This window comes from Anomaloglossus baeobatrachus, chromosome 4 (assembly GCF_048569485.1).
Source record: "Anomaloglossus baeobatrachus isolate aAnoBae1 chromosome 4, aAnoBae1.hap1, whole genome shotgun sequence".
Taxonomy (NCBI): Eukaryota; Metazoa; Chordata; class Amphibia; order Anura; family Aromobatidae; genus Anomaloglossus; species Anomaloglossus baeobatrachus.
This window is the reverse complement of record NC_134356.1, coordinates 659,845,549-659,917,637: the sequence shown is the minus strand read 5'-3', so window position 1 is coordinate 659,917,637 and position 72,089 is coordinate 659,845,549. Positions and strand designations below refer to the sequence as shown.

The 72,089-nt window shown below is 48.4% G+C and overlaps 1 protein-coding gene across 1 annotated transcript; it reads right to left on the bottom strand.

Moving 5' to 3' along the window:
• Positions 1–30,203: 30,203 nt before the first annotated feature.
• On the bottom strand, positions 30,204–67,040 carry LDLR (low density lipoprotein receptor). The gene is made up of 18 exons (XM_075346533.1): positions 66,786–67,040; positions 43,704–43,826; positions 43,499–43,621; positions 43,022–43,405; positions 41,695–41,817; positions 41,482–41,604; positions 41,256–41,375; positions 41,050–41,175; positions 40,634–40,805; positions 39,998–40,225; positions 39,042–39,160; positions 38,814–38,953; positions 38,563–38,704; positions 37,244–37,393; positions 34,765–35,007; positions 34,221–34,301; positions 33,887–34,047; positions 30,204–31,779 (listed from the first exon to the last, which is right to left on the bottom strand). Exons 1-18 carry the CDS (start codon positions 66,874–66,876, stop codon positions 31,744–31,746), a joined length of 2,685 nt encoding a protein of 894 aa, XP_075202648.1. The 5' UTR covers positions 66,877–67,040; the 3' UTR covers positions 30,204–31,743.
• Positions 67,041–72,089: the final 5,049 nt, after the last annotated feature.

The window sequence follows — 72,089 nt, the reverse complement described above, 5'->3', positions numbered from 1 at the left end:
CCTGAAACCCCTGACTAGATGTGGCCAGAATCGACGAGACTGTCACATCTTCGGTCAGTACCCCGGGACCTGTGTCCTGGCCTCCACCTGACTCGGCTGCCACTTGGTCAGAAGGGGAAGAGCTATCGGACCTCCGGGAGGCCCCTTGGCTTCCAGCACTCCCACTGCGGGTGACAGCGGCCACAGCCGCTGCGACCGTGGGTCGTGCCTGCTCCTCCTCCGTTCCTGACCAAGTCGCCGGTTCAGGCAGACCTACCTGGCTTCCTGACACCCCGGTTGTGGGGGAACCATGCACCGAGATCTTACCTGGGAGCACTTCCGCTCCTGGACCGGCCCCAATCTCACCTGCCTGTTCCCCTCCTGCAGCAACAGAACCCCGCTGTGAAATCTCTGGGGACCCCACATTTGCTGTGGTAGCCCCCACCCCACACACTGGTCCTCCCCCTGCAGCATCCTGCTCTCTGCTTATCCCGGCAGAGGGCAACAGATCCCAGCTCACAGGCTGGTTACTTGTAGAGGCATTGTCACACCTTTCTCTGACCCCCTCCCCTGTCACAGCTGCAGCTGCGTGTGTGTCTATGGTGTCTATGCAAGCAGAAATATCAGAGTTCACTCCCTCCTCCCTTACATCATTCATAGATAACACATTAACATTGTCAGGAGTCATGTCAGTACTGGCTGAAGGTTCAGCCCTTGGTTGGGGCCCGAACTGGGAGGTTATCTGCCCCAAATCTGTCCCAAGTAGCACGTTTGCAGGGATCCGATCAGTTACCCCCACCTCCCTCACCCCTCGCCCTGCGCCCCAGTCCACATAAATGTCAGCAACAGGCAGCGCCGGGTCAGTGCCTCCAATCCCGGAGACAGCGAGGGTTTTTCCAGGGATCAAGTCTTGGGGGGACACCATCTCAGGCCGCACCAGAGTCACCTCCGAGGCGCTGTCTCGCAGTCCTATGGTCACAGACCGGCCGACGGTGACAGGTTGGAAGCTGTCCAGGGACCTACCACCACCCCCACCCACACAATACACCTTGGGCGGCCCTTGGGACGGGGACGGAGCCGGGGCCTTGGGACGCTGAGGGCACATGGCCTTGAAGTGTCCAGGTAGGTTGCACTGGTGGCACCGTCTTGGCTCTGCCACGGGCCTGGAGAGGGGAGTTGAGGGGGACACCCCCTGCAGTCTAGGGGCAGGTGGGGCAGTCGCAGAATTCATCTTACCCCCTCTCCAGGTGCTGCTGGTGGCCGCTCTCCTGGCCTCAGGGGCCCGGTTGTTGGTGTAGTCATCGGCAAGGGCAGCTGTAGCCGTGGACCCCTTTGGCTTCTGGTCTCGGATGAACTGGCGGAGATCCTCAGGGCAGTTCCACAAGAGTTGCTCCGTGATGAACAAGTCCAGGATCTCCGGTCCGGTGGAAAGCTGCAGGCCTTGGGTCCAGTGGTCGGCAGCTCGGGCAAGTGCCCGCCGGTGGTCAGCCCAGGAGTCCTTTGGTCCCTTCTGTAGGCTCCGGAACTTCTTGCGGTAGGACTCTGGAGTGAGGTTGTACTGTTGGATCAGGGCCCGCTTGATGGTGTCGTAGCCCTGATCTGCCTCAGCAGGCAAGTCCCCAAGGACATCCAGGGCCTTGCCCCTTAAACGGGGGGTCAGGTATTTGGCCCACTGGTCCTTGTCCAGATGGTGCTGCAAGCAAGTCCGTTCAAAAGCAGTCAAGAAAGAGTCCAAGTCTCCATCCTTCTCCAGCACTGGGAAGTCCTCAACACGGACCTTTGGAAGTTTGGTGTCTCGAAGGTCACGTGTGGCTGATGAGGGCCGGAGCTGAGCTAGCTGCAGCTGGTAGTCACGGTCTGCCTGTCGCTCTCGCTCTCGCTCTTCACGCGCTGCCTGCCGCTCTCGCTCCGCAGCCTCACGCTCTGCGTGCCGCTCTGCCCTGCGCTCTGCCAGGAGTTCCTTGTAGCCCTTCTGGTCTCCAGCCTGGAGAAGGGCCATAGCCATTTGAAGAAGGCTATCCGAGCCTCCCAGGCTCGGTGGAATGGCACGTGGTGATCTGCGGCACGCTGCAGAGCTAGGCGATTCACTGTCCCTTTCAGAGCGGAGGGCTGGCATCTGGCTCGTTGAGGAACCTTGGGTGATCTCCTCCTCATCTTGTCCAGCAGTGCCAGGTTGCGCAATGTCCTCGGCAGAACGGTTTTCTGGCGTCGAGCTCCTGGAGGACTCGTGGGCAACCTCCTCATTGCTGTCCACAGCACCGTCCTCCCTCTCTTCGGCTCCTGCCTTAGCATTGGCCAGTTGCATAGCTCTGCTCCTGGTGCCATCAGCCATTCTTGCAGACTTTTGGTCACTGACACAGAACTGACACCTGATGCCTCCACACACCTTACAGTATCTGCACTCTGACACTCTAGTGTTGAGCTAGTCTGAAGACCCCAGCAGCCACAGCTGCTGCAGGCAGTCTTTAGTGTCTGGGAGTATGGGTCTCACACTCACACACACTATTATCTCGATCCCACCGCTATGCCACCAATATGTCACAAACCACCGGGGGGGCCACTCAGAAATCCCCCGCGCTGGCTACCAGTACGTCACAATCGGGGGGTAACAAGTGGGGGTCACCCCTCCTTTATACCTCCCGACCGACAGACAGAGCACGTGATGCGCTCTCTAGCGCCCCTCTTATAGTCAGGCCAATTATGGAATTGCCCGACGATAAGCAAGGAGGCCGCTATACTACTTATGCCGATTATTGAAGGGTCCCCGGTGAGAGTAGGGTATATATTCCCCCGACCTCCGCGGGCGGAATATATAAAATCTCCCCGAATCTCACTGGCCTCCCCACAATAATCCTTGGCACAATTCGCTGCCACCAACCGATTTACGGTAACTATTAGCCGAACACACAGACGTGGGATTCAAGATCGAGATAACAGAACAGCCCAAGATTAATTATATAATTTAATCAGCCTAAAGCACACTAGAACTACAATATATACAATAGGGAATCTACAGAATATACATATGTCAGAGTACAGTTACAGTCAAAGCATGGGTTACAAACAGGCATACACAGTTCCAGCAGTTACCTTGTTGCGTCTGGCCACAGGGGGGCGCTGTACCCAGGTTTCTAGGATCCTTCCCACAGATGTTTCCTACACGTGCCCCCAGCGAAAGAACCACTGGAAAATGGCCGAAGTAGGGTTATCAACCTGGGCAATCCAGGTCCCCTCCTACCTTAGTGACCTCACAGGGAAGCACTGCCACTCCCCCTGCATGGATCAGAATTATCCAGCAAAGGGGATATTGGCCATAACTTTGCCTGGGAGCGTCGTAGGCAGACGCCAATGCTCTCATTGTGACAGTTATGAATTTAGCTACAGAACGAGGGGACTCATGACCTGTCTGCCAGTTCCCCATTGGCTGATATCACGCCTGGGGCATTTCCCAATGTCCTGCTCCCATAAAAAGGGTGTGCCGGCATCGTCCGCATGCAGAGACACCATTTTTATGGTTGCCATATTTATCGGAAATATGGCTTGCGAGATATGAACCATTTTTTACTGGAGTCGTTCTGTCTGGCTATTTCCATAGCCTTGTAATGAGATACAACTCTTGTTACAGGGTGACGGCAGGGAGTCATCCTGTGTCCTTTGTTCCCACACCACCTCATCTCCATATCACAGGACATGGCCATGGAGGTGTAAGTGGAACACTGAGAACAAGAAGGGAGGGGGCACTGCCAGGGAGTGATGAGGGATTATGACTGGAGTCATAATTCACCTTCATATCCCGGGATTTGCCTCACAGTTACCCTTCTTGTAACAGAGATACACTCTATATCCGATAGCAATGGCAAACAGGGCTATTCCCACTAACACTAGGGCAGTGAATATCACATCCATTGGACAGAGCAGGTACACTATTCCCTTTCAACACTCACTGATGTATGGGATCTATGACAACCAACAAGGACAACAGCACAGAAGCAAAGCGCAGGAGAGCAGACACGCGACTCACGGAGAGGCAGAGAAACACAAAGAAACAAACAAACAACCAAACAAGGCACAGAAAACATCAGCTGGCAAGGCTCTCTCAGAGTTCAGTAGAAACCCGCCAATAACCCAATATCTACTCACAGTGTACTATTTTGCGCGTTGAGGAGAGGGGAGATCAGATTTGGGGAGCATAAAGAGAAGAATAAGGTTCAACTCTTACCTGGCCAGGTGTTTCTGGTCCCCACGTCTGGTCACCTCCCCCTCGGCTTGGCAAGACAGTTCACTGCGTCCTGGGATTACAACACGGGTCCCTGTTCGGGCGCCAGATAATGTTAGGTTGACCTAACGGTCACAGCTATTGCCAGCGATGTCCGAATGCAGAGAGGGTACCGGTGACCCCCCTCTGCCCTCCCTTTAGCCTTCAATGAAAACAGGCAGACACCGTTATACACGTAAAGGCTAGGAGACGTGCGGCTCCGAATAGAAAGACTGTATTATTTTGTTTACATTTCAAAGTTATACAAAGTTGATTAGGGCGTAACTATGCAACATACATATTCATTAATCTACATTCATTAAGGCGTGGATTGCATATTCCCAGCAAGAGAAATTAATATAATGACTTATACTCCAATAACAAGATGTTTTTCAGTCGTCTCTAAGTCAAAACATTCTGCGTCCTTGAGGTTGGTCTCACAGTTTATTACGCAAATAAGTCTGGTTTGGTCTTGCCAGGGAGAATGAATTTCTATTATTTTCTAAGTCAGTGAAAAAGGTTAACTCTTTCCTCACAATGGTATTTCTTGCACCATGTTTTAGGAACAAAGCAGCAAAAGCAACGGCTGAATGATGGAAGATACATTAGTATCTTGATTCTTCCCATTTCTCACAGACAGAATAGGATTGGGTAATTAGACACAAAGATAAGTGTAAATACAACACATGTATGATCATCACCAAAGATCTCTGCCTATTTTGGCATTTAACTGGATTTTGCATTCGGCATGTGACATGCATGCAACTGCACAGAGCACAGCTGCCTCCTCTCCTGGGCCTTGGAATTGAGGTTGTGGCTTTCCAGCGCCCTTGCTCCCAGTCTGCATTACTATACATATACAGTGTATATATATATATATATATATATATATATATATATATATATATATAATATATATATACAGTACAGACCAAACGTTTGGACACACATTCTGTAAGGTACAGTAAATAAACACACACACACCTGAAAAAATCATTTATTAGAAATAAAAAGCACTAACAACTTCCCTGGTTCACCAATTTAATAAGCCCCAAAAAGCCATCCATGTCCGGCGTAATCCAGGATGGTCCAGCGTTGCTTCCAGCTCTGCTGCATGGAGGTGACCGGAGCTGCAGAAGACACCGCCGCTCCTGACAGCTCCATGCAGCAACTGAAGACAGCCGCGCGATCAGCTGAGCTGTCACTGAGGTTACCCGCGGCCACCGCTGTATCCAGTGACACCGGGTAACCTCAGTGACAGCTCAGCTGATCGCGCTATTCCCTTCATTAGCTGCGTGGAGCTGACAGGAGCGGCTGTGTCTTCTGCAGCTCCGGTCACCTCCATGCAGCAGAGCTGGAAGCGACGCTGGAGCATCCTGGATTACGCCGGACATGGAGGGCTTTTTCGGGCTTATTAAAGTGGTGAACCAGGGTATATGTTTGTGTTTTTTATTTCTAATAAAGGATTTTTTCGGGTGTGTGTGTTTATTTACTGTCACTTACAGATTAATCATGGAAGGTATCTCGGGGAGACGTCTGACATGATTAATCTAGGATTTAGTGGCAGCTATGGGCTACCATTAACTCCTTATTACCCCGATTTGCCAACGCACCAGGGCAAATCGGGAAGAGCCGGGTACAGTCCCAAAACTGTCGCATCTAATGTATGCGGCAATTCTGGGCGGCCGCTGACTGATATTGTTAGGCTGGGGGGCTCCCCATAATGTGGAGCTCCCCATCCTGAGAATACCAGCCTTCAGCCGTATGGCTTTATCTTGCAGGTATTAAAATTGGGGGGGACCGCACGCCGTTTTTTTAAATTAATTATTTAATTATTTATTTCACTGCACAGTATAGACACGCCCACCGGCTGCTGTGATTGGGTGCAGTGAGACACCTGTCACTCAGCGTGGGGCGTGTCTCACTGCAACCAATCATAGGCACCGGTGGGCGGGGAAAGCAGGGAATACAAGATTGTTTAATGAGCGGCCTGCTTTTTCAAAATAGTAAAAGCCGCCGGAGCAGTGTGAATGCCGTACAGCGCCGCGCCGGGGATCGGGGATCGGTGAGTATGAGAGAGGGCTGCTAACTTCAGTCACTCAGGGGATTAGCGGTCACCGGTGAGTCCTTCACAGGTGACCGCTAATCAGGACGCGGCACAGACAGAGCCGCAGCATGACAATGAAGTCGGGTGAAGTTAACCCGAGTTCATTCTGACAGTGCGGCTCTTTCTGTGTCTGCTGTCATCTGCCATTCACCGCTGCTACATGGCTGTCTGTGTCTGCTGTCAGCGGCCATGTAGCAGAGCTGAATGGCAGATGACATAGTAAAAAATACGCATTACACACGCATTACACACGCTAGTAAAATCATTAATTTATTCAGAAAAAGCATCGCACTTGCGAATTTTACAATTAAGATAATGACAGGGGCTGAACTAGTCTTACATGTGACAAGAGGGAAATTATTCCTATTTCCCTATAGCATATATATATCCTATCATATTTTTCTCACCGCTCTTTCCTATCCCTTTTGGCATTGGAGTGGATTTTGCTCTCGGCATGTGACACGCATGCTGCTGCAGAGCACATCTGCAACTTCTCCTGTGCCTAAGCTCAAAGCTGTTGATCTCTTGTACCCTGCTCCATGTTTTCATTGTATGAGCTGCCTGTAAAGGCTGCTTTACACCAGACAATCTATAGTGCGATAGCTCGTCGGGGTCACGGTTTTTGTGACGCACATCCGGCATCGCTGGCGATGCCGGCCTGTGTGACACCTCCTAGCGACGCAGTATCGCTCACAAATCGTGAGTCGTGTACTGCTCGCTAGGTTCCATAATATCGTTTAATTTAGTTGTTCATAGTTTCCGGGGTAGCACACGTCGCTCCGTGTGACACCCCGGGAACGATGAACAGCAGCTCACCTGCGTCACGCGGCCGCCGCCGGCTATGTGAAGGAAGGAGGTGGGCGGGATGTTTACGTCCCGCTCATCTCCGCCCCTCCGCTTCCATTGGCCGGTGGCCGTGTGACGTCGCTGTGACGCCGAACGTCCCTCCCACTCCAGGAAGTGGACGTTTGCCGCCCACAGCGTGGTCGCACGAGAGGTAAGTATGTGTGACGGGGGTTACTGATTTTGTGCGACACGGGCAGCGATTTGCCCGTGATGCAAAAAGGACGGGGGCGGGTACGATCGATTGTGAAATTGCACAATCGGTCGTACCGTGTAAAGCAGCCTTAACTCTTACATTGATGGCCTATCCTTGGAATAAGTCATCAAAATCTGATTGTGGGGGTCCGATAACCAGCACTCCCGCTGTTTCCAGTGCAGGATGGAATTGCTTGTTGCATCTGCTCCTGTGCAGCAATGGCCACTGTACAGTTGGCGGGACCGTGCTGTGCAGCTCCACAGCTGAGCACTTCCAGACGCTGATACCGTGAAAAGTGGATCCATAGGGGTGCAAGAGTCACAGGTACTGATCGCCTATGATTAATATGACTACAATATACTTTTCTTAAAAAAGTTAGATGTGGCATGGAGTAAACAGAAGAATGTCGTTATAATATAGGTGGAGTAACGGGAAGGAGGATTTTTTTGGTATCTGCCGGAGTTTCTCCATAAATAGTGAAATTCTTCCATCTCTCTCAAGGGATCCTGGTTCAATGTGGAACATCTGGTGGACATACGATCTAGGGATGAGGGGCTAAATCTTAATATAGGAAATTCCTATTATATTTTTAGCAAGCTTTTGTGATAGTCCAAAAAAAGAGAATTTTGTTACTTACCGTAAATTCTTTTTCTTATAGTTCCGTATTGGGAGACCCAGACCATGGGTGTTTAGCTTCTGCCTCCGGAGGACACACAAAGTACTACACTTAAAAGTGTAGCTCCTCCCTCTGAGCTTATACACCCCCTGGTAGCCAGTCCTAGCCAGTTTAGTGCAAAAGCTGAAGGAGAATAGCCACCCACAAGTAGAACCGAGTAAGAACCGCAACAACCGGAGACTCTGTCCACGACAACAGCCGGTGATAACACACGGAACAAGAAAATTGCCAACAGGCAACAGGGAGGGTGCTGGGTCTCCCAATACGGAACTATAAGAAAAAGAATTTACGGTAAGTAACAAAATTCTCTTTTTCTTTATCGTTCCTTTGGGAGACCCAGACCATGGGACGTTCCAAAGCTGTCCCTGGGTGGGAATAAACAGAAAAAACTAAGAAGTAGGCGGAGCCTAACTTCACAATTGGGCGACAGCCGCCTGAAGGATGCGTCTGCCCAAGCTCGCATCTGCCGAAGCATGAGCATGCACTTGGTAGTGCTTCGAAAAGGTATGCAGGCTAGTCCAAGTGGCAGCCTGACAGACTTGTTGAGCCGTAGCCTGGTGCCTAAAAGCCCAAGAGGCACCGACAGCTCTGGTCGAGTGTGCTTTGATCCGCGGCGGGGGAGGCACCTGAGTACTCTGGTAGGCGTCCGAAATGGTCGATCTAATCCAACGGGCCAAGGTCGGCTTAGAAGCAGAGAGACCCTTGCGCCGCCCTGTGGTTAGCACAAAAAGAGAGGTGCACCGCCTAAGCGCAGCAGTGCGAGACACATAAATCCGGAGAGCACGCACCAGATCCAGAGTATGCAGCGCTTTCTCAAAGCGATGAACAGGGGCCGGACAGAAGGAAGGCAAGGAAATATCCTGGTTAAGGTGGAAGGGAGAGACCACCTTAGGAAGAAAGTCCGGGGTCAGACGGAGAACTACCTTGTCTTGGTGAAAAACCAAAAAAGGTGACTCCGAGGAGAGCGCAGCCAAATCAGAGACTCTCCTGAGAGAAGTTATGGCAACTAGAAAGGCCACCTTTTGAGAAAGACGATACAAAGAAACCTCCCTAAGGGGCTCGAAAGGGGGTTTCTGCAATACCGTGAGGACCAAGTTAAGGTCCCAGGGATCCAAGGGCCGCCGATAAGGCGGAATGATGTGAGACGCACCTTGCATGAAGGTGCGGACCTGAGCCAGACGGGCGAGACACCACTGGAACAGCACTGATAGAGCTGAGACTTGTCCCTTGAGAGAGTTGAGGGACAGTCCTAGCTGCAGACCGGACTGTAAAAAAGACAGAAGGGTCGGCAACGAGAATGGCCAAGGGGAATGGCCGGAAGAGCGACACCAGGACAGGAAAATTTTCCAAGTCCTGTGATAGATCTTGACGGAGGAAGACTTACGGGCCCGAGTCATAGTGGAGATGACTTCAGGAAGAATACCAGAAGCCGTCAAAATCCAGGACTCAAGAGCCACGCCGTCAATTTGAGTGCCGCAGAATTCGGGTGGAAAAACGGACCTCGCGAGATCAGGTCTGGACGGTCTGGAAGATGCCACGGCATCTCCACGGACAGTTGGAGCAGGTCCGGATACCAAGCTCGCCTGGGCCTGTCCGGTGCAATGAGGATGACTCGACGGCCCTCCATTCTGATCTTGCGCAGGACTCTGGGCAAGAGAGCTAGAGGGGGAAACACGTAGGACAGACGAAACTGGGACCAGTCTTGAACCAGAGCGTCCGCGGCGAAGGCCTGAGGATCGTGGGAGCGAGCCACGTAAACCGGAACCTTGTTGTTGTGACGGGATGCCATTAGGTCCACGTCCGGAGTGCCCCACTTGCGGCAGATTGACTGAAACACTGCCGGGTGCAGGGACCGCTCGCCACCGTCCACGGATTGACGGCTGAGATAATCTGCCTCCCAGTTTTCTACGCCAGGGATGTGGACTGCGGATATGGTTGACTTGGAGTCCTCCACCCATTGAAGAATGAGTTGGACCTCCAACATTGCCAGACGGCTGCCTGTCCCGCCTTGGTGATTGATGTAGGTAACCGCTGTCGCGTTGTCTGACTGGACTCGAATGTGCCTGCCCGCCAACAGGTGGTGAAAGGCTAGGAGAGCTAGAAGCACAGCTCTGGTTTCCAGCACATTGATTGAAAGGGCTGACTCGGACGGAGTCCAAGTGCCCTGTGCTCTGTGGTGGAGATGTACCGCTCCCCAGCCGGATAGGCTGGCATCCGTGGTGAGAATCACCCAGGACGGAGTCAGGAAGGAGCGCCCTTGGGACAGGGAGAGGGGTCGAAGCCACCACTGAAGAGAGCTCCTGGTCCGTGGCGACAGAGCCACTAACCTCTGTAAGGAGGAAGGCCGCTTGTCCCAACAGCGGAGAATGTCCAGCTGCAGAGGACGCAGATGGAACTGGGCAAAGGGAACCGCCTCCATTGACGCCACCATTTGACCCAGCACCTGCATCAGGCGCCTGAGGGAATAACGGCGGGGCCTCAGGAGAGAGCGCACCGCTAGCCGGAGAGACTGCTGTTTGATTAAGGGCAACTTCACAAGTGCCGGCAAAGTCTCGAACTGCATCCCTAGGTACGTGAGACTCTGGGTCGGAGTCAGAGTGGATTTGGGAAGATTGACAATCCACCCGAATTGGGCTAGGGTGGCGAGAGTGAGCGAAACACTCCGCTGACAGTCTGCGCTGGATGGACCCTTGACCAGAAGGTCGTCCAGATAAGGAAGCACTGCTAACCCCTGGAGGTGCAGGACTGCAATCACTGCCGCCATGACCTTGGTGAATACCCGAGGGGCCGTGGCTAACCCGAAGGGGAGAGCCACGAATTGGAAATGATCCTCTCCTATCGCAAAACGTAACCAACGCTGATGTGACACTGCGATTGGCACATGTAGATAGGCATCTCTGATGTCGATGGACGCCAGGAAATCCCCTTGGGTCATAGAGGCAATGACTGATCGCAGAGACTCCATGCGAAAATGCCGCACCCGGACATGCTTGTTGAGAAGCTTGAGATCCAGGATGGGCTGGAAGGTACCGTCCTTTTTTGGAACTAGGAAGAGATTTGAGTAAAAACCTCTGAACCGTTCCTGAGCGGGAACTGGGACAATCACTCCGTTTGCCTGCAAGGACGCCACGGCCTGTGAGAAGGCGGCGGCCTTGGAGCAGGGGGGAGTTGAGAGAAAAAATCTGTTTGGCAGGCTGGAAAAGAATTCTATCCTGTAGCCGTGAGATATGATGTCTCTTACCCACTGATCGGAGACTTGCTTTAACCAAGCGCCGCCAAAGTGGGAGAGCCTGCCACTGACTAAGGATGTGGCTGGAGCGGGCCGAGAGTCATGAGGAAGCTGCCTTAGTGGCAGAACCTCCTGCGGTCTTCTGCAGACGCGCTTTTGGGCGCCAGTTGGATTTCTGATCCTTGGCTGAGTTAGCGGACGAGGCGGAAGGCTTAGAGGATGACCAGTTGGAGGAACGAAAGGAAGGAAACCTCGATTGATTCCTACCCTGGGCGGGTTTCCTGGTCTTGGTTTGTGGCATGGAAGTACTCTTCCCGCCAGTAGCTTCTTTAATGATTTCATCCAGCTGTTCACCAAACAGCCGTGAACCAGCAAAAGGGAGCCCAGCAAGAAACTTCTTGGAAGAAGCATCTGCCTTCCACTCTCGAAGCCACAAAATCCTGCGGATAACAAGAGAATTAGCTGAAGCCACCGCAGTGCGGTGAGCAGCCTCTAGCATGGCAGACATGGCATAAGATGAAAAGGCTGAAGCCTGAGCAGTTAAGGTAACCATCTCAGGCATAGATTCCTTGGTGAGGGAATGCATCTCCTCTAGAGAAGCAGAGATGGCTTTGAGAGCCCACACTGCTGCAAAAGTCGGGGAAAACGCGGACCCCGCAGCTTCATACAAAGATTTGGCCAGAAGGTCAATCTGACGGTCAGTGGAATCCTTAAGTGAGGTGCCGTCAGCCACCGACACAGCGGTCCTCGCTGAGAGCCTAGACACCGGAGGGTCTACCTTTGGGGAGTGAGACCACTCCTTGACCACCTCAGGTGGAAATGAAAACCAGTCATCAGAACCACGCTTTGGAAAGCGTTTGTCAGGGCAGGCCCTGGGTTTGGTCACAGTGGTCTGAAAACTGGAGTGGTTAAAGAACACACTCTTTACTCTCTTAGGCGAGGTAAACTGATGTTTTTCTGCCAAAGAGAGTTGCTCCTCTGACACTGGCGGATTGAGATCCAGCACAGAATTAATAGAAGCAATCAAATCACTAAGATCTGAGTCACCCTCAGAGAAATCGAAGGGATACATAGCCTCCGAGCCCCCAGTGCGGGCATCCTCCTCATCTTGAGAGTCAGCTCTTGAGACAGAGCCGTGGGACGGGGAGGGGGAGGAAACCCTGCGCCTTCTCTTAGAAGGACGGGGTCTGGGATCAGATGATGAATCCTCCGTGAGCTCCGATGGACGGAGGTCAGAGGATAGGAATCCTCTGTCAAGAGTATTAGAGGCACCCTGTGAGGGGGGCTGATGCATATTCATCAAAGTCCTGAACAAAAGTCCCATGGACTCAGCAAATGACTGGGATATGGACCTAGAAAAGGACTCTACCCAGGCCGGGGGTTCAGATACAGGTGCAGCAGCAGCCTGAGAGACCACTGGGGGTGAGACTCCAGGCTGTGGCACCGCCAAGTTAGAGCAACCATCACAGTGTGGATAAATGCTCGGCTCAGGCAGCAGGAGCTTACATGCAGTACATGCAGAATAAAGCTTTGGAGCCTTGCTCCTTGTGTGAGACATGCTGCTGGAGTGGGGGCTTTGCAGAGAATGAATCCCAGGGAGAATATACAGAGGTCCACAACCGGAGACCGGCTGTGGCTTACCAGACCGCTGAGCGCGGTGTTGTGTGCCCTCCAGATCCCGAAGCCCGGTCCCCCAGTCGCAGCACCTCAGCAGAGATGCAGAATGCAGGATGTCCCAGAGCAGAGTGAACTCTGCCTGAGAAACCGGAACGAAGAGAGGGGGCGGGACTAGGGGGCGTTCCTATAAAAGAGCGGGAACTGGAGGGCTATAGAGACCTGCAGGGAAGGAGGGACGCCCCAGAAGTGGGGAGTGTCCCTCCCCTGTGTAGAACGGCCGCCGGGAGGAGCCGAACCTGTCCCTCTGCATGAGTGACATGTGAGGGCAGGAAAATGAAACTAGGCCTCCGGCGAAGCCGGGGCCTAAATTTAGGCGTCGAGGCCGACAAGCAGGCACCATCGGCGCGGTTCTCAGGCAAAACCTAGAGAACCCGCCGGAAAAGTTAAAACAATCACATACAGCATACTCTCCCCTTACAATAAAGAACCGGGACCCCCAACATAAACGTCTCAGGTACTTAGCTGCTGAGACGCAGGGCCATGTCCCTGGGGATGAGTGCTCCGGTCCAACAGAATCCTCAAGGGGCTGTGGATGGAGACCGGACTCCTGCCAGGCATGGAGACCGTGCTGGCTCCCACTTCAAGCCAGAGCCCAGGAGGGATGGTGAAGGAGCACGGCATGTAAGGCTCCAGCGTTGTAAATCAACCTTAACAACACCGCCGACACAGTGGGGTGAGAAGGGACATGCCGGGGGTCCAGACATGGACCCGCTTTTCTTCAAACTCTTTCCAAAAGTCAAACAAATCAGATGAGAATGCATGTGTGGATGTATGCCTCCTGACACAAAGCGATAAACTGGCTAGGACTGGCTACCAGGGGGTGTATAAGCTCAGAGGGAGGAGCTACACTTTTAAGTGTAGTACTTTGTGTGTCCTCCGGAGGCAGAAGCTAAACACCCATGGTCTAGGTCTCCCAAAGGAACGATAAAGAAATGAGCAAAATACAATGTATATTATTTGCAGCAAGCATCTACGGTATATTGCTTTTAAATAAAGACACCTTAGGGTATGTGCGCACATTGCAGATTTGGTGCAGAAATGTTCTGCACCTTCTGGCAGAAAAAAACACCAAAAAAATGCACAACTTTTTGGTGCATTTTTTTGCCATGAGTTTTTTTGATTAAGTCAATGGCTGAAACGACTAAAAAACACAGGAAAAAAATGCCCCAACTATTGACATGCTGCAGATTTTCTGCATCAAATCTGCAAGGAAAAAAAAAGCACTTCAGAAATCCCATAGGCTTTGCTGGCTTGAGGATAAGCATGCAGATTTTGGTGCAGATTTCTCAAAAAAACACATCAAAATCTGCATAAAAAAAATGCACCGTGTGCACATAGCCTAATAGTTATAGAAACAAAGAAGGGAATTTTGTTTACTTACCGTAAATTCCTTTTCTTCTAGCTCCAATTGGGAGACCCAGACAATTGGGTGTATAGCTTCTGCCTCCGGAGGCCACACAAAGTATTACACTTAAAAGTGTAAAGCCCCTCCCCTTCTGCCTATACACCCCCCGTGCATCACGGGCTCCTCAGTTTTGGTGCAAAAGCAAGAAGGAGGAAAAGTTATAAATTGGTTTAAAGTAAATTCAATCCGAAGGAATTTCGGAGAACTGAAACCATGCAACATGAACAACATGTGTACACAAAGAACAACAGCCCGAAGGGAACAGGGGCGGGTGCTGGGTCTCCCAATTGGAGCTAGAAGAAAAGGAATTTACGGTAAGTAAACAAAATTCCCTTCTTCTTTGTCGCTCCATTGGGAGACCCAGACAATTGGGACGTCCAAAAGAAGTCCCTGGGTGGGTAAAGTAAAACCTCGTAATAGAGCCGTAAAACGGCCCCTTCCTACAGGTGGGCAACCGCCGCCTGAAGGACTCGCCTACCTAGGCTGGCATCTGCCGAAGCATAGGTATGCACCTGATAGTGTTTCGTGAAAGTGTGCAGGCTCGACCAGGTAGCTGCCTGACACACCTGCTGAGCCGTAGCCTGGTGCCGCAAAGCCCAGGACGCACCCACGGCCCTGGTAGAATGGGCCTTCAGCCCTGAGGGAACCGGAAGCCCAGAAGATCGGTAAGCTTCGAGAATTGGTTCCTTGATCCACCGAGCCAGGGTTGATTTGGAAGCCTGTGACCCTTTACGCTGGCCAGCGACAAGGACAAAGAGTGCATCCGAGCGGCGCAGGGGCGCCGTACGAGAAATGTAGAGTCTGAGTGCTCTCACCAGATCTAACAAGTACAAATCCCTTTCACATTGGTGAACTGGATGAGGACAAAAAGAGGGTAAGGAGATATCCTGATTGAGATGAAAGGGGGATACCACCTTAGGAAGAAATTCCGGAACCGGACGCAGAACCACCTTGTCCTGGTGAAACACCAGGAAAGGGGCTTTGCATGACAGCGCTGCTAGCTCAGACACTCTCCGAAGTGATGTGACTGCTACTAGGAAGACCACTTTCTGCGAAAGGCGTGAGAGAGAAATATCCTTCATTGGCTCGAAAGGTGGTTTCTGAAGAGCCATCAGCACCCTGTTCAGATCCCAGGGTTCTAACGGCCGCTTGTAAGGAGGGACTATGTGACAAACCCCCTGCAGGAACGTGCGTACCTGTGGAAGTCTGGCTAGGCGCTTCTGAAAAAACACAGAGAGCGCTGAGACTTGTCCCTTAAGGGAGCCGAGCGACAAACCTTTTTCCAATCCGGATTGAAGGAAGGAAAGAAAAGTGGGCAAGGCAAATGGCCAGGGAGAAAAACCCTGATCAGAGCACCAAGATAAGAATATCCTCCACGTCCTGTGGTAGATCTTGGCGGACGTTGGTTTCCTAGCCTGTCTCATAGTGGCAATGACCTCTTGAGCTAACCCTGAAGACGCTAGGATCCAGGACTCAATGGCCACACAGTCAGGTTGAGGGCCGCAGAATTCAGATGGAAAAACGGCCCTTGAGACAGCAAGTCTGGTCGGTCTGGTAGTGCCCACGGTTGGCCCACCGTGAGATGCCACAGATCCGGGTACCACGACCTCCTCGGCCAGTCTGGAGCGACGAGGATGGCGCGGCGGCAGTCGGACCTGATCTTGCGTAACACTCTGGGCAACAGTGCCAGAGGAGGAAACACATAAGGGAGTTGAAACTGCGACCAATCCTGAACTAAGGCGTCTGCCGCCAGAGCTCTGTGATCTTGAGACCGTGCCATGAATGTCGGGACCTTGTTGTTGTGCCGGGACGCCATTAGGTCGACGTCCGGCATCCCCCAGCGGCAACAGATCTCCTGAAACACGTCCGGGTGAAGGGACCATTCCCCTGCGTCCATGCCCTGGCGACTGAGAAAGTCTGCTTCCCAGTTTTCTACGCCCGGGATGTGAACTGCGGATATGGTGGAGGCTGTGGCTTCCACCCATAGCAGAATCCGCCGGACTTCCTGGAAGGCTTGCCGACTGCGTGTTCCGCCTTGGTGGTTGATGTATGCCACCGCTGTGGAGTTGTCCGACTGAATTCGGATCTGCTTGCCTTCCAGCCACGGCTGGAACGCCTTTAGGGCAAGATACACTGCCCTTATCTCCAGAACATTGATCTGAAGGGAGGACTCTGGCTGAGTCCAAGTACCCTGAACCCTGTGGTGGAGAAAGACCGCTCCCCACCCTGACAGGCTCGCGTCCGTCGTGACCACAGCCCAGGATGGGGGCAGGAAGGATTTCCCCTTCGACAGAGAAGTGGGAAGAAGCCACCACTGAAGGGAAGCCTTGGCTGCCCGAGAAAGGTAGACGTTCCTGTCGAGGGACGTCGACTTCCTGTCCCATTTGCGGAGAATGTCCCATTGAAGTGTACGCAGATGAAACTGCGCAAAAGGAACTGCCTCCATTGCTGCTACCATCTTCCCTAGGAAGTGCATGAGGCGCCTCAGGGGGTGTGACTGGCCTTGAAGGAGAGATTGCACCCCTGTCTGTAGTGAACGCTGTTTGTCCGGCGGAAGCTTCACTATCGCTGAGAGAGTATGAAACTCCATGCCAAGATATGTCAGTGATTTCGGCTCGCTCGGGGGGCGGAGATGTTCTGAAGAATCGAGTCGGAGGACGAGAGCTGAACTCTATCCTGTAACCGTGAGACAGAATGTCTCTCACCCAACGGTCTTTTACCTGTGGCAGCCAGGCGTCGCAAAAGCGGGAAAGCCTGCCACCGACCGAGGATGCGGTGTGAGGAGGCCGAAAGTCATGAGGAGGCCGCTTTGGGAGCGGTTCCTCCGGCGGTCTTTTTAGGACGTGACTTAGACCGCCATGAATCGGAGTTCCTCTGATCCTTCTGAGGCCTTTTGGACGAGGAGAATTGAGACCTGCCCGCGGACCGAAAGGACCGAAACCTCGATTGTACCTTCCGTGGTTGATGTCTGTTTGGTTTGGACTGGGGTAAGGATGAGTCCTTTCCCTTGGATTGTTTAATGATTTCATCCAATCGCTCACCAAACAGGCGGTCGCCAGAAAATGGCAAACCGGTTAAGAACTTTTTGGAAGCAGAGTCTGCCTTCCATTCACGTAGCCACATGGCCCTGCGGACTGCCACCGAATTGGCGGATGCTACCGCCGTACGGCTCGCAGAGTCCAGGACAGCATTAATGGCGTAGGACGCAAACGCCGACGCCTGAGAGGTTAAGGACACCACTTGCGGAGCAGACGTACGTGTGACTGCATTAATCTGCGCATGACAAGCTGAGATAGCTTGGAGTGCCCATACGGCTGCGAATGCTGGAGCAAAAGACGCGCCGATAGCTTCATAGATGGATTTCAACCAGAGCTCCATCTGTCTGTCAGTGGCATCTTTGAGTGAAGCCCCATCTTCCACTGCAACTATGGATCTAGCCGCCAGTCTGGAGACTGGAGGATCCACCTTGGGACACTGAGCCCAGCCCTTGACAACGTCAGGGGGGAAGGGATAACGTGTATCCTTAAGGCGCTTGGAAAAACGCTTATCTGGACAAGCTCGGTGTTTCTGGACTGCCTCTCTGAAGTCAGAGTGATCCAGAAACGTACTCATTGTACGCTTGGGAAACCTGAAACGGAATTTCTCCTGCTGAGAAGCTGACTCCTCAATTGGAGGAGCTGGGGGAGAAATATCCAACACCTGATTGATGGTCGCTATAAGGTCATTCACTATGGCGTCACCTTCAGGTGTATCTAGGTTGAGAGCGGCCTCAGGATCAGAATCCTGATCTGCTACCTCCGCTTCATCATCCAGAGAGTCCTCCTGCTGAGACCCTGAACAGTGTGATGAAGTCGAGGGAATTTCCCAGCGAGCCCGCTTAGGCGGCCTGGGACTGCGGTCCGTGTCAGAGACCTCACCCTGGGACCTATGGGTCACCCCAGGAGCACTTTGCTGCTCCAACTGAGGGGGGCCTGGGGTCAATGATTCAACAGTGCCCGGGGCCTGAGTCACCGGTCTGGACTGTAAGGCTTCTAGTATCTTAGCAGACCATTTATCCATACTCTCAGACAGTTTGTCAGCAAATACTGCAAACTCCGTCCCTGTCACCTGGACAGTGGTAGCAGGTGGTTCCACCTGGGCCACCAGTAGCAGAGGCTCCGGCTGAGTAAGTGCCACAGGGGCCGAGCATTGCACACAATGAGGGTCGGTGGAACCTGCCGGTAGTATAGCCGCACATGAGGTACAGGTTGCAAAGTAAGCCTGTGCTTTGGCACCCTTGCTTTTTGCGGACGACATGCTGTTGTCTCCTCTGAGTACAATCCAGGAGGGTATATAGCCAAAAATCAACAGTGCGACCGTACAGTGTAAATGTATAGCATATAAGCATATATATATATATATGTACACTTCGGCACTCAGTGGGGCCAGCACCTCAGGTGCTGCTTAACGACCGCTCAAAGCGGTTGTGTGATCACCAGATTCCCTGCCTGGGCCTCCCAGAGCCGTGTTGTCTCTCCTCTCCAGCGTCAGAAGTGCTGACAGGAATGGCTGCTGGCGTTCTGTGGGGAGGAGGGGGCCGTGGGCGTGCCCTAGAAAGTGCGGGAATCTGGTGCCCCACTGTGCTGACTGAGGGGGGAGGAGGATACAAAGTATGCTCCAGCCCTCAGCGCTGACGTCCTGTGCAGCGTCCCGCCCTTCCCCTGACTGGCAGGCCTGGGGGCGGGAATATGCGATACTAGGCCGCAAAAGCCGGGGACTAAAGTTATAAGCGCGGCCGGCAAATAAGCGCGGTCGGCGCGGTAGTCCCCGGCGCCCTAACACACCCAGCAGTGCTGCAGTGTGTATGGCACCAGCGCTCCATGCGCGGTCCCCCAAGGGGACACAGAGTACCTCACAGTAGCAGGGCCTTGTCCCTGACGATACCCGGCTCCTGTCCAGCAGATTCCCCAGGGGCTGCGGAGGGAGCACGGTCCCCGTGCCTGGAGACCGATTAGGATCCCACTTCACCCAGAGCCCTTAAGGGATGGGGAAGGAAAACACCATGTGGCTCCTGCCTATGTACCCACAATGGGTACCTCAACCTTAACAACACCGCCGACCAGAGTGGGGTGAGAAGGGAGCATGCTGGGGGCCCTGTTATGGGCCCTCTTTTCTTCCATTCGACATAGTCAGCAGCTGCTGCTGACTAAGATGTGGAGCTATGCGTGGATGTCAGCCTCCTTCGCACAAAGCATAAAAACTGGGGAGCCCGTGATGCACGGGGGGTGTACAGGCAGAAGGGGAGGGGCTTTACACTTTTAAGTGTAATACTTTGTGTGGCCTCCGGAGGCAGAAGCTATACACCCAATTGTCTGGGTCTCCCAATGGAGCGACAAAGAAATAAAGTTTTTGGAGTTTTTTAATGGGGTTGTCTGTACTTTGGACACCGCTAGAGCCATCAAATGCTCTTCTGTCTGGAACTGTAAAGTGGAGGACAGGTTGTGGATCGCGATGTACATATATTATGCTTTATTATTTTACAACGCTGTGGGATCCTCCTCAATCCAGGCGACGCTGACAATTTTTTTATTTATTTTTTTACTTTGTGTCATGCCTACTATTAACAAAGCATATAACCATATTCCTGTGTCCTCCACTACTACCGTGTTTTTCCAAAAATAAGACACTGTCTTATATTTTCTTTGCCCCCCACAAAAAGCACTAGGGTTTATTTTTGGAGGAGGTCTTATTCTTGGAGAAACATGGTTGGGGGTAAGTTTACCTCCCAAAAAAGCAGACCTCCCCCATTTCCCAGGAGACATACTCACCAGGCCAGGACGTCTGCGTGGTTCCAAGGTCATCCTGTGATCTCCGGTTGGTGCTGCACGCCGTCCTACCCTGCTACTAGCTGACACACACAGCAGATCACACAGCAGATCACACACACACACAGCAGATCGCAGATATACACAGCAGATCACACACACACACACAGCAGATCGCAGATATACACAGCAGATCACACACAGCAGATCACAGGCACACACAGCCGATCACAGATACACACATCCAATCACAGGCACACACAGCCGATCGCAGACACACACACAGCCGATTGCAGACACACAGCAGATCACACACACACACACACACACACACATCAGATCACATCCAGCGCTTATGGCAGCAGGGAATCAGAGCAAGTCACATGTCCGGCCGCAGGTCCTGTTCGGTGTGCTCCACTGCACTGTCTCTCAGGATTCTCCCGGTGAGAAGAGATCGGTGTCGCTGGATGAGGTGAGTGTGTATGCGATCCGATGTGTGTGTGTGATCCGATGTTTGTGTGTGCGATCCGATGTTTGTGTGTGCGATCTGATTATGTGTGCGATCTGACTGTGTGTGCGATCCGATGTTTGTGTGTGAGATCTGGTGTGTGTGTGTGTGTGAGAGAGCTGATGTGTGCGGGTGTGTGATCACTGAAGGTCCTGCCACTCAGTGTCGGGTGAGTGTAATTGCTGGGTGCCGCTGTGTATAATGAAGTGTCCTTCAGTATCTGTATCTTTTTTAGCTGCACGAACACTTCATTATTAAACCGCGACTAGGGCTTATTTTCGGGGGAGGGCTTATATTTAAGCCTTTCTCCGAAAATGCTGAAAATCCCTGCTAGGGCTTATTTTTGAGGGGAGGTCTTATTTTTGGAAAAACACGGTATTAACGAGGAATATTGTGATTGTTGTACAAGATGGAATTTGCACTTACACAAGAAAGAAGGGAATTTTGTTTACTTACCGTAAATTCCTTTTCTTCTAGCTCCAATTGGGAGACCCAGACACTTGGGTGTATAGCTTATGCCTCCGGAGGCCACACAAAGTATTACACTAAAAGTGTAAAGCCCCTCCCCTTCTGCCTATACACCCCCCGTGCATCACGGGCTCCTCAGTTTTGGTGCAAAAGCAAGAAGGAGGAAAAAATTATAAATTGGTTTAAAGTAAATTCAATCCGAAGGAATATCGGAGAACTGAAACCATTCAACATGAACAACATGTGTACACAAAGAACAACAGCCCGAAGGGAACAGGGGCGGGTGCTGGGTCTCCCAATTGGAGCTAGAAGAAAAGGAATTTACGGTAAGTAAACAAAATTCCCTTCTTCTTTGTCGCTCCATTGGGAGACCCAGACACTTGGGACGTCCAAAAGCAGTCCCTGGGTGGGTAAATAATACCTCATAATAGAGCCGTAAACGGCTCCGTCCTACAGGTGGGCAACCGCCGCCTGAAGGACTCGTCTACCTAGGCTGGCATCTGCCGAAGCATAGGTATGCACCTGATAGTGTTTCGTGAAAATGTGCAGGCTCGACCAGGTAGCCGCCTGACACACCTGCTGAGCCGTAGCCTGGTGCCGCAAGGCCCAGGACGCCCCCACGGCCCTGGTAGAATGGGCCTTCAGCCCTGAGGGAACCGGAAGCCCCGAGGAACGATAAGCTTCGAGAATTGGTTCCTTGATCCACCGAGCCAGGGTTGATTTGGAAGCTTGTGACCCTTTACGCTGGCCAGCGACAAGGACAAAGAGTGCATCCGAGCGGCGCAGGGGCGCCGTACGAGAAATGTAGAATCTGAGTGCTCTCACCAGATCTAACAAGTGCAAATCCTTTTCACATTGGTGAACTGGATGAGGACAAAAAGAGGGTAAGGAGATATCCTGATTGAGATGAAAGGGGGATACCACCTTAGGGAGAAATTCCGGAACCGGACGCAGAACCACCTTGTCCTGGTGAAACACCAGGAAAGGGGCTTTGCACGACAACGCTGCTTGCTCAGACACTCTCCGAAGTGAAGTGACTGCTACTAGGAAGACCACTTTCTGCGAAAGGCGTGAGAGAGAAATATCCCTCATTGGCTCGAACGGTGGTTTCTGAAGAGCCATCAGCACCCTGTTCAGATCCCAGGGTTCTAACGGACGCTTGTAAGGAGGGACGATGTGACAAACCCCCTGCAGGAACGTGCGTACCTGTGGAAGTCTGGCTAGGCGCTTCTGAAAAAACACAGAGAGCGCAGAGACTTGTCCCTTAAGGGAGCCGAGCGACAAACCCTTTTCCAATCCGGATTGAAGGAAGGACAGAAAAGTGGGCAAGGTAAATGGCCAGGGAGAAAAACTCTGAGCAGAGCACCACGACAGGAATATCTTCCACGTCCTGTGGTAGATCTTGGCGGACGTTGGTTTCCTAGCCTGTCTCATAGTGGCAATGACCTCTTGGGATAACCCCGAAGACGCTAGGATCCAGGACTCAATGGCCACACAGTCAGGTTGAGGGCCGCAGAATTCAGATGGAAAAACGGCCCTTGAGACAGCAAGTCTGGTCGGTCTGGTAGTGCCCACGGTTGGCCGACCGTGAGATGCCACAGATCCGGGTACCACGACCTCCTCGGCCAGTCTGGAGCGACGAGGATGGCGCGGCGGCAGTCGGCCCTGATCTTGCGTAACACTCTGGGCAACAGTGCCAGAGGAGGAAACACATAAGGGAGTTGAAACTGCGACCAATCCTGAACTAAGGCGTCTGCCGCCAGAGCTCTGTGATCTTGAGACCGTGCCATGAATGTCGGGACCTTGTTGTTGTGCCGGGACGCCATTAGGTCGACGTCCGGCATGCCCCAGCGGCAACAGATCTCCTGAAACACGTCCGGGTGAAGGGACCATTCCCCTGCGTCCATGCCCTGGCGACTGAGAAAGTCTGCTTCCCAGTTTTCTACGCCCGGGATGTGAACTGCGGATATGGTGGAGGCTGTGGCTTCCACCCACAGCAGAATCCGCCGGACTTCCTGGAAGGCTTGCCGACTGCGTGTCTCGCCTTGGTGGTTGATGTATGCCACCGCTGTGGAGTTGTCCGACTGAATTCGGATCTGTTTGCCTTCCAGCCACGGCTGGAACGCCTTTAGGGCAAGATACACTGCCCTTATCTCCAGAACATTGATCTGAAGGGAGGACTCTGTCTGAGTCCAAGTACCCTGAGCCCTGTGGTGGAGAAAGACCGCTCCCCACCCTGACAGGCTCGCGTCCGTCGTGACCACCGCCCAGGATGGGGGCAGGAAGGATTTCCCCTTCGACAGAGAAGTGGGGAGAAGCCACCACTGAAGGGAAGCCTTGGCTGCCCGCGAAAGGGAGACGTTCCTGTCGAGGGACGTCGACTTCCTGTCCCATTTGCGGAGAATGTCCCATTGAAGTGGGCGCAGATGAAACTGCGCAAAAGGAACTGCCTCCATTGCTGCTACCATCTTCCCTAGGAAGTGCATGAGGCGCCTCAGGGGGTGTGACTGGCCTTGAAGGAGAGATTGCACCCCTGTCTGTAGTGAACGCTGTTTGTTCAGCGGAAGCTTCACTATCGCTGAGAGAGTATGAAACTCCATGCCAAGATATGTCAGTGATTGGGCCGGTGTCAGATTTGACTTTGGAAAATTGATGATCCACCCGAAACTCTGGAGAGTCTCCAGAGCAATGTTCAGGCTGTGTTGGCATGCCCCTTGAGAGGGTGCCTTGACAAGCAGATCGTCTAAGTAAGGGATCACCGAGTGTCCCTGAGAGTGTAGGATTGCCACCACTGTTGCCATAACCTTGGTGAAGACCCGTGGGGCTGTCGCCAGGCCAAAAGGCAGTGCCACAAACTGAAGGTGTTCGTCCCCTATGGCGAAACGCAGGAAGCGCTGATGCTCTGGTGCAATCGGTACGTGGAGATAAGCATCTTTGATGTCGATTGATGCCAGGAAATCTCCTTGGGACATTGAGGCGATGACGGAGCGATTCCATCCGGAACCGCCTGGTTTTCACATGCTTGTTGAGCAGTTTTAGGTCCAGAACAGGACGGAAGGATCCGTCCTTTTTTGGCACCACGAACAAGTTGGAGTAAAAACCGTGACCCCGTTGCTGAAGAGGAACAGGGATCACCACTCCTTCCGCCTTCAGAGTGCACACCGCCTGCAGAAGAGCATCGGCTCTTTCGGGGGGCGGAGATGTTCTGAAGAAACGAGTCGGAGGACGAGAGCTGAACTCTATCCTGTAACCTTGAGATAGAATGTCTCTCACCCATCGGTCTTTTACCTGTGGCAGCCAGGCGTCGCAAAAGCGGGAGAGCCTGCCACCGACCGAGGATGCGGTTTGAGGAGGCCGAAAGTCATGAGGAGGCCGCTTTGGGAGCGGTTCCTCCGGCGGTCTTTTTAGGACGTGACTTAGACCGCCATGAATCGGAGTTCCTCTGATCTTTCTGAGGCCTTTTGGACGAGGAGAATTGAGACCTGCCCGCGGTCCGAAAGGACCGAAACCTCGATTGTACCTTCCGTGGTTGAGGTCTGTTTGGTTTGGACTGGGGTAAGGATGAGTCCTTTCCCTTGGATTGTTTAATGATTTCATCCAATCGCTCACCAAACAAGCGGTCGCCAGACAATGGCAAACCGGTTAAGAACTTTTTGGAAGCAGAGTCTGCCTTCCATTCACGTAGCCACATGGCCCTGCGGACTACCACCGAATTGGCGGATGCTACCGCCGTACGGCTCGCAGAGTCCAGGATAGCATTAATGGCGTAGGACGCAAACGCCGACGCCTGAGAGGTTAAGGACACCACTTGCGGGGCAGATGTACGTGTGACTGTATTAATCTGCGCCTGACAAGCTGAGATAGCTTGGAGTGCCCATACGGCTGCGAATGCTGGAGCAAAAGACGCGCCGATAGCTTCATAGATGGATTTCAACCATAGCTCCATCTGTCTGTCAGTGGCATCTTTGAGCGAAGCCCCATCTTCCACTGCAACTATGGATCTAGCCGCCAGTCTGGAGATTGGAGGATCCACCTTAGGACACTGAGTCCAGCCCTTGACAACATCAGGGGGGAAGGGATAACGTGTATCCTTAAGCCGCTTGGAAAAATGCTTGTCTGGACAGTCTCGGTTTTTCTGGACTGCCTCTCTGAAGTCAGAGTGATCCAGAAACGTACTCAATGTACGCTTGGGAAACCTGAAACGGAATTTCTCCTGAGAAGCTGACTCCTCAATTGTAGGAGCTGGGGGAGAAATATCCAACACCTGATTGATGGTCGCTATAAGGTCATTCACTACGGCGTCACCTTCAGGTGTATCAAGGTTGAGAGCGGCTTCAGGATCAGAATCCTGATCTGTTACCTCCGCTTCATCCTCCAGAGAGTCCTCCTGCTGAGACCCTGAACAGTGTGATGAGGTGGAGGGAATTTCCCAGCGAGCCCGCTTGGGCGGCCTGGGACTGCGGTCCGTGTCAGAGACCTCACCCTGGGACCTATGGGTCACCCCAGGGGCACTTTGCTGTTCCAATTGAGGGGGACCAGGGGTCAAAGATTGAACAGTGCCCGGGGCCTGAATCACCGGTCTGGACTGTAAGGCTTCTAGTATTTTAGCAGACCATTTATCCATACTCTCAGACAGTTTGTCAGCAAAAGCTGCAAACTCCGTCCCTGTCACCTGGACAGTGGTAGCAGGTGGTTCCACCTGGGCCACCAGTAGCAGAGGCTCCGGCTGAGTAAGTGCCACAGGGGCCGAGCATTGCACACAATGAGGGTCAGTGGAACCTGCCGGTAGTATAGCTGCACATGAGGTACAGGTTGCAAAGTACGCCTGTGCTTTGGCACCCTTGCTTTTTGCGGACGACATGCTGTTGTCTCCTCTGAGAACAATCCAGGAGGGTATATAGCCAAAAATCAACAGAGCGACCGTACAGTGCAAATGTATAGCCTATAAGCCTATATATATATATATACACTTCGGCACTCAGTGGGGCCAGCACCCCAGGTGCTGCTTACCGACCGCTCAGAGCGGTTGTGTGATCACCAGATTCCCTGCCTGGGTCTCCCTGTGTTGTCTCTCCTCTCCAGCGTCTGAATCGCTGACAGGAATGGCTGCCGGCGTTCTGTGGGGAGGAGGAGACCGTGGGCGTGCCCAAGAAAGTGCGGGAATCTAGTGCCCCAGTGTATTGAGTGAGGGGGGAGGAGGATACTAATGTATGCTCCAGCCCTCAGCGCTGACGATCTGTGCAGCGTCCCGCCCTTCCCCTGACTGGCAGGCCTGTGGGCGGGAATATGCGATACTAGGCCGCAGAAGCCGGGGACTAAAGTTATAAGCGCGGCCGGCAATAAGCGCGGCCGCGCGGTAGTCCCCGGCGCACTAACACACCCAGCAGTGCTGCAATGTGTATGGCACAAGCGCTCCATGCGCGGTCCCCACGGGGACACAGAGTACCTCACAGTAGCAGGGCCTTGTCCCTGACGATACCCAGCTCCTATCCAGCAGATTCCCAGGGGCTGCGGAGGGAGCACGGTCCCCGTGCCTGGAGACCGATTCGGATCCCACTTCACCCAGAGCCCATAAGGGATGGGGAAGGAAAACAGCATGTGGCTCCTGCCTGTGTACCCGCAATGGGTACCTCAACCTTAACAACACCGCCGACAAAGTGGGGTGAGAAGGGAGCATGCTGGGGGCCCTGTTATGGGCCCTCTTTTCTTCCATCCGACCTAGTCAGCAGCTGCTGCTGACTAAGCTGTGGAGCTATGCGTGGATGTCAGCCTCCTTCGCACAAAGCATAAAAACTGAGGAGCCCGTGATGCACGGGGGGTGTATAGGCAGAAGGGGAGGGGCTTTACACTTTTAGTGTAATACTTTGTGTGGCCTCCGGAGGCATAAGCTATACACCCAAGTGTCTGGGTCTCCCAATGGAGCGACAAAGAAATACTGTATTTATAAAGATATTTTTATTTTTTATTAGAACATGTTTTATAATAACTTTTTTTTTTTTGCTTTCATGTAAGACTAATTTTCAAAGTGACCGTTTTATAAAATTGGAGCTATTATAGAATATATGATTGCATATATCAGGCGTCAAGAAAGAGGTGTAATATCCGATGTAGCCTTTAAGGAAATGCTCCAAAGCAAAAACGAGAGCACTGGATTACACAGAGATGGCGGAGCTTGACACCAACAAACATCCCCCCATTGGAGCTCTTTAAAGGGGTATTCCCATCTCTTAGATCATATCCCAATATGTAGTAAGTGTAATAATACTAGCAAATACGTCTAATTAGAAATGTAGTATAGTTCTCCTGATATAGCCATGTATCTTACTTCATGTGCAGGGCATTGCAGCTGTCACTATATGGCTGGACTCACACTAGCGTATGGCATCCGTTGCGAGAGCATCGGATAAGATATGCTAATGACCCCCGGCTCAAGCTCTGCTGCGAGCGTGAGCCGAGTGTCATGTGACTGTGACCCGATCTTGCGATTGGGTCACAGCTGTGAAGCTGAGGGCGGGCACTGCGGAGGAGAGGAAGGGGTTAATCCCCCCTATCTCCTCCATTGTCAGCCTGTGCGTATATCGTACTGCACTTGGATAACATCCGAGTGCGTCCGCCGATGTTTCTCTCGCACCCATTCAGGGAGGGATATGGCTCTAGCAGAAAATCGCAGCATGTTGCCGCTTTTCTCGCATCCAGAATCTGCATGAGAAAAGCTGACCAACTGCTCGCCCTCATTGACTAGCATTGGTCCATTTTTCATGCTTGTGTGAGCGTACCCTATGAGTGGTTGTAACTATTGATGCCTAAACTGCAATACCCTGCACATGAGGTAAGTGACATAGCTAATCAGGAGAACTATACTACATTTCTAATTGGAGGTATTTGCTAATATTATTATTAGGGAACGGTTCCACTTGCGTATAGCTTCCGATGCGAGAGCATCGGAAGCGATATGCTAATAACCCTCTGCTGCAGGCGTCATCCGAGGGTCATGCAACTGTGATCCGGTCTTGCGATCGTATCACAGCTGCGGAAAAGAGGGAGGGAACACTTTCTCCCATCTCCTCCCCGGCCTGTCCATGTCTCGGATTACATGCGAATGCAGTGCGATGTTTCACACGCTCCCATAGACTTGTATGGGGGTGCGTGAGCCGAGACTCGCTGCAAAACGCAGCATGCTCTGATTCTGCAAAATCAATTGCAGATGGACACCGCCTCATAGTTTTGCACTGGTACAAGTGCAATCCGATGTTTTATCAGATTGCACTTGTCCGTGCAAAACACAAGTGGAACCGTACCCTAACACCTACTACATATTGGGATAGGTTCTTGGAGATGGGAATAACCCTTTAAATCCCTGTTATGCTCCGCCCCCTTAGTCGCTGCAGAAAGCCTCATAAGTTTGCCAGGAAGTGTTCCTTTAAGTAACTCAATCCAAAACTAAATCAATCATACAAAAATGGAGAGCAGCTACCAATCAAATCATTGCTCACAGTGCAAAAATAAGATTTTTGTGTACTCACCGTAAAATATTTTTCTCTGAGCCTTCATTGGGGGACACATTTCCTGTGTCCCCCAATGAAGCGAGAGAAATTTTAATTGGTGGTTTTGGGTTACATTTTTTTTCCCTGAAATCTATAGTACTTCTTTCTTTATTTTTTTTTTTGTAATTATAAAAATGTATTTTGTTTATTGAACTTTTTTTTTAAATTTTGGATGGAGTTCTCCTTTAAATCGGACCAAAATCGATAGTTAAGCCGTTGCTACTATCCTACGTAATTCTTTCCCGATCGCGTCCATCTTACATTAGAACTTCAGAATAAAAACACAAAAGACATTTTACAAATAAATAAATTATATATTAAACTTTTTCCCCCCCATACATAATATAATGATGTACATATATATACAACCAATATGTGCAAGACCACTGTACAAAAAAAAAAAAATTATTTACACCCTTCACAGAAAAAAAATGAAGCCAAAAAGCAAAATTAATCTCTTCACAGGATCAGGCAGGGAGTTTTGATTTCAATACTGCAATAAAAGATTGGCTAATTTCCAACTTGTTTTAAGAAAAAAAGAGAAAGGAGAGGATTCTCCACCTTTTCATTTGGTGGAGGATGCGGGCAGGAGATTTTCAATAATTGTCAATGGCAAGAAAATAAAAGCAATGTTCCATCACTTAACACTCTCTATTAATTCAGGGTTTCTTTAAATATGAATATGGAAAAAAGGGGGTCCTATATGAAAAGAGCCTCTAATTTTAGAGGACCGATATAGGAAAATGAAGCATGAAATAGGTCAAACATTTAGTTACTTAGGGTAACTTTCCGTAGAGTTAAGAATGATTGGGTAGCTATCGGTCCCCATTAACAGTCAAAGGATTTTAGCAGGATCTGCATAAGTCTCTATAAGGAGCTAACGCTACTTAATATGAGGAGATAGAGGTGGACTATCCTGATATCTGACGGGGGATGAATTTGAAAGATGTTCTTTTTTTTCATTCATTAATCATAAGATTAGTTATGCCAGACATGTCTACGGCTGCTTACGTCATAGAATGAATGGTGGGGAGAATGAATGGTGGGGAAGGGGCGACTGACTGTCCTAATTGCCATTTTTCCTCAACAGTTATTAATAAATCTATGTCCATCCTAACTCTCACTTAGTGGTAATTGATATTTCAAGTAATAATTGCAAATTAAGGCAGCGCGGTTAATGAACAGACTCATTCTGCTATATAGGTAGCACCACTGCGATTAGCTTTCATCGTTGTAACCTTGTACGAAGAATTAAAGCTTGAGAAACAGCCAAACTTCCCAGATTCCATACGTCAAAACTTTGTACACTACCATCATACCCTGTCGGATATGGGCTGGCGGAGAGAAAGAGAAAAATAAAAAAAATATATAAAAAATTATATATATATATATATATATATATATATATATATATATATCTATATATATATATATATATAGATATATATATATATATATATATAGATATATATATATATCTATATATATATATATATATATATATATGTGTTGTACATATATTTCGTGTAATATATATATATATATGTATATATATATATATATATATATATATATATATATATATCGTCTAAATATAGGGTGGTCCATAAATAGGTGGACAGAAAACTGGATATGTGAAACTGACTCAGTTTCCCTTAGCAACCAATCAGATTCCACTTTTCATTCTTCACAGACTCTTTGGAAAATGAAAGGTGGAATCTGATTGGTTGCCAAGGACAACAGAGTCGTTTTCACTTTACACCATGTTTGATAACCCTATTACGGACCACCCTGTATATACTGTATATCTATCTATGTATAGATCTCGTGTATATATAGGGTGGTCCAAAAGTAGGTGGACAGAAAACTGCATCTGTGAATCTGACTCAGTTGCCCTTAGCAACCAATCAGATTCCACCTTTCATTTTCTAAAGTCTGTGAAGAATGAATGAAAAGTGGAATCTGATTGGTTGCTAAGGGCAACTGAGTCAGTTTCACTTTACACTATGCTTGATAACCCCACTACACATACTGTCCACCTACTTTTGGACCACCCTGTGTGTGTGTGTGTGTGTGTATATATATATATATACATAAATATATATAAATATATATATATATATATTATATATTTATATGTAGTGTATATATGTATATATATATACATAAGTACATAAACATATATATCTATATATAGTGTGTATATATATATATATATATATATATATCTCAAAGCTGTACAAATAGAAGAGTAACAACCAAAAGCTCGAGAGAAAAAAAAAAAAGAAATACAAGACACTTGAGATAAAGAAAGTGCAATAGGAGGACGGACTTTCAGAGAAATGGAGAATCAGAAGCAAACGGTAGTCGGTTAGGCACTTGTGGGTGATTCGAGGCCTTTTTTATGGCTCGGGAGGGTGGAAAGCTTCCCCAAAAAAATGGCTGCACTCCCAACCCCCGAGATTAACCTCAAGGCAGTAAACATATCTGACGCCCTGAGGATACATCCACATTTTCGTATACGCTTCTCTCTGTGTTGCTCCTCATTTCTCTCCAGTTCTATGCTTTACTGTTTTTGTAGTGTTTTCGGAACAGTTTTGTGCTTTTAAAGCAAAAACATAAAGTAAACCCCAGCAGGATTATCACATTTAGTCCTTCATAGTCCCCTCCTAGTGCGTAGGTTTCTTGTTACTTCCCATGGTTCTTCCTCCACCACGGACCTCATCGGTGTAGTCCTTCATTTACGACGGGCGCAGGGAGGAGAGAAAAATGGCACGACTTCAACGGCACAGGTAACGTTATAAATAATTTTTCACAAAAATAGAGTAACTGCAGTCTCTGGACAATGTGCTCAGTGGTTTGTTTGGTAGAGTGAACAAAAAAAAAAAAAAAATAACAAAAAAAAATCTGAACATAAAAAATCTCAACAACTCCAGACTGCCCTGGATGGTGTCGCTGTGTGGACGGGTACATTTTTTGTGTTGTTTAGCAGTCATTGCCCCTGATATATTTGAGCAGCAGAGTTTGGTAATAGGCACGTCTGGTTAAGGTTTCAAGCCACGTCGTCTTCCAAGCTCACCATCTGTCTCTGTGGAGAGAGAAGAAACGGGGTTCAATTATGATGTGTAGCACACGCACACGCAGCTGTACACAAATGTTGTCAATTCCTCAATTTGGGTACCCCATATTGGCCCTGGGGCTATACGGCATTTTTGGCCGGGACACAAGTTTGCTAGGTATCGCTGCTACATCGCAATGCAGTACAAATAAATGGGCTCACAATGCAACACCCAATTCGGAAAAATAAAAACATACGAGGTTAGACTTCTTATGACTTGCTTGCAGCGGTTGCAGTACCCTTGGGGTCAGAATGCAACCCCATCCACTTGTATTGCACTGCAATACAGCAACGACACCTAGTAAAGTTTGGCCATACGATAAGTAGCTGCAGTATAGTTATCTGAATGATCCTCTTTTAAAGGGGTTGTCAACTACTTTTACATTTATGGCCTAGCCTTAGGGGCACTTTGCACACTACGACATCGCAAGCCGATGCTTGCGATGCCGAGTGCGATAGTCCCCGCCCCTGTCGCAGCTGCGATATCATGGTGATAGCTGCCGTAGCGAACATTATCGCTACGGCAGCTTCACATGCACTCACCTGCCCTGCGACGTCGCTTTGGCCGGCGAACCGCCTCCTTATTAAGGGGGTGGGTTATGCGGCGTCATAGCGACGTCACACGGCAGGCGGCCAATAGAAGCGGAGGGGCGGAGATGAGCGGGACGTAAACATCCCGACCACCTCCTTCCTTCCGCATAGCCGGCGTGAGCCGCAGGACGCAGGTAGGAGACGTTCCTCGCTCCTGCGGCTTCACACACAGCGATGTGTGCTGCCGCAGGAACGAGGAACAACATCGTAACATCGGTCCTTCCGAAATTATGGAAATGACCGACGCTGCACCGATGATACGATTTGGACGTTTTTGCGCTCCTTAATCGTATCAAAAAGAATTTACACACTATGATATCGACTGCGACGCCGGATGTGCGTCACTTTCGATTTGACCCCACTGATATTGCAGCTGCGATGTCGTAGTGTGCAAAGTGCCCTTTAGGATGGGTCATCAATGTCTGATCGGCCAGGGTCCAATACCCCGCACCCCCGACGATCAGCTGATCTCGGTCCTAGTGGCGGTAGCAGGAAATGCTCAGTTTCGGCACTACTCCGTCTTCTGGTAGCGTCAGGGTACTGCACATCCGCCTCCTATTGATTAGAATGGGAGGCGGATGTTCAGTATCAGAAGATGGAGCAACTCATGGAACTGTGCATTTCCGGCTGCCTGCTGCCGCCTCCGGGCCCCAGAACAGCGGATTGCGGAAGTGCTGGATGTCGGACCCTGGACGATCAGACATTGATGACATATCCTAAGGATAAAAGTAGTGGACAACCCCTTTAAGTCATTATATGCCTTAAAAGAGGTGATCCCACTTGGCACCCCCTGGTGGATCTCTCTGGTCAGGCAAACCATTACATGGTCATGCCACGTTTAAGGCTGAGTTCACATGTCCGTTTGAAACCAATTATTGCCGGATCCAGATTTTTTTTAACATGTCTATGGACAACGGATCCGTTAACGGATTGCTACTTAGCTCTCCGTTGTACTTGCATTTGTAACGGATCCGTTGTCTTCTTAACGGATCCATTACAAATGGACGATAAATAGAAATCCATTAATGAATCTGGATCCATTGGGAAATTCATTTCTGCTGGATCCGTTTTTTTAACATGGAAGCCTATGGACAACGGATTGCTATTTAGCCATTCTTTGTACTTGCATTTGTAATGGATCCGTTACAAATGGACGATACATAGCAATCCGATATCAGATCCGTTGTCCATAGACTCCACATGTTAAAAACGGATCCAGCCGACATCCGTTGTTTAACAACGGACAAAAAAGTTGTGTTTGCACAACTTTTTTGCAAACGGATCCATGATAACGGATGACTGCAGGACTTGTGTACATAGCCTAATACTGCAATGCTCCCAGTAGTGGCTGCTGCGGGGAAAATGAGCACCATGGCACCATCCGGCGCCGATCCGCTGATTTCCACAGAGCCTCCGGTGAGTGGTAGAATCACTTTACAGGTTTTCCAAAAATGGCAAATATGACATTTCCTTCTTAAATACTAACCGAAGGATAGGAGTATCCCTCCTGACTCCGACATATGTGAATCTCATCCTCCTCTGTTGTTTTCTGGTAGACGGGATTGTCGAAGTGAATGGTATTTGTGTTTTTCAATCTCCAGTTCCTCCATAGAAGGAAACCTCCAAATGCAACCAAACACAGAATAACTGGAGAAAAAAAGAGGATGGCATTGTTAGATTACTCAATAACAAATAGACTGATGTCTGGTTATATATGGAAGCATTGTGCATCAATACAGACGTCATTTGGAGCTCATTATCATATTTAGCTCCATTAATTCGTTAAACAGGTTGTTAATTCTGCAGTAAACGAAACTCACCGACAGGGATGACAGCGTAGATGGCGTTGGAACGAGAATGAGATTCTGCCGTCTCCATCTTCACGTCACCACTATTACCAGCTGTGAGCAAAGACATCATAATATTTAGTAAAAGCTTAAAGGGAGTCTGAGAGCAGCATGATGTAGGGGCTGAACACCTGATTCCAGCAATGTTTCACTTACCGAGCTGTGTGTTACTGTTTCAATAAAATCAGTGTTTTTATCACTGCAGGACTAGGTGTCTTGTGCCTCCCAGTCCTCCTCCTGCTCTGTAACCCCGCCCCCATCACTGATTGGCAGCTTTCTGCCCATCAGTGGTGTGGGCGGGGTTATACACAGCTCAGAATTCCAAGATCTGCAGCAGAAAAACTATGATTGCATCTAAATGACAGCAACCAAACCAGCAAGTAATACATTATTGAAATCAGGGTCTCAGCCCCTTCATCATGCTGCTGTAAAATTAAATAGCAAAAACCTTCTGATAAATTCCCTTTAATATATTAAAATAAACATAGAAATCTGTCGCACAAGGAAATAATTTTACCTGGATGTGAATCTGTAGCATTGGCAATTCCTGGTGTAGAGAGATTTTTCTTTACACTTTGTGTGGTCATTTTTCTAGTGGTTGTTTGGATAGTGGTTGTAGTGGATGGCGGCCTTGTTGTAGGCTGCTTGGGTTTAGGAGTAGAAGGCGCTCTAGTTGGGGTGGTGATCAGTTTGGCTAGAGTCGTACTCTTGGGAGCTGTGGTGGTCGGTGAGGTGACAGATGTATTGGTCGATATTGGTTCTGTAGAGAGAAGTATTATATATATAATTTTTTTTTTTAATAAACATTTTGGGAAAGGTTGGACCGGAATAAACTTGCAAAAAATTAAGCCACTTTTTAAAAAGTTGCAATTGATAAATCAGCCGCAAACATCTGCAAAATAGATGGCAAACAGCGGAAGAGCGACAGATAAAAAGTGTCAGATTATTAAAAGGGGTTGTCCACTACTCTTACATTGATGGTGTTTCCTTAGGGGCCCTTTGCACACTACGACATCACTAGCCGATGCTGCAATGCCGAGCGCGATAGTCTCCGCCCCCGTCGCAGCTGCAATATCTTGTGATAGCTGCCGTAGCAAATATTATCGATACGGCAGCTTCACATGCACTCACCTGCCCTGCGACGTCGCTCTGGCCGGCGACCCGCCTCCTTCCTAAGGGGGAGGGTTGTGCGGCGTCACAGCAACGTCACACGGCAGGCGTCCAATAGAAGCGGAGGGGTGGAGATGAGCGAGACGTAAACATCCCGCCCAACTCCTTCCTTCCTCATTGCGACGGGACGCAGGTAGGAGATGTTCCTCGCTCCTGCGACTTCATACAGAGCAATGTGTGCTCCCGCAGGAACGAGGAACGACATCGTACCGTCGCTGCAGCGAAATTATGGAAATGCCCGACACTGCATTGATCATACGATACCGACGCTTTTGCGCTCGGTAATCGTAGTTAAAACGATTTACACACTACGATGTCGAGAGCGATGCCGGAAGTGCGTCACTTTCGATTTGACCCCACCGACATTGAACCTGCGATGTCGTAGTGTGCAAAGGGCCCCTTAGGATAGGTCATCACTATTTGATCGGCCGCGGTCAGACACCTTACACCCCAGACAATCAGCTGCTCTCTGTCCCGGCGGCAGGAAATGCTCAGTTCCGGAGCTGCACAGTCTGATAGCGGCAGGGTACTGCACATCCACCTCCTATTCATTAGAATGGGAGGCAGATGTACAGTACCCAGCTGCGGCCACTATCAGAAGACGGAGCAGCTCTGGAACTGAGCATTTCTGGCTGCTGCCGCCGGAACCGAGAACATCGGTGGGGGTGTCGGACCGTGGCCGATCAGACATTGATGACCTATCCTAAGGATAGACCATCAATGTAAAAGTAGTGGACAAACCCTTTAATGTGTAGAGAAATGGGGCCTTAGAAGGTGAAGAGTAAAGCCTGCTTTACACGGGACGACCTGCTTTGACGGGGACCCGCCCCCGTCATTTGTGCGTCACGGGCAAATCGCTGCCCATATCGCACAAAGTCGTGAAACCCCCGTCACACGTACAGTACTTACCTGCTGAGTGACCTCGCTGTGGGCGGCGAACGTCCACTTCCTGAATGGGGAGGGACGTTCGGCGTCACAGCGACGTCACACAGCCGCCGGCCAATAGAAGCGGAGGGGCGGAGATGAGCGGGATGTAAACATCCTGCCCACCTCCTTCCTACCGTATAGCCGGCGGGTGCCGCGGGACGCAGGTAAGCAGAGTTCATCGCTCCCGTGGTGTCACACGGAGCGACGTGTGCTGCCACGGGACCGATGAACAACCGGCACAAGTAAAAATAAACGATATTATGAAACTGAGCTACGAGTACACGACTCACGATTTGTGAGCGATACTGCGTCGCTCAGAGGTTTCACACGAGACGACGTCATGTATGATGCCGGATGTGCGTCACGAAAACCGTGACCCCCAACGATGCATTGCACGATTCGTCGTCTCGTGTAAAGCACCCTTAAGGCAGAAGGGTTAGGAGACCTTTAGCACTCACATGAGTTCACATGTCCTGCTTTAATCATCCGTTAGAATGGATCCTGCAGAGATCCATTGTGTAAACACACCTTTTTTTGTCCATTGTTACATAACTGATTTCTACAGGATCTATGGTGTTTGTTTTTTTGAAAATTGGAGTCTATGGAGAACGGATCCAATAACAGATCGCTATGTATCTTCCATTTCAAACGGATCCTGTAAGCAAAAAACAGATCCAATGAAAAATGGATGGCTCAGTAACAATCGGTCACGGATCCGTTCTCCATAGACTCTAATGTTAAAAAAAAAAAAGAATCCTGCAGAAATCATTTAACAACGGATGAAAAAGTTGTGTTTGCAGAACTTTTTTGTGAATGGATCCCTTCTAACGGACGATTACTGGACAGGGGAACTCAGTCTTACAAAGGTTGCGACTAATAACTTTAAGGAGAGACCGTACCTTTTCCGCAGCTCCTCATGTCGGCTCCGAGGTGCTCTCCGTCAGGACAGGCGCAGGTATACTTGGGGGAATGCGCGTTGATTTGCGGAGCTGGTAAGCACAAGTATTCACATCCGCCATTCTGAAGATGCAAATGGCACCAGTTTTCAGCTGAAATGGACACAAAAGCAAAAATGTGTTATGTTTATATAATAATAATAATAATCTGCAAAGTTTAGCTGTAGTTTTAGTGACATGTAAGAAATTTTGATCAGTGGGAATCTGGATGCCAAGACCCCCGCCAATTGAGCTTGGTGTCCCTTCGTCGGTGATCAGCTTTACATGACTATCCCCTGAGATGCAGACATAGTGATGCACACTTTTTGGGACCTCGACTCTTTGAGGATCAGCTGAGCAGAGGCACTCACAGGCGAAGGTGCATGAGTGATGGCAGCCTCAGCATCCGGACCTTTAACCAATCGAAATTTCCAACGTGTCACAAGGCATTGTAATGATCGGAATCTCTGCGCTGAACACAATGCACCATGTAAGGGGTCACAGAATGGGTAAATACCGTATTTTTCGGATTATAAGACGCACTTTTCCTCCCAAAAATTAGGGGGGAAAATGAGGGGTGTGTCTTATAATCCAAATGTAGCTTACGAGGACGTGAGTGGTGGAGAGGGGTAGCAGGAGGCAGGGGCAATACTGCGGGAGCTGTGCTAGAGGCTGCGGGCAGGGGCCATCCTAAAAATGTCGGCAGTGCGGGCTTCAAATAATGGCGGTCATAGTCGGCGTGTGCGCAGATGGAGCTCTTGGCTCAAGATCTCATCTGCGCACATGCCGCCACTGCGACCCATTGATCTCCCAGCAGTGGACTTAAGAAAAATGGCGCCCGGAGGTGGCGCGTGCGCAGATGAGATCTTGGCTTGTCATTGAGCCGATAGATAGCTCAATGTACGCATGCACTGACTCCGGGCACCATTTCTTTGAAGCCCGCACCACTCACAGTTTAACAGTGCCCGCAGGGAGCATCTGAAACAACTGCAGCAGCGCCTGCAGAATCAGCCTGTTTCACCACCGCCCCTGCCTCCTGTGCTCCCGCTCCTCCACCGCTGCACCGGCCCCTCCAACCCGGTAAGACACCACCAGATTTTAATACGGATCTCATTAAATTTTCCTAAATTTGGGGTGCGTCTTATAATCTGGTGCGTCTCATAAACCAAAAAATACGGTATGCCAGCTGCACCCAAATACCAGAGATCATAATGCCAGCCTGGCATAAATCCCACCTAACAGCAGATCCCATCCCCCCCCCACCCCCTCCCCTAATGTCATACCTTCAGGCTGTCCCCTGTTGTGATACAGGACGATGTCTTCTGGCGAGAAGAGATTTTCTGCCACCTTTTTGACTTGCTCTCCGGTCAGCCTGTTAGCGCTGAATATGGCTTCATTGTCAAGATCGGTCCAGAAGACCAGGTCCTTCATGAAGCAAAACAAATGTTGAAGAGCGTTAACAGAGGGAAAACTGTAAGTGAAATATCTGGAATGAGTACAGATATTTAGGGAAAAAAAATTGAAAAAACGGTACCTCGAAAATGGTGAGGCCGAATGGGTGAGATAAGCAATGTTCATTGGCAATAACGATCCGTCTGTTTCCACCAGTAACGTCAATGCTGGACAAAGTGTGCAACTTAGAGTCCACCCAGTACAGTCTCTGATGGTCCAGGTCTAAAAGGGAATACAATATGCATGATTAGTAATGTCCTGTATAGATTTTATCTGACTTTTGCACCATCCCCATGTTCCCTGCACTCACCCAGAGTGATCCCATTGGGCCATTCGATATCATTGTTAACCAGAGTCTGTCGGAGCGCTCCGTTCAAGCCACCCTTCTCGATTTTGGCAGGGAAGCCCCAATCGGTCCAGTACATAAACCTGAAAAATTAAAGAAAGGAGGATTTAATATAGACATGAAAAAAATATCACAAATGTAATGTCACGGGGTAAGGGGGGATAACAAGGAACTGATGCTCCTAGACTGGCCCTAGCTGTCCCTAAACCCAGAGATACTTTTAATGGTGAAGATGTCTGGGCCGCCTTCCTAGCCCTGATCTATTTCCCCTTCTCCCCCACCCCAGGGGAGGACCGGGACAGACGTGATTGAACCCACATATAAAGACAAAACCAAAAAGTCTATCACACAGCTAGCACACGCAGAAATATAAGACAATACGTGATAAGGAGTAAAGAGTATGGAGGAAATAACCAGATGACGAGGGGACACGAGCGGCACACAATAAATCACCAGCAACAGGAACACAATAGCACATAGCCTGGTTTAGCAAAAGCTATAGTTGGCATGTGAAGACAGGCTCCACCATCTTAAAAAGGCGGGAAGGAACTGTGATAGGTCTCCCGACATGTGATCCAAAAGGTAACCAGCAGGGTAGCAGAGATTAACTCCTGTAAGCCCGTTTACTAATAAACACACATCTGGTTAACGCCCGAGCCTGCATCTGCCACCAATGTGTGGAGTCTGCAGTGATAACATCAGATGCCACCATGACACTTGACGAGTTTAGAGTCAAACACCGTGTGACGTGTATAAGTCGATAGTCGCTGCCCTTTTCAGCTATGGCTAGACTCTAACTCCTAGGCCGTCATTGCATGCTGGGAGTTGTAATATTGCAGCAGCTAGAGTGCCTCTTTAATCTAATGAAAGGAATTCCCTGCTTAAAAAATGGGAAAAAATTAAAATGAACAATTCTTTACCCTTTAGTGGGATCCACCACAATGTCACGCGGCTTTTCCAGACCTTCTTTGAAGAGTGTTTTTCTCTTGGACCCGGCAGTATTGGCCACAGAGATGCTGCTGATGGCGGAGTCTGTCCAGTACAGGTTGGCATGGACCCAATCTACCGCAATACCGTCTGGGGCGAAGATTTCATTACCGATGACTGTCTCGTGGTGGGAAAAATTATGAGCCTTGTCCATTAAAGCACTGTAGGGGGAATAACGGGAAAGATTAGTCTTGCAGTAATATGTAAATTTCCATAAGCAATGAGGTCAAAGTATAAACAAACACAATTTGCCCAAAAGGCAAGTAGAGGTAGCCTAAGTAAAGATCTTTACTTTTATTTCACAATTAAATGGCTATCCTTATAAAGACAGACAGGGATAGGATGCTAGGGATTAAAGTTGGCAGCGGACCAATTGATTATTATATTCCTATGTTTTCCTAAATGACTAGTATCGCCTCCTACCCCAATATCTGCTAATTAAAGTTCCTAGCTATCAGCCTACCTGACATGTTTCGCCATGACTGGCTTCATCAGGGACTAAGGCTATAGTACTTTTTGGTGAAGTATAAACAGATACAAGGGACAAGGACAGATGTCGCTCTCGTTACCTGTAGATTTTCTTCTGGGATAAGTCAGACCAATAGATTTTATTGCTTGCAATCTCCATATCAAGGGCTACTACATTCTTAAGTCTTGGGATGAAACTTGTGTACTCTCTCCTGTCCAGCGTCATCTTCCTCACCTCGTGCCGGTTGGTGAAGAAGAGGGAAGCCACTGTACCTAGAGAGCGAAAACAACAAAAAAAAACACCTTTAAAAGCTGGTCCAATGTGCAAACAATAAGAGATGGACATATTTAGTGGGGTTTCTATACAAGAACCAGAGAATGGCTTCCAACTCATCCGACAAGTCATTATGTAATGCAGGTGAAAAGTGAGGACTTAGCTTCTGAAAAGGCATAAGGGTTGCGAAACTAGAACTTTTGCAAATATCCTCTTTAAGAATTTTTTTTGTATTGTACTCACCCATGCCCTTGCAGGACCCAGTCATGGGATCGATCTGGTAGCCCTCGTAGCATTCGCACTTGTAGCCTCCTTCCAAGTTAGTGCACAATTGGCTGCAGGTATCAGGTTGGTCACATTCATTAATATCTGAAAGATTGAGATCGGAATAAATCCTGTGTGCATGGAGCTACAATTAACCAAAATTATGGCTTTAGACACCAATTTACCTTCACATTTCCTTCCGTCCACCAGGCGATATCCCTCAGGACATAAACACTCGTGTCCAATCTTGAGGTCATTGCATATATGAGAGCAGCCGCCATTTTTTTTCATACACTCATTTTCACCTGGAGATAGTACAGCATGTAAATATATATACTGTATATATGTAAATAAATATATATATATATATATCTTAAATATATAAACCTCAACGAGGATGATTATACTCACCACATTCTTTCAGAGGTTCATCTGAAAAGTCTTTGCAATCCACAACCCCGTTACAGACTCGGTCCATACCAATACATTCTCCGCTGGAACATCTGAACCTCTGAGGACCTTCGCATTTCGTCTCTAATTTCAGAAAATGAAAACGATTTAGCTTTCCATTACTAAGACGCATCATGTATCCTATTATCATATGTCGTTGGGTAAGACGCTCACCATTTGCACAGCCTTGTTCGTCGCTTAGATCTTCACAGTCATATTGTTGGTTGCACTGCCGACTGCCGTGAATACATTTCCCGTTGGTACACTGGAACTGGTCGGGACTGCAGGTTGGTTTTTCTGAAATTAGGAACAATTTACAATTAGGTCAAGTTTATTGTACGTGTTAAGGTGGCAGAAGCCACTATCAATGGGCACTGGTAGTGTCCCCATAAAAATAGAAGCAGCTTAGCACAGCTTCTTCTCTTTTTTCAAAGTCTACACTCAATGAGAGATATATGGTGAATAGAAGAGGCGTTTTTTTCCCCCTGGAACTTGGGTCATGATCAGTTCTGCAACATGGTTATTTTTTCCCCTGTAACTTGGGCTCATGATGAGTTCTGCAACAGAGTTATTTTTCTCCCTGTAACTTAGGCTAATTAGTTCTGCAACAGGGTTTTTTTCCCCCCTGTTACTTGGGCTCATGATCAACTCTGCAACAGGGTTTTTTCCCCTGTAACTTGGGCTCATGATCAATTCTGGAACTGGGTTTTTTCCCCCCTGTAACCTGGACTCATGATCAGGTCTGCAACAGGGTTTTTTCCCTTGTCACTTAGGCTCATGATCAGTTCTGCAACAGGGTTATTTTTTTCCCATTACTTGGGCTCATGATCATCTTTGCAACAGGGTTATTTTTCCCCCTGTAACTTTGGTACATGATCAGTTCTGCAACAGGGTCATTTTTTTCCCCTGTAATTTGGGCTCATGATCAGTTCTGCAACAGGGTTTTTAATCCCCTGTAACCTGGGCTCATGATCAATTCAGCAACAAGGTTTTTCCCCCTGTAACTTGGGCTCATGATCAGTTCTGCAACAGGGTAATTTTTCCCCTGTAAATTGGACTCTGGACTCATAAGGATGCAACATTTAAAAAAAAAAAAAAAAAAAAACTAAAATAAAAGTGAATGTCCTTCTCAGAGGATATATCATATAAAAAAATATATATATAATAATGCAAAAAAGAAAAAACAGATAAGGAAAAAATTATTTTATATTATTTTGCTTTAAATTTGCAAATTTAAAGCATAAAGGAATATATAGATTGAAAACTGTGCAATCTAACTCATCAAAACTAAAAATAGCGACAAAAAAACTATCTTAGTTTTTTAACAAATAAAAAAAAGCTAAAAAGTGTATGGGCGTATCAGCTGAACTGAACATTACGCGCTTTTTTCCAGAGTTGATTTCAAAATTCCGCTGATATAGACTATAGCACCACAATTCTATATGTCATCAGCTGGGTGTGACTAGTACATGGTTATGGTATGTCCGGCCCAGTTACGTACCACAGTCTTTCTCGTCAGATTTGTCTTTGCAGTCGACACCGCCGTCACACTTCCAGCTCATATGTATACACTCGCCGCTACCGCAGTGGAACTCCAGAGAGGAGCAGGGTTTGTCGGTCTTGATCGGCTCCTTTCCTTCACAGTTCTCTTCGTCGGAGCCGTCTTCACAGTCAGGATCCCCATCGCATGTCCATAGATTGGGGATGCAGATGGTAGAGTTAGCGTTCTTGCATTGAAAAAAGGATGGGTTGCAGGTGGGCGCAGGGCAAGAATCCTCATCACTGTTGTCATCACAGTCGTTGTCGCCGTCACAGACGTACGCCACCGAGACGCACATTCCGCTGTTGCACTGGAACTGCTCATCGGAGGCGCAGGGTTTGCGGGCTGTAAAGAAAAGAGGAGGCTGAGTCAGACCTAAGCTCATGTACAAACATGTTAAACCTATGTCCACACAGAAAGTCAGGACATGACACCTACTGCAGTCCTTCTCATCTGACCCATTTTCACAGTCTTCTTGGTCATCACACTTCCATGAGTTGGGTATACATCGGTTGGATCTGCCGCCACAGCTGAACTGGCCGGGGCTGCATGTTTTTTGATCTGGTGCAAAAGACAAGACTCTATTATACACTGAATTACATAAATATTCAGGGCTTATTTCATGGCTAGAGTTGTTCCTTACGGCAGATCTCTGGAAACTCATCAGAACCGTCCCTGCACTCCTCGCTGTCGTCACAGACCCACTTGTATGGGATACACTTCCCATCGTCACATTGGAACTCGTTTCTGTCACACTTGTTGATCCCTAAGAGAGCAAAAAAATATATATATATTTATTCACTTATATAGCACTTTACAAACATCAGCAACACTGTCCCCATTAAGACTCACAATCTAAATTCCCTATCTGTATGTCTTTCGAGTGTGGGAGGAAACCGGAGAACCTGGAGGAAACCCACGCAAACATGGGGAGAACATACAAACCCCTTCCAGATGTTGTCCTTAGTGGGATTTGAACACAGGACCCCAGACTGCAGTGCTGACCACTGAGCCACCGTGCCACCCCATATTTAATTTAATATATTATATATATATATATATATATATATATATATTATAATTTTTATACTAGAATATACTAATAGCAATGTTAATAAAAATATAATATAATGCTAATAAATAATCGTAGCACAGTATAATAATACTGGAATATTAACATAAGATTTTTTGATTATTAAATAAGACTAGGTAATACAATAATACAAAAGTAATGCAGAATTTACAGAATTAACAATGTTGGTACTGATAATAATAATAATAATAATAATTATTATTATTATTAAAAAACATCTAAAGGGTAACGTTTCTCCAACGACTTCCAATACATGACACTAGAGTTTGAGTCCTATTCCTGTCTGAAGAGGCAATTTGCAAAATAAAACATTAGAATTTTTATAGAGTGCGGCACCCCCTACCTCTCCACCCTCATCTCTGTCTATCACTCTACCTGTTCTCTATGCTTCGCAAACGACTTTAGACTAACATCCACACTTATTCAAACCTCCCTTTCCTGGATCCAAGACTTCTTCCGAGCTGCACCAATCCTCTGGAACGCTCTACCCCAAGAAACTAGGACGAACCACAACTTACTCAGCTTCAGACACTCTCTAAAAACACATCTTTTTAGGGTGGCCTATCACACTCAATAATTGAAGTCAATTCATATATATCCCCTCCACTATTTCTCAGAACATAACTCTCCGTCAAACCCCACCACAACCAAAATCATCACGGAGATTGACTGATGACTGGTTCATACAGCCTTATCTATCCCCCATTTCTTTGAGATGGCTGGATTTAAGTAAATAAGCACCTACTACACCAACTTGTCCCCCTGCACCCCACCTCATTGTAGATTGTAAGCTCTTACGAGCAAGGTTGTTTTTATTTTTTGCGCTAATTATTGTATCTTCAACAACTGTTGGTTGAATATGAACCTCTGAATTGTAAAGCGCTGCGGAATATGTTGATGCTATAGAAATAAAGATTATTATGATTATAAATCTAATAAATTATCACTTCATCCAAAATAAATGAGATGCAGATTATCAAATGTTCTGGATTATTGGAAGGGAATACTTTGGGACTGGCCCATTGGAGAGCAGGTAGATCACTCGGTGGGCCAGAGTGTGTTCCTCCACCACCCTACACAAATAGTAGTTGGCACAATACACCTGATTCACTTTGTACAGACAAACCAGCATCTTATCATTCATTTAACAAGCAATATACTATCTAGAAGCATAGGTAAGTGTGTAAATTAGGTTAATGTATTGTTTGCATGTATGTGAACAGTGGGCCCCCAGAGTCAATGTCATGGTGGACCCTTGGCACCTCAGTCGGACACTGATAGGGAACATCGTAAGGGGAAGACGGGAACGGAAGGTACAATGTAGGGAAGTTCAAGACTATGCCACCCCTGTAGAAGTAGCCGCCACACAGAAAGGTTTATCTGATGTAATAAATTGTAATGTGTAGGTTGTAAATGGCGACGGATAGGGTATATATAAGACAGGATGTAAAAGGAGGGTAGGAGAGTCCCCAGTAGAAGATAGAGAGAACAAGCCCAAGTATACGTGACTAAGGAATCCTAAGGGTCAACCCTTTGATCCCGGACACGCGGTGTTTTGCTCTTAAGAGGACTGTCGGAACTGCGTCCCCAGAAGAAGGGTTTGAGTCCGGTTGGTCGGGGTGGCGTCCATTCTTTCCTGGATAGAAAATCCAACGAAATCCCCTGCGAGACCAAAGGTCATTGGCCTCTTAAAGGAGAAGGGTAGGTCCTGGCCAGAAGCATGAACGGAGGTGTGCTGTCGCACTGAGCCCTTCCAAAGTGCAAGCTAATCCCTGTTGGTGGGACGGATAGGCTTAAGGACTATTTAAATCGGTTTGTGCAGCGTGATGTCAGACAGGAGAATGAGGGGCCTAGTGGTGTCCAATGGAGCCCAGGTGCCAGTGAAGCGGTCGGACGATAAATTAATTGGTGGAAAGGAGTCTGGAGGGAACCTGATCAGGACCAGAAGCGGTGCCCGTGTTATGCGAGTGGAAAAAGTCCTTGTATTGAAGATCAGTAAAGGTCAGCTGTTTGAAGAAAATATACCGGTGTCTGCTTTATTGACTCAGAGAAAGAATGGACTGTGGCGAAAGGATCCCTGCAATGGAGCGGTCTACAGAAAAAGTCAGCCTGGCTGCACTAACTACTGGTATAGAGAGGTGCTCAGAAGAAAATTAGTAGTCAATAAAAAAGAGCAAGCTTCGGCACACTCAAATAAGAGAATATGAAATGAAAAAAAAATTCTCAGGTGATTTTATTGCAAGGCACAAAAAAAGGTTCATCAATTACACCGACGTTTCAGCTCGTAGAGCTTTTATCAAGGTGATACTAAGAAAGATATATAAGGACATACATTAGATGGATCAATTGGATCAAAACGTGGTTGTGGGATGATGCCTATTGCTGGAATAATACAAGTAGGTGTGAAAAGGAATGGAGTGGTGACCAAGAGGCAAGGGGTTGCCGAGCGGCTGTGCTGCGGCCTGGCAGCCCCTGTACGCGCGACTGCTACTGCCTGCCCTAGTCGCTCTACAACAGCACAAGGCATGAACCAACCTGAGGCTGTCCTCAAACTCATAACTAGTTATCACTAAATAATTTTATGGTTATTCAATGCCAAAATATAGGAATTGATGTCCAATTTATGCTGGATTAAAGGAATTTAAGTGAAATAATAGTCACAAAATCATGTGAACTAAATCAAGATAAGACTCACACCAACACATACTTGGTAAATCAAAAACCATCATGTGGGGCTGCGAAAAGGGAAATTAACTCGCCCACCCCAGGGCTATGGGACACCCGGTGCCGGGCCGGACTAGTCTGGAGGTATTCAGTGGTGGCTGGGCCCGGCTCCGTGGCCCTGGTGGGTGTCAGTAGAATATGTGGCTTGGTGAATAAAGTTTGTGTTCGTGACGCCACCTGTGGTATGCGGCTATTAAGCCACCGCTGCTGTGTGAGGCCTCCGGGATGGTGTTATGGCAGCAATGGTGGTACTGCTCCCCACAGGTGGAGCAATGCCCGGGGCACAGTTGGTGCTTGTGAATGTCTATGCAGATGAAATGACAGAGGCAACTTCAAGGGTGCAGTTCAAGTTCTTTACTCACAGTTCTTGTCAGAGCTCTGTAGGGACCCTTGGAGTGCTGGGACCACTGTCAGGGACCTCCACCGTTTCTGGGTGATTCTGAGAGTGAATGCCGGTGCCCTTCTCTTAGTGTCTCTTTCTTCTGCTGTCTTCCTTAGCCTTGCCTTTGTTAGGATGGACCTGGCTTGGCCTCCACTACAGCCTCCAGGCTGGGGGTCACCTGTCGGCTGATTACCCCTTTTCTGGAAGTCTGCTATGGGTTCTGGCCCTGGGAGCCTACAACATTCCCTGGGCCTCGGTTTTTACTGTTTGGAGATTGTCTTTGCACTCCTCCAGTCTCTAGGGACCGTCCCCTGTCGCAGCTTGATCACTCCACCGATGTTAATGTGGAACAGGCCACCGCAGCCTACAACTACCCGTGGCGCCTCTAGGCCCTCTCTCCTTGGGACCTCTAGGACTGCTCGTGGTACCTCTAGGACTACCCGTGGCCCTGCGACTCCTTCTGTTTCCTACGTGGTGTCACCTGGACCTCTGGGTCCCAGGATCTTCACCAGGAAGCGTCTCCTTCTGTTTCTCTGCTCCTGACTGACTTGGAGCCTTTCTTTCCTTCTTTCTTGTCTTTCTTTCTCTCCTCCTTGCCTGCCTCCAGCAGGCCTCCTCCTCCCTCCTTGCTCTCGTTCTTCCTCTCCAACTACATGCTCACTCTCTCACTCCCTGAGGTAACTGAAACTAACTTGACCTTCCTCTCTGTGTCTGCTCTCAGATGGCTCCTCCCACCTCCCCAGTTGCTAAGCTGTACCCTATAGGAGCAGGGATGGGTCTTACGACCCCTCCCAGCATGCAGCATGGGAGGGTTGTCTGCCACTTTCCCTGGTCCCAGTATGTACTGTGAGGTAGCACGGTCGGCTGCGCAGCAGAAGACACGGGATCCAGGCATATAGGTTCACAGCACACGGTGTTTAATGTCCAAACAAAAATCCACAGCAATATACATGTCTCTCCAGCAGAGACTCAGGGAGTTGTGATCACTCCCTCACACCCGGCACACCTGCCCCTCGTTCCTGTTTCCATTTAACCCTTCCTTCAGCCTGTAGGGAAACAGCATTAACCCTAGAGTGGATTTACTTTCTATCATGGAGTGAGCACAACCGGGGCGAGACATACCGGCCGTCATAGATAACCCCGGTCACAGTCTCACATACCCCCCCCTCAGTTCAAGCGTGCGGGGTTGAACTCCCGCCATCAAACACGGGCCGCGGGACAAGGCATCGGCGTTGACCTGCAACCTACCGGCCCGGTGTTCAACCGTAAACCGGAAGTTCTGCAGAGAAAGGAACCACCGGGTAACCCGGGCATTCCGTTCCTTGGCGGACCTCATCCAGACCAGCGGAGAGTGATCAGTCACCAAGCGAAACTGCCGTCCCAGCAGGTAATAGCGTAGGGACTCCAAGGCCCATTTAATCGCCAGGCACTCCTTCTCCACTACGCTATAATTCCGCTCGGGAGGGGTGAGCTTCCTACTCAAGAAGGTGACGGGGTGTTCCTCCCCCTGAACCACCTGAGACAGCACAGCCCCCAGGCCGACCTCAGAGGCGTCAGTCTGTACTATGAACTCCTTCCGGAAATCAGGGTTGACCAGAACGGGTTGTCCGCACAGGACCCCCTTCAGGGCCCGGAAGGAGTCCTCGGCCTGCGGAGTCCAGCGCACCATGACGGACTTCTTGCCTTTGAGAAGGTCCGTCAAGGGGGCTGATAGTCCCGCAAAATCTCTTACAAACCTCCTGTAGTACCCCACGATACCCAGGAAGGCCCTAACCTGCTTTGTGGTCAGGGGTCTAGGCCACTTCTGGATCGCCTCAACCTTGTTAATTTGGGGCTTTATCACTCCTTGGCCTATCACGTAGCCCAAGTAGCGGGCTTCCGTGAGTCCCAACGCACATTTCTTGGGATTGGCTGTCAATCCGGCTGTTCGAAGCGCGTCCACCACCGCTTGTACCTGTTCCAAGTGGGTCTGCCACTCGGAGCTGTAAATAATGATGTCATCAATGTACGCTGATGCATACGCCTGGTGGGGTTCCAGCACTAAGTCCATCAACCTCTGGAACGTGGCCGGAGCGCCATGTAACCCAAAAGGCAAGACAACATAGTGGAAGAGACCCTCCGGCGTAACAAAAGCGGTTTTCTCCTTGGCGGACTCCGTCAGTGGCACCTGCCAGTACCCCTTGGTCAGGTCGAGCGTGGTAAAATATCGCGCCTGTCCCAGCCTATCAATCAGCTCATCCACCCGGGGCATGGGGTAGAGATCGAACTTGGATATTTCGTTCAATCTCCGGAAGTCATTGCAGAACCTTAAGGAGCCATCGGGTTTTGGTATTAGGACAATGGGACTAGCCCATTCACTCCGGGATTTTTCGATGACCCCCAGGCGTAGCATTGTCTTCACTTCTTCTGATATGGCTTGTCTTCGAGCCTCCGGCACGCGGTATGACTTCAGGCGTACCTTCAGGTGGGGCTCGGTGACAATGTCATGTCGTATCAGACTGGTCCTACCCGGCAACTCGGAGAAGACATCGGGGTTCTGCTGAACCAGCCGTCTGGCCTCTCGCCTCTGTTGCTTGGTGAGGGCTTCTCCGATCCTTACTTCCGGTTCGTCCTCTCCGGAGGTCGCTGAAGCCGGGAGTGAACGACCCGAAGAGGAGGGAGATGGGGGAAACTCAACCATCAGGCTTTCCCGTTCCTGCCACGGTTTTAATAGGTTGACATGGTATATTTGTTCAGGTTTCCGCCTACCGGGCTGCAATACTTTATAGTTGACCACCCCGACTTTTTCCTTTATCTCGTAGGGGCCTTGCCACTGAGCCAGGAATTTACTCTCCGCCGTGGGGATTAATACCAACACCCGATCCCCGGGTTTAAAGGTCCGCACGGTGGCTTGTCTATTATAGCGGCCGCTTTGCGCGGCCTGAGCCTCCTGTAAATGCTCCTTCACAATTGGCATGACCGCGCTTATGCGGTTCTGCATTCCTAAAATGTGTTCAATCACACTTTTATGGGGGGTGGGCTCTTGCTCCCATGTTTCCTTTGCCAGGTCCAACAATCCCCGGGGATGTCGCCCGTATAACAATTCAAAAGGCGAAAACCCCGTGGATGCCTGTGGCACCTCTCGGATGGCAAACATCAAATAGGGAAGCATCATATCCCAGTCCTTCCCGTCTTTGGAGATCACCCTTTTTAGCATGGTTTTCAGGGTTTTATTGAATCGTTCTACTAACCCATCCGTCTGAGGATGATACACAGACGTACGCAACTGCTTGATCTGGAGTAGCCGGCATAGTTCTTTGGTCACTTTAGACATGAATGGGGTCCCCTGATCCGTAAGGATCTCCTTGGGCAACCCCACCCGGCAGAACACAGAAAACAACTCCCGAGCTATAAGCTTCGCCGCAGTATGTCTGAGAGGTATCGCCTCTGGATACCGGGTGGCATAGTCAACGATCACTAGGATGTGTTGGTGCCCTCGAGCAGACTTTACGAGGGGCCCCACCAGATCCATCCCTATCCGTTCAAAAGGGACTTCTATAATGGGTAACGGCACCAACGGACTGCGAAAGTGGACCAGTGGTGCGGTAAGCTGACACTCCGGGCAGGTTTCGCAGAACCGTTTTACCTCCCCAAAGACCCCGGGCCAATAGAACCTTTGCAATATTCGCTCCTGCGTTTTCTTGACCCCTAGGTGGCCACTCATCAGATGTTTATGAGCCAAGTCGAGGACCCGCCGGCGATACGGCTGGGGCACCACCAACTGCTCCACCCCCACGCCCCGTATTTCATCTACCCGGTAGAGTAAATCCTGTTTAAGAGCGAAATGGGGGTACCTTACCTGGGCACCGGGCAGCTGGGCCACCCCGTCAATTACTAACACCCTATTCCGGGCATGTATTAACGTAGGGTCCTGGAGTTGGGCTGTCCCAAACGCATCCGGGGATGCCTCCAAGTCCGGGATGGGCTCGACCGTCTCAGCCTCTCCTGCCAATACCTCTAGGGGCGACCTATCGGGTTCACATCCTGTCCCTATCATGGGGACCCCTACGGCAGGTGTCCCGGATTCAGGATTGTAGGGCTCAGGCCCCGGACTGACCAATATCGGAGGGGACCTAGGGGTTCCCTTCCATAAAGTCCAAAAATAGGGCAGATCCCGTCCTAGGATCACGTCATAAGGAAGAGTGTTAAGCAGTCCCACCTCATGTTGCACCTGACCGCAAGGTGCTGTGATGGTGACAATCCCCGTGGGATAGTCTCGGCGGTCCCCATGTATGCAAACCACCCCCACGGTACGTCCTGTGGCCTTTACTTTAGCCCTCAAGGTGGATCGCACAAGGGTCACTAAGCTTCCGGAATCCAACAATCCTGTAACCGGACATCCATTCACCTGTATTTGGCACAAGTGGGGCTCAGTCTCTGGGGGAACCAGGTCAGCGGTACACACCACCTGAGCATACATTGAACCCCGCCGGGTAACCCCACAATCCATGGGCTCCGTGGTCAGGGGACACTGGGCTTCCATATGTCCCACCCGCTGGCACCGCCAACATCTAATAGGGAAGGAAACCCCCTTGACAAGTTGTCGTTTAGGGTACATGGCCTTCCGGACCTCAGGAACGGCGGGCGCGGCCTCAGCCAGGATGGTAGCGGACTCCTGTACCGGTGTCGGCGGTGGGTCCTTGGCCCTAGGCTTGGAGGGGCCGGACCGACGGGCGGTACGCAAAATCTCAGTGTCCCGTATCAAGTCCTGCGTAGCCACATGCCGCTCTACCAGGGACACTAATTGGTCCAGGGTACTCGGGTCACCCTGTCCTACCCACCGTTGAACGGTGACGGGTAAAGTGCGCACAAAACGATCCACTACTACCCTTTCCACCATTTGCGCCGGGCTCAGAGTGTCAGGCTGCAACCACTTTTTTACAAGATGTAATAAGTCATAGGCCTGGGAGCGTACGGGTTTGGCTTCCTCATAGAACCACTGATTTACCCGCTGAGCCCGTACATAGGTATTCACCCCCAACCGAGCCAGTATTTCGGCTTTCAGGGTCACATAGTCAATGGCGTCCTCGGTACCGAGGTCCAGGTACGCTTTTTGGGGTTCCCCCGTCAGATAGGGCGACAATACCTCAGCCCACTGGGGGGTCGGCAGCTTTTCCCGCTCGGCCACCCGCTCAAACACTGCCAGGAACGCTTCCACATCATCCCCCGGGGTCATCTTTTGCAACGCTTGTCTCACCGCTTTCCGGACGCTGCCGTCGTCACCCGGTCCCGGGGTTGTTGCTGCCGGTCCGGCACGGATTGACTTGGCCAGGAGAACCATCTGTTCTTGGTGCCTTTTTTCCTGCAATTTCAAGGATTGCTGGTGCTGTTGCTGCTGTTGCTCCAACGTCCGGAGCAGGTGGGTATTCACCTGTTGTTGCTGTGCATTAGCCTCTTGTTGTTGTGCATTAGCCTGAGCCAAATGCCTTAGTATGTCCTCCATGGCGTCGCTGGGTTTGGGCCGTAGTATAGCTGCTTGAATCCAGGACATGTGCTACCGGATCACCAGAAAAGGAAGTACACCTCACCGGGCTGGCATGCCCGCCGATTCTCCACCATATGTGAGGTAGCACGGTCGGCTGCGCAGCAGAAGACACGGGATCCAGGCATATAGGTTCACAGCACACGGTGTTTAATGTCCAAACAAAAATCCACAGCAATATACATGTCTCTCCAGCAGAGACTCAGGGAGTTGTGATCACTCCCTCACACCCGGCACACCTGCCCCTCGTTCCTGTTTCCATTTAACCCTTCCTTCAGCCTGTAGGGAAACAGCATTAACCCTAGAGTGGATTTACTTTCTATCATGGAGTGAGCACAACCGGGGCGAGACATACCGGCCGTCATAGATAACCCCGGTCACAGTCTCACAGTACCTAACAATGGGTGTAGTGTGGATTTACCAGGGGACCGGAGTTCACTCTCTTCCTCTCTCAGAATGGGGCATCACACCGCTGGATGGGGTGCAATGACCTGTGGCAACGGAAGCCTCAGGGGCGCCACAAAATCACATGCATGAACATCAAGCACATGACACTTAGAAGGAAGTCTGTACGTTACAGTAGCTTGTACTCCGCTGCCTCGGGCCTCTGAAGTGAATACATTATTGGTATTCGCAGCTTGTGTCAGTAAGAAGTCTCGATGTGAGATAAGGATATGCACCTTACAGAGACTAGATCATATGTAATGAACATGGAAACCGCCTCAGGAGCTGGAAGTTTTGTTTCCAGACCTAGGCAGGTGTACTGTCAACGATAGATCCATCATTGCCTCCCCAGAGGGGAATCTGACGGCCCCACAGGTCTTTAGGCTCATTATCAGAACAGCCGAGTCATAATGACAACATTACAGTAGAGAATTGCTCATAAAAGACGTTCTTGATGCCATATTTCAAGGAACTGAAATGGGGCTTTACTTAAAAGCTTTGACATAAGCCAGTTATATACATATGGTAAAGATTTCCAGGCAGGGAGAGGAGGCCGCATTAATTTCACATAGGAGTGGCTAAGCTCTCACATACCACCAGCATATAGTCAGCCCGGTCTATTCCAGTCTCTCGGAGGAATGAAGGCAGTTCTTCTTGTAGGAAGGAGGGATACAAGATAAAGAAGGTGTACCAAGATTTTCTCGACTTAGAAGACAAATTTTGCCAATATAGAGAGCCTTTTTTGTTTTTACACCTGCATTACACCTTAAGACAAGTTAGAATATCCTTGTTTTGTATATTTCAGATAATACAAGATCGGGAGTGGTTTCTCGTCAAGACACGGTAGTCTTCTTTGTTTTCAGTATACACAAGGTCATATACCACGTGGTGGAAAGATATGGCGAGGTGTTATATAAAAGAGAAGGTGGGATGAGTAAAAAAAATTTGAAAAACCCAGAAATCCGTCCTCCTTGTATTATTGATTCACTTCACCCCCATGTTGGCTGACCCACTGTGCTTCATCAGATATTAGGGTGGGACAGTATCCCAGTTTTGCCAATATAGTATAGCCGATATCGGGGTTTTCATGATACTGATAGGAAAGGACAACTAGAATCTTCCAAAACGTTGTCTCCCGAAACCACATATGTCTAAAGTTGCAAGTACTCCCCATTCATCAGGGTGTGGCCATAAAAAAATAAAAAAGACCCTATCACCCAAGACAAGATAATTCTTTATGCCACCGTTCTATATCTTTGGATGAACTTATAGTAGTAGGCCTGACAACGCATCGGTGAGCACCAGATGATGGCACCAGGTAATATTTCACCATCTACAGTAGAAAGAAACCAAGTGCGGCGAATCGAAGACAATCTGGCTTAAACATTAACAGCCTAAACGCCCACACGTGAACTTTATCCTTCATTTATATCATTTATCCGGAAAGGTATTAAAAATGGCGACCCCAAAGCAAATGAGGAAACCATGAGTAATACAAAGGGTCAACAGTCGGTAAGGCTAGTTGATGTATATAAAGACTTAAAGTACACATCTGTCATCTTTCATATATGTAATACCTACAGCATTTACTGTAAAGAACAGTGTTTTGCATCATACATTACTTCCTCTTGATGGAAAAGTAAATTCCAGCACATTGTGTGAGTTATTTCTACATAATGGGGGTGCGCTACGTAAAAGAACTCACGGAAGACATCGAAACCTAGAATATTTTAGCACTTCCTGTCAGTCATCTTTCTTAAGACTTTTAGCCAACTTCTCTCCAGTTCGGGAGTAATGTGTGTCCCTTTACACAACCATTCACCTTTTCAGGCTCCCTTTAGAAGTGTCTTACAAGGACTTTGTTCTCTTCACCTCTTCTGACTATGATACGGTTGTATATTAAATAGGCACGTGTGTGGTAATTGCGTATATTGTCTTTTTTTACCTGTACTGCCTTATCTAGTATGGAAACTCTGCATCATGTAATGTGACTCACGTGGCAACCTTGCCATGAAAGGTTTCTAAATGTACGGTAGGATTGTACTTTTAGGCAATTCCGGTAGGTAGCAAAGCTTTTATTCTCATGTAGGAGTTCCTGATGGGAATTATTCAAAATTTTAGAACTGATAGACATATTCCACGGTGAAGTGGTTAAATTATTGGCTAGAAAAGAGTACACCTCTTTTGCTACGTTGCGTTTCGAAATCACATCGGAGAGACACTTCTTAGGCTAGGTTCACGTTTCCGTTAAATTGTATCAGTCACAATCCGCGTCTCTGGTAAACAACGGAATTCGTTTGGACGATTCCGTTGTTTTCCGTAGACTTGTATTAGTGGCGGATTGTGACTGATGACCTTGCGTTGCATCCGCTGCGCCGCGGTCAGTCGTTTTTGGACTGACTGCCAGGCAGAAACAATGCAGAATGTAACGTTTTTCGGGCCATCAAAATTAACGCACCGTGCAGGAATCCGTCGCAATCCGTCAAGCTTGTAATGTTTGTCTATGGTGCTGGATTCCGTTGTAATCCGTTTTGTGACGGAATCCAGCGCTGGATTCCGTCATGCTCTACTGAGCATGCCCAGCATGTTTGGCACACCCACTGGGGAGTTCCAAACACAAACGGATCATGACTGATCCGTCAAAAAAAGGATGCACAGCGGATGTAACGGACGCGACGGATCAGGTTTTTTTTCCTCCTGTGAAAGGAATCCTGTGAAAAACACATCCGTTGCGTCAGTTGACATCTAAAAAACGACTGATCCGTCGCTGACGGATTTAAAACAACGGAAATGTGAACCTAGCCTTAACGGAAATGTGAACCTAGCATTATCTTTTCTGTTTGTAGGTGCTCATGATTAGGACCCAGTTCAAGCCCAAAAAGTATGTGTTACACAACTATAGGTGAAATCATAAAAGGGGTTGTTGTCTTTAGGTTTTGTTCACATGTAGCGATTTTGATATTTTTCTGCGCATAAGAAAAGCTCGATGTTTAAGGCTATGTGCACACTAGTGCGTTTTGCCCGCGGATTTACCCGCGGATTTGCCGCGGAAATTTCTTGAGAAATGTCTGCAATCTTTGTGCAGACATTTCCCAGCAAATTCTATGGTAAAAAAAAAAAGCTGTGCGCACTGGTGCGGATTTTTCTCAAGAAATTTCCTTGAGAAGAATTTCTCGAGAAACTTTCTTGAGAAAATGAACATGTCCATTATTTCCGCAGGTACCCTGCGGATTTCGGCAGTACAGCCTGCAAAAATCCGCAGGGAACCACCCGCGGGCAAATCGCGGCAATTCCGCGGCTAATCCGCGGCAAATCCGCATGCGGATTTGGTGCGGATTTTTCCCGGAGGTCCGGAAATCTTTCACTCCCAGAAGTTTCTCAAGAAATTTTCTTGAGAAACTTCACATTTCTAGTGCGCACATAGCCTTACAGTACCGAAAAAATGAATGAGATCTCATTTACACTATACATATAAAATCTCATTTACTCTATACATTTCTTTTACTTGCGTTTTTAGACCTGTGGTGCGTTTAAAAAAAACAAAACGCAGAATGTCGATTCTTTAGCTTTGCGCACACAATGTCTTTTTCAGGTAATTATTCCACAGAAACCGCCTGAAAAACCTATTATAAGACTGTGCTTGTTTTTCCCACAGTGAAAACTGCCCTGCGGTGCGGTTTTCCCGAGCCGCAGCATGTCAATTCTTTGCTGCAGCGACGCAAGTGTTCTCCGCAGGGAGAACACAGCGAGAGACCGCAACTACCTGAGCCCGGATTGTGGGCCTGAGCAACTGCGGTCTCCTGCGGAGGAGACTCGTGGTCCTGCATGTCAGGACCCGCCACGTCCAAGATGCAAAGAATCCTGATCGTGTGCACATACCCATAGAAAATACATCAAACAATAAACAACCATCTCTATGAAAAGACAACAACTTGCTTTGCATGGGTTGAAGATTTTTAAAAACTTTTCTAAAAACGTTTCTACAAACGCCAAGCATTCTTCTGGTGTCAATAAGAAAGCTAAAAAGATGCCCAAAAGACGAATATACGAGGTGTTTTTTTAGCATTTTTCTATCATCTTTGCACAAAAGGCGGTAGCAGTTGCTTCATTATTCAAATGGAACAAAAAAAAAAAAAAAAGACTGGAAAATGACAGTGAAAAAAAAAAAAAGTCTTTACAAAAAACATGGGAAAACTCTAAAAAACACACTGGTGGCCAAGGATATGAGCGCATACTGAGTATTTGGTTGCAGAAATACCTGCACCAAATCTGCATCTTAGTAGAAAAAAACACGAGCCTTCTTGCTGTGAACTGACGCGTTTTTGACTCGTTTTTGGTGCATTTTTCAATGCATTTTCTTTGCATTCTGGGCTGGAAAAACGCTGAAATAATTGACATGCTATAGATTCACTTCTGTACCAAATCTGCAAGGGAAAAAAGCAACAGTGCACAGAACTTCAGGATTCTCATTTACTTTGCTGGCATAAGGATTTGCATGCAGTTTTGTGACAAAACTGCAGTAAAAAAAAAACTATTAAAAAACACTATAAAACGCACTGTGTACACAAGAACAACAGAAAACACACGCCACAAGTGTGTGTAGATAATTCTGTGGTTTTCTGGCTACGGCCGGTGGTTTTTATATAGAAAAGAGATGCATCAAAAACAATACGTGTGAATTTTACTCTCCGAGTACATTTTTTTTGAAGGGTTGATGTGAGCTATAAAAACATGACTATTTTATTTGAGAAACAGCACCACTGTCTTGTATGGGCTGTTGTGGTATTGCAGTTCAGGCCCCTTTAACTTAATAGGGTTCACTCTTAGGTACCTCTTTTTATTATCCAGAGCAGAAGGCAGATGCAGTAAACAGCACCTGCCCCACAGGATGCGTCACACCCTAAGCATGAACGCCCAAGGTTCAACTACTAGGTAGATCCCATGGTGATATTCATAAAGGGAACTTCTTAATTAACGGGTTTTCCAACGTTAACATTACTTGTCACATAAATGTAATATGTTAATGGTAAAATCCCTGGTTGTCTAGGGTAATGAATGTGTTAAATTTAAAGGGAACTTGTCAGATGCACTATGCACCCAGACCCCCGAGCAGTTCTGGGAGCATATTGCCAATCCCTGCCTAACTGTCCCTGTATCTAGTAGCATAGATAAAGAGATCTATAGAAAAAGTATTTCTATAGATCTTTTATCATATACTAATGAGCACAGGGACTAGTTTCAAGGGCGTTACTTCCTGCGCTCAGGGGCGTGCTAACAACTAGTCAATGCAGTATTACCAGAGATGACGCGCGTACCTGTGTCCACTGATCTGAATGCCCAGCACTTCTGGTCATGAGCAGCATGATACCGGGTGTATGTGTCGCGGGCGGGGAGGAGGGTGTCAGCACACCGCGCTCACCCCTTCTGCTCGGGTCCGGCAGTTGCTCCTGGTGGCTCGAGCTGCGGGCCGGATCCCGGGGTGTCTCGAGCGACACTCCTCGCCCGTGAGTGAAAAGGGGGTGTTTGTTGGGATTATAGTTCGTGACGCCACCCACGGTTGTGGTGATGGCACCACCGCTGCTCAGTGTGGGGGTCCCGGGGATGGTGATGGGAGCAGCCAGGTGTTGTGTTGCCCCTCCGTGGGTAGGGGTTGGTGATCCCGGGGCCCGGTGAAGAGATGCAAGGTGTAGGGCCTGGAGGGCGCAGGGACGCGGGGGGCAGCGCTGTGCCTTGCGGCACTATGGTACTCACTCAGCCTGACACGGACACAGTTTGTACGGTAAACCAACGGCTGGTAGGACGGTCCCACAGACGGCTGCACCTGCACTCCCGGTAGGCGACTTCTCTCTTCCTTGCACCTTTGTGGTCTGGTGGTATCGGTGGATTCCCTCCGGTTACCCGCTCCCCGACTGCAATCTGGGCCGGAGGAGCTCTACACTTTGCCCGCAGGCGCTGGCCCTGGGGAAACTGGTGCCTTGGCGGTGGCGGTGTCTCCCCGTTAATGGTCGGGCTGTTGCCGTCAATCGGGACTTTGTTGCTGGGGGATCTGCGTCCCCTTCGCTGACGGATTCGGCAAATTGGGCGACTCCTAGCCTTGCCGGGGTCCGAGAGGCCCCTGCCCTGGTGCTGACTGTCCTTCGGAACACTGCTCCAGACAACCGGGCACACAGCCAACGGGGTCCTTCCAGGAACTTCCGAACTGTCCCACTCCGGACAGTCACCGCCGTCGCTGACCTTGCTGTTCTAGCCCTACACACAGCTGGGCTCTCAGGCTCTGTCACCACTTCTTGCTTTCCTCCTGTTCCACTTTCCTTTCCTTCACTTTCACTTCTTGTTGTTTACTCTAGCCCCTGCCTGGGCTACTCTGCTGTTCACTCCTTCATGTCCCTGACAGTTCTCCTCTCTCCAGCTCTTCCCTGAGCTATCTGCCTGGTTTTCTTCCTGCCTCCAGAGTTGTGAGCTCCTTGGTGGGCGGAGCCAACCGCCTGGCCCACCCCCTGGTGTGCATCATCAACCTCTGGAGGAAGGCAACAAGGATTTCTGGTTAGCTGTGATGTGCCTACCTGCAGTGTGGGGTGTGGTGGTGTTGTTATCTGTGTCCCCTGGCTTGCCCAGGGCGACACATTCCCCCTTAGCAAAATGCAGACCGTCCGCGGGCTGCCGTCCTACACCGGTTTTATTTTTCTGTAAAAGGGGATAACAAGGGTTAATCAAACATAAATAACAATTTTAATCATAAACTCTTCCCAAGACGGGAGGCACATTTTACTTTAAACGTTGCAACGGTGTACGGTCACGGTTTCCGCTCTCTCCCACCCAAGCAACCTGGCCCTGATGCTGCCCCTAAAACCCAGGCAGCACCCCTTGACCCACAGTCCAGCACAAGTCACCCGAGCGGGATCTGTCCTTCCCTCCAGAGGGTAGCCACCGGTCCCTTTGGTGGCTGGGCCCTGGCCTGCTCTGCTCAGGGCCCTTCCTCCAACCTGCCTCTCCGGAGGCGGCCTGCGGAAACGGTAACGGTACCCAACATATTTACAAGCCACTTAACGTTTGTGGTTGCCCTGCAGAGTTCACGGGCTTGTCCATGGATAGTTCCCATGCATTTTTAAACTTTTAACGGTCCCCACGGGGACAACGGTGCCGGCTCCAGCCGGTTGCAAATCACAGCTGCAAATCAGGTAACAAACTCGGGTAATCATCTTTCATCATTGCAGAATTTTCAAAAACTTTCAAACAAATAACTCAGTGGTGGTCCCAACGGGGACGGTGCAGCGGGCATCCATTGCCCTGGAGGCGGCTACCACCGCATGGTGTCGGCCCACTCCGCGACCGAGCGGTACATGGGATTTTCCTCCCACTGGCAGTTCAACCCCGCACCGCTGACAGCCGTTAGGAATGGCGGGGGAGGCGGCATACTTGGGACCTCTTCCTCCATCTACGACATCCCCTTCGGACCTCCAGCCGCGGTGCTGATGTCTGTCTCCCACTCAATCAGGGCCGGCTCTGGGGTTTGGGTGGACTGATCGCGACGCGGCACGGCCGCAGCGGCCCCTTGCTCACGGGCCCCTACTACGGCAACCATCCTTCGCATCTCCGCTTTCCAGTCCATCAACTGCTGCAAGCTCTGCGCCCTCACCTTCACGCAGAAGCGGCCCAGCTCCCGCTCCAACCACGCAGCGGTCCCGGCGGGGAGCTCACCCGGGCCGCAGTCTTCAAAAGCTACTCCGCCTCGTTTCCCCCAGAGCTTGGGTACTCCGGTGGCGGGTATTCCCGCACTCCAATTCGAGGACGCTGCCATTTCTCCATTCGTGTCCCCGTCTTTCTAGCGGCGTTGTTACACGCGTCCAGCCGCCATCGCGTCCCCCTTAGCTCTTTTCGGCCCCTCCTCTCTCGGGGCGGGGTTTTGGCCTTCGCGCTTCTACTGCTCGAGAAGACGCTCGAGCGGGAACTTTTCGCGCCAAAGATGGCGGCTTCTGAAATTTTTCTGCCGGATGTCTCCGGCGGTAACAAGGCGCACCTCTACCTGACGGCAGAGCGGTAAGATCCTGTTCGTGACGCCAAGTTGTCGCGGGCGGGGAGGAGGGTGTCAGCACACCGCGCTCACCCCTTCTGCTCGGGTCCGGCAGTTGCTCCTGGTGGCTCGAGCTGCGGGCCGGATCCCGGGGTGTCTCGAGCGACACTCCTCGCCCGTGAGTGAAAAGGGGGTGTTTGTTGGGATTATAGTTCGTGACGCCACCCACGGTTGTGGTGATGGCACCACCGCTGCTCAGTGTGGGGGTCCCGGGGATGGTGATGGGAGCAGCCAGGTGTTGTGTTGCCCCTCCGTGGGTAGGGGTTGGTGATCCCGGGGCCCGGTGAAGAGATGCAAGGTGTAGGGCCTGGAGGGCGCAGGGACGCGGGGGGCAGCGCTGTGCCTTGCGGCACTATGGTACTCACTCAGCCTGACACGGACACAGTTTGTACGGTAAACCAACGGCTGGTAGGACGGTCCCACAGACGGCTGCACCTGCACTCCCGGTAGGTGACGGTGACTTCTCTCTTCCTTGCACCTTTGTGGTCTGGTGGTATCGGTGGATTCCCTCCGGTTACCCGCTCCCCGACTGCAATCTGGGCCGGAGGAGCTCTACACTTTGCCCGCAGGCGCTGGCCCTGGGGAAACTGGTGCCTTGGCGGTGGCGGTGTCTCCCCGTTAATGGTCGGGCTGTTGCCGTCAATCGGGACTTTGTTGCTGGGGGATCTGCGTCCCCTTCGCTGACGGATTCGGCAAATTGGGCGACTCCTAGCCTTGCCGGGGTCCGAGAGGCCCCTGCCCTGGTGCTGACTGTCCTTCGGAACACTGCTCCAGACAACCGGGCACACAGCCAACGGGGTCCTTCCAGGAACTTCCGAACTGTCCCACTCCGGACAGTCACCGCCGTCGCTGACCTTGCTGTTCTAGCCCTACACACAGCTGGGCTCTCAGGCTCTGTCACCACTTCTTGCTTTCCTCCTGTTCCACTTTCCTTTCCTTCACTTTCACTTCTTGTTGTTTACTCTAGCCCCTGCCTGGGCTACTCTGCTGTTCACTCCTTCATGTCCCTGACAGTTCTCCTCTCTCCAGCTCTCCCCTGAGCTATCTGCCTGGTTTTCTTCCTGCCTCCAGAGTTGTGAGCTCCTTGGTGGGCGGAGCCAACCGCCTGGCCCACCCCCTGGTGTGCATCATCAACCTCTGGAGGAAGGCAACAAGGATTTCTGGTTAGCTGTGATGTGCCTACCTGGAGTGTGGGGTGTGGTGGTGTTGTTATCTGTGTCCCCTGGCTTGCCCAGGGCGACACATATGCGGCTCAGCTTCAGAGAGATCTAGTGCGCATGACCAGAAGCGCCGAGACTTCTGATCAGCGGTCACAGGTACGCGAGCGTCACCGCTGGTGATGCTGCATTGAATTGCATGTTAGTATGCCCCTGTTGACGTGCTAACATGCTAAGAGGGCATAATGAGGGCATAATTAGGGCATGAACTAATGCCCTTGCGACTAAAGCCCCCGTCACATTTAACTTCTTACCAGCGATCCCGAAAACGATGCGAGCTGATAAGGATCACTGGTAAAAGTCGCTGGGAGGTCGCTGGTGAGATGTCACACAGTCAGATCTTACCAACGATGCAGTAACGATGAGCGACCTGTATAACGATGAGCGACTTGTTAGGTGTCAAACACAGCGATGTGTCCTGCCCAGCAGGACATCACCTTTGAAGAAAATGGTCCAGACCCTTCAGCAACGACTAGCAATCTCACAGCAGGGGCCTGATCACTGGTAGGTGTCACACTTAACGAGATCGCTGCTACGTCAGAAACGGTGACACAACAACGATCTCGTTAGCGGTCTCGTTAGTGATCTCGTTGTGTGTGACGGGGCCTTTATCCTTGCACTCATTAGCATATGATAAAAGATCTTTAGAAATACTTTTTCTACAGTTCTCTTTATCTATGCTACTAGATACAGGGACAGTAAGACATATGCACCCATATTCTTGTGGTTCTGGGTGCATATTGCACCTGACAGGTTCCCTTTAAACATCTTTTAGGCAGTCCTGGGCACTGATGAGGTCAATGGTAAATTCAAGTTGCCCTTCTTCAGAGATGCCACCTAGGAGATCTTGGCTTTGCCACTCCCTAAAATAATCGATAACATCCCCTGGATATTTTTTCAACTTTCCAAAATCGGAAATAACGTCTTCGAAGCACCTTTAAAAAAAGTTCCGGTGAATAGGAGTTGTGAAAACATACGGCTTCCTGCTTGCTTAGGTTTCAACTATCGAAAACAGACATTTCATACACTGTATGCCAGAGCCAAACGTAAATAAGTTACAGGCTTGGTCGGAGTTAAACAGAAGCTTGAGCAATATAGGGTGTGGCTCTCTCTCCGAGATGTTAGTGCTGACAGCCTGGCGTAGAGAAAGTTGCTGCAACGTGGACTGCTGCGATAAGACCACATATTAAAGAAAAAAAGAGGTGAAGAATCTGATCTGGATAGAAGGGATCAATGCTTCCCAAAAGAAGCAAATATGCCCAACTGTAAAGACAGAGGGAAGGGAAAAAGTGCATTAGTGAGAATAAAGAAGAGGTAGTAGCCTGATCAGGGCCACAGGGAACAAGAAAACTGCAAAGAGCTCACCAATGGTGGAAGCAGTTCCTGAAAGTGAACCAATGTAACAGATTTAAAGGATTTTTCCTCCCATTATAGACCCAGTAACGAGCCAAGGAGCAAGTACGACTCTGTTCACACCTGCTATAAAAATAATGTTGTAATTCTTGTTCTATTCTTGTCGTATGAAATTGAGTCATGGGAAATGTTTCAAATTTAGGGATTTTTTGAGTATCTCTTTCCCGAGGTAACTATCCATCAAACGCAGAAGACATTAATCATGTCTACATTAATAAAGTAGATAGCTAGAAATAACCAATGTGACCTTGGCTCGAGCAACGAGAAGAGAAGCTAAACTTTGTTCAGAGAAGTGTATTTTTCCCCGAGTTACGACCACAGATAGAAGTGGCGGAAGCGTATTTTTGATACGGCCGTAAATACTCAATTCGATCGACTTCCTCCCTAAATATAAGATCAATTCAGATGAGACGATAAAATCAAGGTCACGATACGACTCGATTTACCATGGGGCGAAAGTGACAAGCGCTAACCGCAGATCCTCGCAATGTGACCTCTTAACCGTTGACAACAGACGCTCGATAAAATTCAAGGAATGTGGTCGTAAGCGATTTATTGGTCACGAGGGGTTTAACTCTTGGTCTGGCGCAATTTCTTCAGACATAATAGTCCGGCCATTTTTTTGCCATACTTTAAGGATTAGTGTCATCAAAATGAAAAATATTAACGCCATTGATAGCGTCTGACAAAACTTTAATATGAAGGAGTCTTCCATTTTACGTCAAAAATGTTCCTTCAGCCATATGTGGTGTATATAGGTAAAATACATCTTTGTACCATGTTAGCCAGTAGAGATACCATGCCTGATGAAGTAGTGTAGTAGTCTGAGTAGTCTCGAAAGCTTGCTATTATTACAATCTTTTCAGTCAGCCATTAAAAGGTATCAACCACTGAAGACTCGTGGTATATACACACATACTGTATATATACATACACACACATATACATGCACACACACATATACATACACATATATATATAAATAACAAACACATACACACGCACTCATATATCAATATATATACTGTGTATATAAACACACATATATATACACACACACATATATATATATACATATATATTAATATACATACATAAACACATACACACACTCATATTATATATACTGTTTATAAACACACACTCATATATACTGTTTATAAACACACATATATATACATACACACACATATATATATATATATATTTCACACACACACATATATACACACACACACTATAACGTGTGTATAGTGAAAGGGCCATGGAAGCATCCATATACGTGAGTACATGCTCTTATCAAGCAAGCATGGCGCAGGGGGCCGCCACACCCTTGCCTCATCCGATTCCTCACACATTAGGGAGGAGCGAGCACTGCAGTGACGCACTCATCCTCCCCTCACACGAAATGGGCGGGAAGATACTAATCTACATAGAAGGAGATGACAGTCGGGTTTAACCGCCCATTTTAACCCCTCCCATCTTGTGTTCTTATTGGCTGTGAGGGCGGAGGCTCGCGATCGGCAGATTTCACGTTGCCCAATCAGATGACGTAGCAGAGGCTGCTCATTCATGCTGTGGGCGTGGCTAAGGAGGCATCGCGGTATGTGTGGAGAGCTGCGCGTGTGTGACAGGAAAGCCGGTTGTAAATGTCAGTGTTGCTGCTCGGTATCGGTCACCTTCTAATATATCGCGATAAGAGGATATATCACGACATGACACGATAAACTGCACTTATACTGACACCAATACTGGTTTGCTAAGGTGCCATTGGCAACCTTTACCTCAGACCCCTCCCCACTACCTTATTATACTACAGTGGTTATCTGAGGTAAAGATGCCCCCCCCCGACCCGGAGACCCCAGCAATGGCTGACAAGCCCCATGCCAAAGCAACAATGCTGTAAATAAAGCAGCACAACTCACCCCAAGCCAGTCTGACCTGCTGAGACTTGTAGTCCCAAACACAACAGCCCCTATATATTAACATATGTACATTATTTTGTGATCCTCCATTTGTGGGCAAGGTAGACCAGTCCATATGATGCAAATACACATATATATATATATATACACGGGCAGGGCCGATATTTGATATCAGATGATCCAGATACATGTGTATATAGATATATATGTACACACGTGCATTGCAACCATATAACATCACATATATTAAGTCTATAAACTCATGTGTACGTGCGACATAATAGCGTACAGATATTTATAACCAGACCGTTCTTTATTATATATATATTTATATGCACATACATACATATATACACAAGATGGTTAAGATACGTGTGTATTCATATATACCTATATAGATACAATACACATAAAGTAACCATATAATATCATTAATATCCTAAATGATGAGCCTGTAAGCCTGTGTATACTTGTGATATGATTGTGTGTATATATACACACACACACACACACACACATATTTACAACCAGACCGGTCTGTATATGTGTACATATATATATGTATATATATATACAAGAACATGGACTGGGCTTAAAGGTTTATTATGTATGGTATTAGTTGATTATTATACGTTTGCATTTTATATACATACAGTATATAGATGTACACACGTGTATCATAACCATCTAATATCATATGAGTCCGTGCATACGTGCGACATATCAGTGCGTATATATATTTATACTCATATTTATGACCAACCAATATGATCTATCACAAAGCCTGATTATATGTGCAACATAGTAGCATATATATTTATACAGACATTATAAACAACTAATATATATAATAAACCATAGTATATGTGCGCTATAACTATATATGTGTGTGTGTATATATATATATAGATACATATATCGGCGATGGCTCTTACCTGAGATGGCAGATACGAGCTGTATTAATAGGAGCAGGAGGGTAATCTTAGAGATCCTGGAAGGTCCCATAGTGGTAATACTGGAGATCATATCCTCTAATCCCAGCAGCAGCGCCCCTATATTGGTATATTGTAGTGCCCAGGTCTGCCCTGCCCTGTGCCCGGGATGCACACACTTCTAGTGCAAATTGCAAAGTGTCCTGGACAACCCTGGATGGATTTCAATTAATTTGCCTTTTTTTTTTCCTCCTCCTATACACATTACTAGTGGGCAGGGACTAAAAGTGGTGTGATTTTTAAAAGATACGGAGTACATCCCAGTGAGGTGGGGCTTATAACACATGATGTGACATAGACAAGTGCTTCCCTATGCTGGGCACACCCCGGGGGCTGACTCATTTCCTATAGGTACCCTCACCCTGGGCACTCCCACTTGCATACCTCAAATGCCTTCATGCACATTGGGCTTATCACATGAAACCCAAATAATGCATATATGTTCTGATCTGACCGTGCCCTTGTGTGACGGCGCCTGCAGGATCTGTGTATCTCTCTGCAAAGCTAGCAGGAGAAGATATATGGCTGCAGCAAGCATGTCACCCATTCCCTCCCCTTGCATATGTATGGGGGAATCCAACAGTGTTTTGGCATAGATAATGACCAATTCGACCACAAACAATCATCTGCAAATGCAGAGCAGGGCAGCCAGATGTTTTGAAGACACGTCAATAGGTTTGCATCAGTTTTAATTCCATGTAATATGTCTTTATATTTGCAGGAATCTGAACGTGTGCAGGCGAAGTTTGGAAAAGGAGAACTGTGTTGATTGTCAATAATCAATTTATTACATATAATGACATCTTAACAGTAATTTTCCAGAAGGCTGAAGGTAAACTTACTGTAAGTGGTTATCTCAAGTTTTTAAATAAACAAATACCTCCTCTTAAAAGTTTTGGATCCCACTAGCTTCATCCATGTAGCAGAGGCAAATCGGTTCAAGACAGCGGCACAACCAAAGCAGGAACACTGGTGCCAAGAGCAGCGTGCTCCTGAAGATAGAATATTAGAACATCCCTTTAAATCCCGTTTTGACAAGTTAATAACTGGGGAACATGCGTTCGTAGGATTTTGTAAAGTGGCGTTTCTAGAATCACTTGTTCTCAACTATTGACTCATCTAAACAGAACAGCAATTAATCAGTGTCATTGTTTTTGGCAACAAATCATCCTGTGTAAATAGGATATGTGCTATCAATAATCTAATATTCTATGTGCATAAAATATTCACATAAATGCTATATTACAAACTCCTATGTACAAAGGTATAACTACGATAATACTGCACGATGTACAAGAATATAACTGCTATAATACTGCCCCCTATGTACAAGAATATAAGTACTATAATACTGCCCCTATGTGCAAGAATATAACTGCTATAATACTGCCCCTATATAAAAGAATGTAACTACTATAATACTGCTCCTATGTATAAAAGTATACACACTACAATATTGTACAAGAATATAACTACTATAATACTGCCACCTATGTACAAGAATATAACTACTATAATACTGCCACCTATGTACAAGAATATAATTACTATAATACTGCCCCTATGTACAAGAATATAACTACTATAATACTGCTCATATGTACAAGAATATAAATACTATAATACTGCCCCTATGTACAAGAATATAACTACTATAATACTGCCCCTATGTACAAGAATATAACTGCTATAATACGTCCCCTATGTACAAGAATATAACTACTATAATACTGCCCCCTATGTACAAGAATATAACTACTATAATACTGCCCCTATGTACAAGAATATAACTACTATAATACTGCCCCCTATGTACAAGAATATAACTACTATAATACTGCCCCCTGTATATATGAATATAAATATTATAATACTACTACTATATCTTGTGATCGCATCCCAGCTGCGGAGAAGAGGGGAGGGAACACTTTCTCCCCATCCCCTTTCCGGCCTGTCTCTGCGTATATCGCACTGCAGCCGAATTAAATGCGAGTGCAGTGCAATGTTTCACACTCTCTCATAGACTTGTATGGGGGTGCATGAGCCGAGACTCGCTGCCAAATGCACTATGCCGCTATGGCATGAGAAATCAATCGCAGATGGACACTGCCCTATAGTTTTGCACTAGAGTGAGAGCAATCCGATGCTTTATCGGATTGCAGTTGTCCATACAAAACATAAGTGGAACCGTACGCTAATACTGATCCTATGGATTATTATTGCAGATTGCAGTTTCACAATGGGAGTGCTAGGTGCAGACTGTACAACTCTTGGCTTGATAACATAAGGGCAGGAGGAACAACCAGTTGTAGCTACATAAAGAGCTTATATAACAGATCCTGAAAAATTGAACTGCACTTGACTTTGCAATCCAATTTCAATTTGTATAACTTACTTTATGCAATATTTTCCCTGTCTTTGTCATTTTTTCTGTCGTGTGGTGGAGTATATTACTGGAAAACAATAGAATTGTGTTCATGTTTTGTCTCTAGTTTGCAATGAATATAGTAAGATGGATTGCAAAGTAAAGTAGAGCAAAACTAACAGACAAATAAGTGATCTTGAACCATAGAAGGCAATAAATATAAAATACTGACATATACAATGCAAACGGAAAATTATCAGTAACATTCTCTGACATGCTCTTCAAAATCAGCGGTAAAACCAATTGTTGAAGCCATAGATTCCAACGTCCATGAACTCGAACCTTATGTATTTACGTATTTCTATCAGATCCCCTTTATCTCCCCTGCTCTGTTTGCAAATAGAGAGCAGGACTTTGACATCCAGACTTATATCACATATTACCCACAATACAACTCATGCAGGTCTCCGTGTTGACATGATAAGTAAGGATGCAAAGTGCATTAAAACTTTGTATGTGGAGCCTACCTCCTCCTCAGGAGGAGCATTAAGGCTACTTTACACGCTGCGATATCGGTCCCGATATCGCTAGCGTGGGTACCCGCCCCCATCTGTTGTGCGACACGGGCAAATCGCTGCCCGTGCCGCACAACATCGCGCAGACCCGTCACACATACTTACCTGCCCGGCGACGTCGCTGTGACCGGCGAATCGCCTCCTTTCTAAGGGGGCGGTCCGTGCGGCGTCACAGCGACGTCACTGAGCGGCCGCCCAATAGAAGCGGAGGGGTGGAGATGAGTGGCCGGAACATCCCGCCCACCTCCTTCCTTCCTCATAGCGGCCGGGACGCAGGTAAGGTGAGGTTCCTCGTTCCTGCGGCGTCACACGGAGCGATGTGTGCTGCCGCAATAACGAGGAACAACCTCGTTACTGCTGCAGTAACGATTTTTGAGAATGGACCCCCATGTCACCGATGAGCGATTTTGCACGTTTTTGCAACGATGCAAAATCGCTCATCGGTGTCACACGCAGCAACATCGCTAATGCGGCCGGATGTGCGTCACAAATTCCGTGACCCCAACGACTCCGCATTAGCGATTTCGCAGCGTGTAAAGCCCCCTTTAGGCTAAGACCGCACTTTGCGTTTCCACCTGCGTTTCAGGTGCTTTTTAGGTCCGTTTTGAGATGCCCCTTTTTCATGCCAAAATGATTGCGTTTTGATTTTACAGCAAAGTCTATGGAAAATGTGGATTTCTAGACCGCACTTTGCGTTTTAAAACGCTGCGTTTAATTTGCATATTTTGAGGCAAAAAACATGCGTTCAAAGAAGCAGCATGTCAATTGTTTTTGCCATTTTGGGTGCGTTTTGCTAACATTGAAGTCAATGAGAAATGGCAAAAAACAAGAAACTTCAAATTTCCTGCGTTTTACCTGCTTTTTAGGTGCTGAAAATGTGTTTTTGACTTCAAAAACGCATGCTTTTCTGACATTAAAATAATGGAATAATATTTCCCTTTACACACACACATAGTCCGACAATGAAATTAAAGAAAATTTGATTTTATTGCTATTTTAACATTAAATATTATAAAACCGCTATTATTTCATGAAATATAAATATTTTCTTAATTAATTCCAAAATTATATGTTTTTCTTTTTTTCTCTTTTTTCATGATGTTTGACTATTTAATCTTTATTTATCAGTGTCTTGATGTTCAAAACGCATCTGTCAAAACGCAGGTGAGAAAGCATGTAAAAAGCGCTAAAAACGCATCTAAAACGCGGTAAATACGCATGTGTTTTCAGCTCTAAAGTTCTGAAAAAGGCAACTTTGGTCAAATCAATTAAGCCCAAAACGAGCGTTTAGAACTGCAAGTAGGGGAACGCAAAGTGGGGTCTTAGCCTTAGGACATAGCAGGAGACCACAAGTCGAAGGCTTCTCCACTTTTTAAGAAATATCCTCTTGATCTCTGCAAATTTCTAGTCTCAGCTGTACAGTATATTATTATGGCTTTGTCCCATGACCATTAGTGGTCACACCATTTACGGTTATCCATTGTTGTGCCCACACATAGCATCTTTTCTTCACACTATAGCAATAAAGTGCCCATCATGTAGGTTCATCATCTCGAGAAGACCTACTCCAGTTGTCCTACCCATACAGTTCTCATGCGGTAGCGATAGCCATTATATGTGTCCATACAATAGTACCAGCCACAGCTGTACCATTACAATCAAAACCACTCACTTACATGTTTCTCCCCAATGTCTGGCATCTGGTTCTAAAACGGACCATTCTTGGATTTAGGGGTGGAAATGACTTGACCAGTGTTTTTTTTTCTTTGTTTATTTTTCTGTAGAAATATAATAATAACATACTGTATAATAATAATATTTATTCACTTATATAGCGCTATTAATTCCACAGCTCTTTACATATATCAGCAACACTGTCCCCTTTGGGGCTCACAATCTAAGGTCCCTATCAGTATGTGTTTGGAGTGGGGGAAGAAACGGAAGAACTTGGAGGAAACCCACGCAAACACGGGGAGAACATACAAACTCTTTCTAGATGTTGTTCTTGGTGGGGTTTGAACCCAGGATCCCAGCACTGCAAGACTGCGGTGCTAACCACTGAGCCATCATGTGACGTAAAAAATATAGGCTAAAGCTGCCTTTACCTCAAAACTTAAAGGGAACCTTTCCATAGATTTGTTCCCTATACACTGCAGCCACCACTGCTGAGCTCTTATATACTGCACTCCAGAACACTGTATGTAAGAGCCCAGGCAGCTGTGTACAACGTACAAAACACATTTATAATACTCATCTATGGGGCGGTCTGGTCCGCTGGTTGTTGCTGCTCTCTGATCTGGCGCCTCC

What these genes read in the sequence shown, in the direction of transcription:
- LDLR (XM_075346533.1), bottom strand. Translation starts at nt 66,876, where the DNA reads ATGATCTCCAGTATTACCACTATGGGACCTTCCAGGATCTCTAAGATT. An exon ending in TGAACCTCTGAAAGAATGTG is followed by an intron (nt 41,376 to 41,481) that starts GTGAGTATAATC and finishes TACTATCTCCAG; the next exon opens with GTGAAAATGAGTGTATGAAA. An exon ending in CAACAGGGGACAGCCTGAAG is followed by an intron (nt 37,394 to 38,562) that starts GTATGACATTAG and finishes TGTCCATTTCAG; the next exon opens with CTGAAAACTGGTGCCATTTG.